This window comes from Lolium rigidum, chromosome 6 (genome assembly GCF_022539505.1).
Source record: "Lolium rigidum isolate FL_2022 chromosome 6, APGP_CSIRO_Lrig_0.1, whole genome shotgun sequence".
NCBI classification, from domain to species: Eukaryota; Viridiplantae; Streptophyta; class Magnoliopsida; order Poales; family Poaceae; genus Lolium; species Lolium rigidum.
In genome coordinates, this window is record NC_061513.1 from 99,928,641 (window position 1) to 100,000,729 (window position 72,089).

General features: G+C 44.5%; 3 protein-coding genes across 3 annotated transcripts; all 3 read right to left on the reverse strand.

Moving 5' to 3' along the window:
- Positions 1–8,747: 8,747 nt before the first annotated feature.
- On the reverse strand, positions 8,748–14,093 carry LOC124660963 (probable methyltransferase PMT23). The gene is made up of 8 exons (XM_047198814.1): positions 13,298–14,093; positions 12,518–12,667; positions 11,953–12,223; positions 11,327–11,437; positions 10,682–10,850; positions 10,165–10,428; positions 9,492–9,686; positions 8,748–9,414 (listed from the first exon to the last, which is right to left on the reverse strand). Exons 1-8 carry the CDS (start codon positions 14,045–14,047, stop codon positions 9,216–9,218), a joined length of 2,109 nt encoding a protein of 702 aa, XP_047054770.1. The 5' UTR covers positions 14,048–14,093; the 3' UTR covers positions 8,748–9,215.
- A 7,556-nt stretch (positions 14,094–21,649) lies between these two features.
- On the reverse strand, positions 21,650–22,836 carry LOC124663024 (gamma-interferon-responsive lysosomal thiol protein-like). Its single transcript, XM_047200787.1, has 5 exons — positions 22,588–22,836; positions 22,449–22,514; positions 22,142–22,282; positions 21,973–22,065; positions 21,650–21,877 (listed from the first exon to the last, which is right to left on the reverse strand). The coding sequence occupies exons 1-5, from the start codon at positions 22,834–22,836 to the stop codon at positions 21,650–21,652; spliced, it is 777 nt and encodes a 258-aa protein (XP_047056743.1).
- Positions 22,837–64,677: 41,841 nt separating this feature from the next.
- Positions 64,678–66,454, reverse strand: LOC124667006 (phenylacetaldehyde reductase-like). Its single transcript, XM_047204341.1, has 6 exons — positions 66,119–66,454; positions 65,870–66,042; positions 65,598–65,783; positions 65,334–65,496; positions 65,006–65,192; positions 64,678–64,924 (listed from the first exon to the last, which is right to left on the reverse strand). The coding sequence occupies exons 1-6, from the start codon at positions 66,267–66,269 to the stop codon at positions 64,783–64,785; spliced, it is 1,002 nt and encodes a 333-aa protein (XP_047060297.1). The 5' UTR covers positions 66,270–66,454; the 3' UTR covers positions 64,678–64,782.
- Positions 66,455–72,089: the final 5,635 nt, after the last annotated feature.

Consider the following 72,089-nt stretch of genomic DNA (forward strand, 5'->3'; position numbering starts at 1 on the left):
CAACACTTGGGGATTTCTACCTATATAATGAGGAGGAGAGGGAGGGGGCTGCCCACTCTTGGCCGCACCACCTAGGGCCCCCCATGGCCGGCGCCCTACCCCCTCTCTCTCTCCCCAAACCCTAGCGCCCCTCCTCCACATACTACTCCCGCAGCGCATAGGCGAAGCCCTGCCGGAGTTCTCCACCACCACCGCCACCACGCCGTCGTGCTGTCGGGATTCCGAGGAGGATCTACTACTTCCGCTGCCCGCTGGAACGGGGAGGAGGACGTCGTCTTCATCAACACCGTACGTGTGACCGAGTACGGAGGTGCTGCCCGATTGTGGCACCGTCAAGTTCTTCTACGCGCTTTTGCAAGCGGTCAAGATCTTCTACGCGCTTTTGCAAGCGGCAAGTGATCGACTACATCCACCACGAGATCTAATCTCATTAGGCTTTGGAAATCTTTGAGGGTTAGTCTCATGATTTTCTCGTTGCTACCATCTACTAGATTAGATCTTGGCTTGTGTTTTCGTTCTTGCGGTAGGAAATTTTTTGTTTTCTATGCATAGATTGGTTGCACGAGTAGAACACAATTGTTTTATGGGCGTTGATGCTTTGTTGTCTTTAGTTCGTGTACTTTGCATCTTGCGGCATGGTGGGATGAAGCGGCCTGGGCTAACTTTACATGACCGCGTTCATGAGACTTGCTCAACGTTCGACATGCAACTTGTATTGTATAAGTGGCTTTGCGTGTGTCTGTCTCTCCCACCATAGTGAAGATTCAATCTACTCTTTCTATTGACAATACTAGTATCACCGTTGTGGTTCATGTTCGTAGGTAGATTGGATCTTACTCGAAAACCCTAAACCACGTAAAATATGCAAACCAAACTAGAGGCGTCTAACTTGTTTTTGCAGGATTTGGTGATGTGATATGGCCATGATGTGATGATGAATATGTATGAGATGATCATTATTGTATTGTGGCAACCGGCAGGAGCCTTATGGTTGTCTTTATATTTCATGTTGTAGTATTATTTCAAAGTAGTTGTAATAGTTGCTACACACGGTGAACAACCATGAAGACGACACCATGGACCTTGACGCTACGCCGACGATGATGGAGATCATGCCCATTGATGATGGAGATCAAGTCCGTGCTTTGGAGATGAAGATCAAAGGCGCAAAGACTAAATGGCCATATCATATCACATTATGAATTGCATGTGATGTTAATCCTTTATGCATCTTATTTTGCTTAGATCGCGACGGTAGCATTATAAGATGACCCCTCACATTAATATCAAGATAATAAAGTGTTCTCCCCTCGTATGCACCGTTGCTACAGTTCGTCGTTTCGAAGCATCTCGTGATGATCGGATGTGATAGACTCTACGTTCACATACAACGGGTGTAAGCCATGTTTACACAAGCGGAATACTTGGGTTTGCTTGACGAGCCTAGCATGCACAGACATGGCCTCGGGGCAACGGAAACCGAAAGGTTGAACACGAGTCATATGGATGATATGATCAACATGTTGATGTTCACCATTGAAGCTACATCATCTCACGTGATGATCGGTTTTGGTATAGTGGATGTGGATCGTGTACCACTTAACAACTATGAGGGATGTTGTATTAAGTGGGAGTTCATTAGTAATTAGATTAAAACATGAACTAATTATCATAAACATAGTCTAAGTAGTATTTTGAATTAATTTTGTAGTATTGGCATCCGTTTTCTACCATGCGCTAGTCTTGTAATTGAGATAGAAATACTGTTAAATCTGACAAGAAACTTTACGGACTGGTACCGTATTGTTAAAGAATCAAGAAATGATTAAGTCCTATTGCAAACTTTTAGTAAACCTCACATTGTTGATTCAAAGAGCTATGGTTTCAATTAGTACCTAAAGTTATCTTGTCTCCGTGAAACTTGAAGTTCAAATCTGTTTGAAAAGTAAGGAGCTGATTAGTTTTCAGAAATAATCAAGGTATGAGATATATGTGATATCTAAGACCTTATTCCAAGATGATAGAATATAAGTTTTATGAGAATGTACGAAGGTTGAAGATGCCAGGCGTTCCAATCCTCCAACTATTGGGGCACTAACGATATTCGCATATCCATGAAGTGATCGTCCTTAGTATGCACCGTTGCTAAGACTCGTCGTTTCGAAGCATCACGTGATGATCGGGTGTTATAGATTCTACGTGTGCATACAACGGGTGCAAGCCAGATTTGCACATGCGAATACCAAGGTTAAACTTAATGAGCCTAGCATGTACAGAAATGGTCTCGGAAAGTCGTCATGAATTGATGGATAAAATTATGAGTGAAATTGTTCATCATATTACAAAGTTACTAATAGTGAAATCTGAAACACTTGTCATATGATGATCAACTTCAAAGTAAGAACCTCAAGGTTATTGGTATTTGACCAACAAACCTACAAGTTATTGAAGGTGAAGTGTTTTCTGAATAATGAGGAAAACTAAAAGAGAAACTACAAAAGATATTTTGGCAGAAAGAAAAGAAAAGACTAGAAAGTCTAGCTCAGGTGTATATAAATGATATACATGTAATGGTTGTATTCCTAGTTTGGTCACACAATGAAATTCTTGGGTATTAGTACCATATTGGTTAGTATGAAGTGTCATACAAAACAACGCAATACAAGAGTACAATGGCCTAAGTGACTGACAAGGAATATGATAGGAATGCACGTCTGGAACAAAAATAAAGTGTTATTATGTTCGTCGTTGGCATTCTATGTAGCCCTTAGAATTTATAATAAAGAACTTAATAATTGTTATTTTGCTCTGGTCAAATGAAAACAATGAATTGTTCAGATTATGGCATTACTCCATGTACGATGGATAAGTTATTATAAATCTTAATGGTGAAACACACATACATAACACTGATGCTAAAATTCCTTAAGGCAAATGATTTGAATTCCACTTATTTGTGGAACCGCCATTTAGGTCATGTTAGAGAAGAACGCATGAAGGAACTCCATGCAAATGGATTTTTGGAGTCATTTGATGTTTGAATCGTTTGGCGCTTGCAAATCTTTTCTAAAAGAGAATGACTAAAATACCGTTCATAGGCCAAGAGTTGAACGGGCAACTAACTTAGTGAAAACATACATGATGATGTATGTGGTCACTCGGCATAGTTGTGTGCGGGAGATTCTTCTACTTCATGAAAACTTCCAACAATGAATTGAGTATATATATGTGGATATATTCGATAAGGAAGAAGTTTGAAACATTTGAATGGATTCAAATAAATTTCAGCATGAAGTGGAAATCATCGTAATATAAAAGTCAAATATCTATGATTGGATCATAGTGAAAATATTTGAATTACGAGTTTTAGCGAACATCTAAGAGAGTTATGAAGTTGTTCTACAACTCACGTTTCTTGGAGTATCATAGTGATGATGGAGTATCCGAGAGATGTATCCAAACCTTGTTGGATCAATGATGAGATAAAATATTGATGCCATTATATTTTTGTGGATTATGCTTTAAAGACTACCGCTTTTACACTGAATAGAGCATCATCATGATCCGTTGAAATAACACCATACGAGTTATGACATGGGTATGATGCCTAATAGTCCTTTATTAAATTTTGGTATGCATAGCATAAGTAAATAAGTTTACAACCAAAATCGAATGAATGTCTTTGTTGGTTATCCCAAAGAATTAATTGGGAATTCTTTCCACCATGGAAACAAAGACAAAAGTGTTTGTCGATGTTTCTTACTTATTTCCAAGAAATTGTTTCTAGCGAAGTATTTGAGTGGGAGGACAATATAACTTGATAAGGTTTATGAACCTGAGCATAATGATCGAGTAGCGCAGCATCGGAATTGGTTCCGAAGCGGCCACGACGATCATGGCTCCCATGACTACAAAGTGTTTTAGCCATGGAGATCGAAGTACATATTGAACCTTGTAGGTATGGTTTACTTTGTGATCAAATAAATGATTTGTGGACAAAGGATTGATTTTGAACAATGATAAACCAACTACAAACAAAGAAGTTATGATGGGCCCTGACTCCGTTAAAATGGCTATGCACCATGAAATCCAAGATAGACGAATACTTTTTGAAAGTAAATGGATCTATGAAATTGATGGACTTGGATGTAATATCCTTGAAGAAGCTCGACTTGTCGAAAAGTTGTTTACGACAAAGTTCAAAGAGTTGACTGCGATAAGATTAGATCTTCCGTAGCAATGCTTATAGTCTATGTGGATTATTCTAGTAATCGCTACATATTTCTTTTATGAGATATGATAGTAGGATGGCAAAATACATTACTTAACAAAAGTATGTATTAAAGGTGTATACAAGATACAAACCAAGAGTTTTGCTAGTCCGTGGAATACTAGATAGGTATACGAACTTCAATTGGATGAAGTGAGTATCACGGAGTTGGAATCTTCACCGGATGAAACAAAGAAGATGCTTGCATTTGCAAGAAATTAAGTGGGAGCGCTGAGACATATTTATAATACTTTATGTAGATGACATATAGTTGGTTATAAATGATGAAATTATATACTTGATTATAAAAAGGTTTCATTGAGAATTAACTTCAATGAAAGGACATGGACTGAAACATATTTAGTGTCAAGATCTATGAAGATAGATTGAAACACATAATAAGTTTAAGTCAAAGTACATAGAATGGATATTGAAGTAGTTCAATATAAAAATATTAAGAATGTGTTATTTCATGTGAAGGTTTAACAAGACTTGAGTGTATCTGACACTCAATGAGTAAAAACACATGAGTGATTATAGATCACGAATGATATGTACACAATCAGATGTCCTGTGTTCTAAAAGGTTAGGAGCATATACCAGAATGATTCATGTGATGATCATTGGACAAACAGTAAGAATATTCATGTGTGCTTTAGAAGAACCAAGGATATATATATATAGTTTTATATGGGGTAATGACAAACAAAATCGCTGTAAAGTGTTGCACCGATATTAGTTTGGTCACATATAAAAATAAATTTCAATCTCAATTAGGCTAAGTGTTATTAAAAAGGTAGCACAATGCTAGATTTAGAAGATTTATAAATATTGTGACGGATTCTACAAAAGAAGGCAGAGTGTGTCATTGTTTTGACAATGATTGAGGATGTTAAGTCAAGAAGTTCTTTGAGAACTTGGTGTAGTTCCGATAGTGTCAGAACTTTGAAGCTATATTGTGTGTGACAATATTAGTGACATATTTCAGACTGCGGAATTAAGGTTCCACCAGAAGACCAAACATATTTAATGCTAACTCATTTGGAAAATGAGTGATGCATGAAGACACAAATGAATTGCAAAATACATACGTTTTTGAGCATGTCAGATCCGTTGACTAAAACCTCTCCCGTGAGCAAAACATGATAAAGCACCAGAAGACCAAGGTGTTATATCTTTACAAATGTAAACTAGATTATTAACTCTAGTGCAAGTGGGAGACTGTTGGAGATATGCCCAAGAGGCAATAATAAAATGGTTATTATAATATATCTTTGTGTTTATGATAATGTTTGCATACCATGCTATAATTGTATTAACCGAAACATTGATACATGTGTGTTATGTAAACAACAAGGAGTCCCTAGTAAGCCTCTGGTATAACTAGCTTGTTGATTAATAGATGATCATGGTTTCGTGATCATGAACATTGGATGTTATTAATAACAAGGTTATGTCATTATGTGAATGATGTAATGGACACACCCAAATTAAGCGTAGCATGAGATCACGTCATTAGGTTCATTTGCTATAAGCTTTCGATGCATAGTTACCTAGTCCTTTCGACCATGAGATCATGTAAATCACTTATGCCGGAAGGGTACTTTGATTACATCAAACGTCACTGCGTAAATGGGTGGTTATAAAGATGGGATTAGGTATTCAGAAAGTATGAGTTGAGGCATATGGATCAACAGTGGGATTTGTCCATCCCGATGACGGATAGATATACTCAGTGGAATGTCGTCTAAATAGCTTGCAGGCATATGAATGGTTCATAAGAAACCACATACCACGGTACGAGTAAAGAGTACTTGTCAGGAGACGAGGTTGAACGAGGTATAGAGATACCGATGATCAAACCTCGGACAAATAAAATATCGCGTGACAAGGGGAATCAGTATCGTATGTAAATGGTTCAATCGATCACTAAGTCATCGTTGAATATGTGGGAGCCATTATGGATCTCCAGATCCCGCTATTGGTTATTGGTCGGAGAGAAGTCTCAACCATGTGTGCATAGTTCGCGAACCGTAGGGTGACACACTTAAGGTTTGATGTCGTTTAAGTAGATATGGAATATGGAATGGAGTTTGAAGTTTTGTTCGGAGTCTCGGATGGGATCCAGGACATCACGAGGAGTTCCGTAATGGTCCGGAGAATAAGATTCATATATAGGAAGTCACTTTCCAAGTTTGGAAATGATCCGGTGCATTTATGGAAGGTTCTAGAAGGTTCTAGAAAAGTCCAGAAGAAATCACCATGGAAAGTGGAGTCCCGGAGGGACTCCACCTTGCATGGCCGGCCAACCCTAAGGGGGAGGAGTCACAGGTGGACTCCCCAATGGTGGCCGGCCAACCCCCCCAAGGAAGGGGTGGGAGTCCCACCTTGAGAAGGATTCCCCCCTTGGGTAGGTTTTGTCCCTATGGAAGGTTTTGGTTTCAGGTCTTATTCGAAGACTTGGATACCAACACTTGGGGATTTCCACCTATATAATGAGGAGGAGAGGGAGGGGGCTGCCCACTCTTGGCCGCACCACCTAGGGCCCCCCATGGCCGGCGCCCTACCCCCTCTCTCTCTTTCCCCAAACCCTAGCACCCCTCCTCCACATACTACTCCTGCAGCGCATAGGCGAAGCCCTGCCGGAGTTCTCCACCACCACCGCCACCACGCCGTCGTGCTACCGGGATTCCGAGGAGGATCTACTACTTCCGCTGCCCGCTGGAACGGGGAGGAGGACGTCGTCTTCATCAACACCGTACGTGTGACCGAGTACGGAGGTGCTGCCCGATTGTGGCACCGTCAAGTTCTTCTACGCGCTTTTGCAAGCGGTCAAGATCTTCTACGCGCTTTTTGCAAGCGGCAAGTGATCGACTACATCCACCACGAGATCTAATCTCGTTAGGCTTTGGAAATCTTCGAGGGTTAGTCTCATGATCTTCTCGTTGGTACCATCTACTAGATTAGATCTTGGCTTGTGTTTTCGTTCTTGCGGTAGGAATTTTTTTGTTTTCTATGCTACGAATCCCATCAAATGTAACTTGGACTTATACAAACCCTATCTACAAAGTAGTAGACGAATTTTACATGACGGTTCACATATCTAGACGCCTAAGAGAAGCTCATGGACTTTCTTAAAATATTCAGAACAATGTTGAACACCATACCCGACCTCACCAACGGGGACGTGGTGAGCGCCTTCGTAAAAATGTTCTACTAGCCCCGAGCACACGCACCCCCTTTGCTTCTCTAAACATATTTTCGTCCCGTTGTATTAATATAGCAACCATAAGGTACAACTGTTGGAGCCTCACTATCTCAGCACAAGCAAGCCTAAATGAAACGAAAAGAGAAAGAAATGTCAACAACATCGGATCGACGAAAACGACGATGACATGCCACCGTTGCACCCTTCGGAGAATTCCCATCATGATCTTCGTACTTCGGAGCGCTGCATACCAAGCAATACATTTAGGAAGGGGTGCGACGACGGCGGCGCTGCTGCCCGGATTAGGCCTAGGTTTTCCCATGTACGAGGAGAGACGTGAGGAAGGGGTACAACTAGCGCCCTTCAAGAAGGAAAGGTGGCGCACGTGGGCGTCACCACGTCCGTGTTGATCTCCGACAAGGATTTTTCCCGACCCCAAAAATACGTCGACCCCGAACGCTCCATCGCGCTCCACCAAACTCGCCGCCCACCAACTTGCGCCACCACGATCTTGGAATCACCATCGCCATCTCACTGTGAATAACGTAACGAGACCAAGCAGGCTCGTGAAGCTCCCGTCACCGCGTTGTAGAAGGCGTGCGGTGTTCAGACAACCCCCAGTTGAAGCCACTCCTCTGACCTTCATAGAAGGCACCGGCACGCACGGACATGGCCCGCCAGGCTCCGATTGGGCCCAAAGGGCCTAGATCTGGGCTCGGCGGGCAAGCTAGTAGCCACCGCACCAACCCGCTGCCAAGAGGCAGCGCCGACGTCACCGCATCACCCAACGCCTCGCCATCCGAGGGGACCCGCCGCCACCGGAATGCCGTCAACCTAGGAGCACCGCCATCGGCTGGGCAAGAACCCCAAGCCTCCCCTGCTAGCGCACGAGTAAGGGAAAGGCCGCCGCCACAGGCACCGCACAAGCTTTAACTGGCGAAAGCCGCTGACGGCGACAGAGGGGGGAGAGGAGGTGAGGGAGGTGGCTCGCTCGGGAAGTTGGGGTCGCCCGCTGCCTGCGGGGGATGGAGCGGGGCGAAGCGAAGTGGGAAGAGGTCTCTTCTCGACCTGAACTGAACTCTCTCGTTTTCAGGCCTTTTGGGCTTTTTGTCTCTCTTTCTATCCTCCCGCTAGGGCAGGTTGTAATTTTTCTATCCGCGTAATCAAAAGAAAAGCCAGCATTCGCTGGATCTTTTGGAATAAATTTGCTTGCTAAACTGTAGGCTTGTATGTAGAAATGGAAATAATAGTGAGAGAAGCCATGAATTTTATCACTCAAATAAAATATCGTTACAGCATAGTCCTGCAAGTACAAGAAATGTTTCTGTTCAAGCACCAACAAAATTGCTAGTACTAAGCTATTCGCTATTACTAGTCATAGGCTTAAATTTGTAGCACAGTAAACTTCTGCTCATCAAACTCAAAGGAACAATCGCACTAACTGCAAACAACCCAAGAAAAAGACCAACAAACTAATTCCCTTTCTATGGGGGCTGCCTGACTGTCATATGTGGTACACAAAGAACCAATGCAATCAAAATCCAAAGAATAGGTGTCACTTTTGTTTACTAATCATCTAGGAGAAGCAGGAATCATACGATTAAGGACCTGTACTGTCAGGGCGCTTTGTTTACCAATCATCTGAAGGAGAAGCAGGAATTACCACCACTAAGAACCTGTAATGTCAGAGTGCATTTGTTTACCAATCATCTGAAGGAGAAGCAGGAATCACCGCGACTAAGAACTTGTACTGTCAGGGCGCCAAAAACCCTTTCTGGCAACAAGAAATTGCCTCTTAACGATAGCAGTCTTGTAATGCAGAGAGCGAAGAACTCGGTCCATCTTTCTAATCATTCCTATAGTGTCTTGCAACACAAACCATCTCCCAGGTCTAAGTATCCTGTCAATTTCCACTGCTATTTCAATGATATCACACCTAAAATAAAAACATAGACATAAGTTTGCTTGCGCTAGTATTGAAGAGAATGTTATAAGGTGCAGTAGCGAGTTTACCGATTTGTGAGGCTCTGAAGCAGATAGCTCATGTGAAGTAGATCATAGGTTCGTGGATACGTATTAAAAGATTCACACCAGTCATGATATACACCAATCAAACCTCTGTTGAAAATGATAGGCAAAGTATCGGGCTGATCAAAGGGTACAACGTTCATTACCCATAAAGGTCGATCGATGAGTGATGCTGCAAATCTGTTTTACAAAACTCAACTTCATAAATATCTTACCACGAAACAAAGTATCTAGCTAATCAGTATTTTAAGAAAATAAGGAACCATAAAAAAAACTTCAAGCAAATGTGATATTGGCCAGAGGAAATTGGGAATCATATAAACATATTGCATGTGTTACAGTAGATCATTATTTCAACAGACCAACTGGATACCCTTTGCTAAAACTCATTGCTGAAAACAATTAAACAACGGTAGGTTCCAATCTTATAGAACCAAAGGCTACTCAAGAAGGAATGATAAATACTGGGTCCAGTATCTTAACTCCACTCATCAATAGTCAGGGCATAAACCAACTAAAATAGTTCAACAGTATTGAGTAAATGAAGGACAGACAGCTTAAATGGGATTAAGCAGAAGCACTAAATTTGAAATATGTTGTCATGACTTAAGAAATAATAGATAAGTCTGCTGCATATAACAAACTGATTTTTCCTTACCCTCCAAAGCCAGCATTCATATCCATAACATTGCAAATACTAGACCATGTAACTGCCAGGTAATTGGAATAGACTTCAGAAACAAGCCCATTCCAGTGCTTTGTATCAGAATCAACTTTTTCTTGAGAAAACTGAATAGAAAAATTGCTGGATGTAGTTGAATATCTCATCTTAAGCCTCTCAGGCCATGAAATGGGCCAACCCTTTTCTTCACGTGAAGTTGACAAAACAGGCAACAAGAGGCAACTATCAAGAGGAGTATACCTGAAAAGGATACATCACAACATTAGTATATCTGGCATAAGAGAAGCATATTATAAATATTATTATCCAGAGGCTATGTTTGCATAGCCAACAACTTATAGATGACACAAATCATATAGGCCCGAACAGCGCAGCAGCCAGTCCAAACAGAATGATCCAACCACACTGGTGACTATAAGATCAACACAAAGTACAAGCCTGAACTGTATGTGACATTAAAGGAACAAAAGGGCCTGATGTGAACAGAATGTACCAAGGAGAATGGCCATCCATCCTAGAGCATAGCGGCGGTTCATTATTTCTCCTCTCAATGTAGCAAGAGTTTGTGGTCGGCTTTTGGTAAATAACAACACCAATCCTATTAACATCCTTAGATTTTACAACTGTCCTCCAGCAGATCGATTTGGTCAGAGTAACCATCGCTGCCAGAAGTTGAAAATGTGCAATTAGTAAGAGGTTGATCCGCCTAAGGAAAACAATTCAAGCTTCTATGTAGTAATGATAACCTATTTTATTAACATTAGTGGAAATCAATTTTTAGGAAAGTGTTATGACACTTATCTAATGGGAAAATGATTAGCACTCACATGTCCTGTAATTATCCAAAGATAATGAACATAATTTGTCCATACTTTTTATTCATATATGTTCTTGACTAGCCTGCAGAAACAGTTTTGCATGTTGATGATCAAATGGAATTACATGCGGGATCATTATTTTTATATATATGATGCTACTATGTAGGGCCTAGTAACATCAGGTCACAACAAAATCTTATGCATGAAACCTTGCTATAACAAAATTATCACCAGTTCGGTAAACTAGCATATTTTTTTGTTAGGCTAAAAATTTATGTTGATAACATCCATTTTGATGTGAAAAGATATATCTTACTAACCATTCCAGTCATCTTCATCTCTCTTGCCACGTCGATAGACAGGTGTCGCAGACCAGATGTAATATCCTCCAGGCCTGAGTACTCTATTGAGCTCCAATAATGGTTTTCCACCTATATGCCCCAATATAGTAAAAGTGTAAACAAAAAAATCTTTGCACAAATAACAAAAGCTAGGAGAAACAGAGAAAGTGGACTTTATGCTCCTGGGAATCTGGGATCATATGAACTCATTTTCATTTGAGTACTTCGAAATTATACAAGTGATCAGATATTTAGAACGCGTTAGAATGGCTCCGTTAGAATACATAAAAATGCAAAATAATGCTCATACTTGCAATGAAAAATGGTGATAAACAGACTTAAGTTACATAAGATGAGTATTGACTTTTGTATTTATTTAGAATACGTTTATGATTGTAAATATGCACAATATTTGCATCTGCAGTTCTGCACATATTCTAAAATGTTTCTATATCCACGAACTGAATTACACAAAACAACAACATGGGTTCCTATGATCCTAGGAGCAGATTCCGGTTCTCCGAAGAGAAGTGAACCATAGTTAAATATCAACAGGGGAAGAACTATAATAATATACAATAGCAGGAATGGTTCAAAGTACTTGCCATCAGCATACCAGTGGACCCTGCACCTTGCACAATGGATCACATCAAATGCGTTATCAGGGAAGGGAAGCTTTTGTGTTCCAATCACAGCCAACAATGCTGGAATTCCCCGCTCTAGTGCAAATTGTATCTGAGCCTCATGCTCATCTTTTGGGGCAAAAGACATAGTAATGACATTCCTGTCAAGCAAGTATCCACCAAAGCTGGCAACGCCACATCCAACATCCAGCACAGTTCTTGTATGAGTCCCCCATTTAATTTGTGGCATGATCTATTGAAACAATATGAACTGCAGGCTGTGAGTTATGGCAAATAAAACAAGTTACACTATTATAGTAGCAATGCTGAAGCCATAAAATGCCAACTGGCACCGATCATCATCGCCAGGTCTTTGATGTTAATCTTAGAAAATATAAGTGAAACAATGGACTTACGGTGTGGAGTTGTCTTAAAGTTAAGGTTACACCACGAATGTGCATATATAGGTTCACCATCATAAAGGTTACCTAGCTCCTATGGAAATTAACGAGTTCAAAAGTACATAACGGGCACAAGATAATATCACCTGTTCAATGAATCGAATGTATCTGGTCACGCCTGCTTTAAATTGAGTTCCACCTCCAGGGAAAACAAAATAATCACCAGACTTCCTTACCCAGTTCTGGTCCTTCTTGTATTCCACTAGCTTTGGGTGAGGTACATTGTTATACCAGATCTGAAAGTTGCAAAGGGAATATGATATCACAAGGTCCCAACTCCCAAGCCATGTTATATATAAAACAAACTCTAGCTTATTGCAAGCTTCAGCTTCAGAAGCATCGGTGCCTAAAGCCTAAAGGTGCATTGACTGAAAATGGCATCAGCATACACGCACAAATCTCATTTAGTGGATGCACATATAACCATGTGGGCAAAGGGTCCTACACAAGAGCTGATTAAAGGGGTGCTTCATAGGTATTACAACGAGGATATACAACATTTCCGACATGAAACTAACCGTAGAAACAATATAATAAGACTAGAGTATAAAGGTGCAACCGTAACAGAGTACCCGATGAGGATTTACAGGTTATATTGTGCTGATGGGTACAGTAATCCAAAAAAGAAAGAAAACGAAATGAACTAATTTATGCATAAGTTATTACAATTGAAGGATTTTTAAATATGCTTATTTCGGCCTTGCACAAACAAACCACACAGCACAACACTAGCTGTAGATCAGAGTTTAAGAGCACACACTAGCAATAGTATTAAATTACTACTACCACAATGTTGGATAAACAAACAAGCAGGAAAACCGCTTCCTCGCTTACCGAAGAAGAGAAGCAGAGCAGGGCGTCCTCACCATGTCACGGCTGCGCGGCCACGGCAGAGGAAGCCGGTACCCGGCGGGGAGCGGCACCAGGCACCTCGGCCGCGGATCCGTGGGGCAGTGCCGCTCCCGGTGCTCCATGCGCCGCATCGACTTGAGCGCATTGACCGCCTTCACGTTGTCCAGGCACGGTATGTAGTCCACGGGCTCGACCCGCTTCCCCACCGCGCACAATTCCCACGACGGCAACTCCGCTGGCTCCTCCTCCCCGCCGCCGCCGCCGCCGCCGCCGCCGCCGCCTCCCCCCTCTGCACCTCGGCCGCCCGAGACGCCGGTGGGGATCTCCTTTGTGTCGGCCGATGTACTCACTTCTGCAGCGGCCGGGGGTGGCGAGCTGTGGTGTTGTGGGAGAGCGTTGGCGGCGGCGGAGGCGGCTGTGTCTGCTGGGGGTAGATCGGCGGAGCCGTTGCCGCTCCTGCCAGATATGCCCACTGGGGTTTCGGGTGGAGACGCGTCGGCGGGGACCGGAATTGGGGTTTGGGGCGCCGCTGAACCGGAGACGGGCATTGGGGTTTGTGGCGGCGCGGAAGCGGAAGCGGAAGCGGCGACCGGGGAGAAGGAGGAGGAGGAGGATAAGCGAGAGGTGGGGAAGAAGAAGGGGAGGGCGGAAGGGGCAGGGCTGAGGAGGAGGAAGAGGGAGGAGAGGAGGATGAAGAGCGCGACGGAAATCGCGATGGGGCGCTTGCGATCGGAGAGGAATGAGAGGGCGGAGGAGATGGCCATTTCTGCTTCCCGTGCGGGAACGGGAAGCGGGAGTTGCAGAAACTGAGCGGGGAGGGGCGGCGGCAAGGAGGGCGGCGGCGACGGCTGCCGTGGCCGAGGAAGAAGGCGTGGCGGTGGCGGCGTGGGCAATGACGATGCGCCGTGCGCGGGTTAGTTCAGGACTTGTTCCAGTGAAGTGAGGAAGGTGATTGGTGTAGTCGGCTTTGTTTGTTGCGACATTTTTGCATGCTGATGCGCCTGAGAGCCGCCGTGTGTGAAGCTTTCGTTGGTCAGCCTGTAATTGATCCTGACTCCCGAGGACTGATACGATATCGAGCCTACGCCATCTCCAACAGGGCGACCTATATCGGATCCCTTCGCGAGCGTTTGTTTGCATCGCCTCGTGTACACATTTTGTCCGAGCAACCGTTTCTATCTGGGTGTGCTCTCACCGGGGCGACTGATACGTCTCAAACGTATCTATAATTTCTTATGTTCCATGCTACTTTTATGATGATACTCACATGTTTTATACACAATTTATGTTATTATTATGCATTTTCTGGCACTAACCTATTGACGAGATGCCGAAGAGCCGATTCTTTGTTCTATGCTGTTTTTGGTTTCAGAAATCCTACAAAGGAAATATTCTCGGAATTGAACGAAATCAACGCCCAGGGTTTTATTTTTCCACGATGCTTCCAGAAGACCGGAGGGGATACGAAGTGGGGCCACGAGGGCCCGTATCCATAGACCGGCGCGGCCAGGGAGGGGCCCGCACCGCCCTATGGTGTGGGTCCCTCGCGCCGCCTCCAACCCTACCCTTCCGCCTACTTAAAGCCTTCGTCACGAAACCCCCTGCACCGAGAGCCACGATACGGAAAACCTTCCAGAGACGCAGCCGCCGCCAATCCCATCTCGAGGGATTCAGGAGATCGCCTCCGGCACCCTGCCGGAGAGGGGAATCATCTCCCGGAGGACTCTTCATCACCATGATCGCCTCCGGATTGATGTGTGAGTAGTTCACCCCTGGACTATGGGTCTATAGCAGTAGCTAGATGGTTGTCTTCTCCTCATTGTGCTATCATGTTAGATCTTGTGAGCTGCCTATCATGATCAAGATCATCTATTTGTAATGTTACATGTTGTGTTTGTTGGGATCCGATGAATATGAAATATTATGTCAAGTTGATTATCAATCTATCATATATGTTGTTTATGTTCTTGCATGCTCTTCGTTGCTAGTAGAGGCTCTGGCAAAGTTGATACTTGTAACTCCAAGAGGGAGTATTTATGCTCGATAGTGGGTTCATGCCTCCATTGAATGCGGGACGAGTGACGAAAGTTCTAAGGTTGTGGATGTGCTTGTTGCCACTAGGGATAAAACATCAATGCTTTGTCTAAGGATATTTGTGTTGATTACATTACGCACCATACTTAATGCAATTGTCTGTTGTTTGCAACTTAATACTGGAAGGGGTTCAGATGATAACCTGAAAGTGGACGTTTTAGGCATAGATGCATGCTGGATAGCGGTCTATGTACTTTGTCGTAATGCCCTGATTAAATCTCATAGTAGTCATCGTGTCATGTATGTGCATTGTTATGCCCTCTCTATTTGTCAATTGCCCAACTGTAATTTGTTCACCCAACATGCTATTTATCTTATGGGAGAGACACCACTAGTGAACTGTGGACCCCGGTCCATTCTTTACATCTGAAATACAATCTACTGCAATACTTGTTCTTTACTGTTCTTCGCAAACAAACATCATCTTCCACACTATACATCTAATCCTTTGTTTATAGCAAGCCGGTGAGATTGACAAACTCACTGTTACGTTGGGACAAAGTACATTGATTGTGTTGTGCAGGTTCCACGTTGGCGCCGGAATCCCTGGTGTTGCGCCGCACTACACTCCACCACCAACAACCTTCACGTGTTCCTTGACTCCTACTGGTTCGATAACCTTGGTTTCTTACTGAGGGAAAACTTGCTGCCGTACGCATCACACCTTCCTCTTGGGGTTCCCAACGGACGTGTGTCAACTGCACGCCAGCAGCGACCCATTTTTTGATTTGCAACATATTTAGAAAGCATACAAAGTAGTACATTCAAACTATACAAAGTAGTTCTAGAAGCCTAGACTACTTGTTGCCTAACGGGTTGGCCCCGTCGTTGCGTCGCTCCCTCATCTGCTTCTCCGCCGCCTCCTGTGCGGCCGCTAGGGCTCGGTGTGCCCCCACGTCTCTAGCAGGCACTGCCGCAGCCTCGCATTGGCGGCGTCGTCCTTGAGCGTCTCGAAGGACTCGACTATAGCCCTCTGCTCCGCCGCCCTCTCCTCCGGGGTAGGCGCATCAGGGTCATCGGAAGATCATGATATGTCGGAGTCAGAGTCCTCTGCGGCTGGGGCGGCCGCGACCCTGCGTTGTTCCATCTCGGCGTCGAACGCCGCATGGGCCACCCGCTCCTCCTCTGCTTCCTTCTCTGCTTCAGCCAGGGCCTCGGCGTCCCTGACCGGGTTGAGGAGGTCGGTGATGTCGTCGTCGTCAAACTCCTCGTCGGAGCTCGAGGTCGGGGGAGGTGGAGTGGGAGGTGGAGGCGCGGCAGCCTGGCCGCAGCCGGCGCTGCTCATGGTAGTTCCGGTGGAGGCTGAGCGGCATCGGTGCTACGGTGGAGGTTGTGGGGCGGCTAGGATTTTGTGGGGAGGAAATGAGATGCTCGCGCACCTGTTTATATAGGTCGGAGGCAGGGCGACGGCCGCGGCACGCGTGGCGTAGCCATTACTTCGTGCGCAGAGGTAGGTGATGGCCCCGCGCCACGCGAGGCATCGCCATTTACGAGGTCGAAGCGACGCCTCGGCGCCAGTACTGGCGCCGCTGAGAAGACGCATCGACGCTGGGTCACTGCCAGGCGGGCCAGATGAAACGTCCGCCAGACGCGAGCGAACACTTTGCGCGTCCGCGACGCATCCGAGACGCATATCTGGGCCAGCTTTACATCGCCGTGGATGGCCTGGTCACTTTGCGTCGGCCGCTGGAGGTGGTACCAGACGTATTTTTGGCCCGGCGGACGCAAACGATCACTCAGCATCCGTTTGCGTCGCGCCGCTGGAGATGCCCTTAGAGCAAAAAATCTTGGATCCACTAAAACCTGTCCCTCAGAGCACGCTATCGCTCCGCTAGATTAATATAGCAACCACACTCATACAAAATTGAAAAAAAATATACCGAGGCAATGTCATAAATATGCCTAAAGAGAAAAATAAATGGAAGCAATGACGAAGCGAGAAAATAATGATGATCCGCAACCTCGCGTCCTTCATCTTTGGCCCACCACACTCCAAGCACTTCGAAGCGCCCGTATCAAGTAGTACCTTCAAGAAGGAAAATGTCGTCGATACACTGCTGCATGGACCAGACCGATCCTAGGGTTTTCTTTGGTACATAGAGCACATTAGACAGGGGATTCTCATGCCGCCCTCCAGAAAGGAATGGTGCCACTCGAATGCAGCACCACGTTAGCGCCATGGATTTCTCCCACCCCCATCCACAAAACAACCATAGCACAACAGAAATACGAAATGTTCTTTTTGTGATGCCGAGGAATCAGTTGAACATTTGTTTATTTCCTGTCTTTTTGCTATGCTTATTTGGCGGGTTATTTTCGCTGCGTATAATATTCCACCTCCATCCAATGTAACAAATATGTTTGTAAATTGGCTTAATGGAGTTGACAAAGACGATAAAGCTAGAATTCGCATTGGTGTTTCGGCTTTATGTTGGTCAATTTGGAATTGCAGAAATGATATTGTTTTTAACAAAAAAGACTCTACTAATTTTTTGCAGGTTATCCACACTATGGTCCACTGGATCCAGCTTTGGCGTTTCTTGCTCCCGGAGGATCAGCGGGAATGCATGGTTTCTGGATGCAACCGCCTTCGCATGGTTTCCCAGGATATTTTCTACCAGGCTACTTGGTGGTATGTTAAGAGATTACATGATGCTTAGATTGCTTAGTAGTCTTTTATTTTTTCGATGGTTGATTTTTGTATCGACCCTCGTTGATCCATGAGTTGTAAACTTTGAATATTGATTGGTTTAATAAAAGGTTGTGTGCATCAACCGATGCAGAGGCCGGGGTACACCCCATTTCGAAAAAAAGGGAGCACCACCACCTAGCTTCACCATCCACCAGTATGCGCCACGGTCTTGTATCAGTCGCTTAGTGACATTGGCATGAGGCTTGAATAACGGAGGCATGCGACATCGACGGGCTAGGAACAACAACCACGTGTGAGAACCCACATCCACCGGCGAGAGCCAGTCATTGTTCGAGCATAGCAGCGGGACCACACCAGGCCTGTCCGAGACCAGATGGGCCCGTCAAGCTCCGGACCCTGCTACAATAGGTAGGCCGCGGAGCCGCCATCCTGGGATCATGCCAAGTCGTTGCCGCCACCATCAGGAAGCCGCACCACAACAAATCCCTAGCCCGCTCGAACCCATCTAGGCCCGTCCGACCCCTTCTGGGGCCACCTAGAACCAGGGACTAGCCATTGTCGGCGCCCCTGTAGCCGAATCTCGCCGTCGCGGGACAACGTACACCGCTGCTAGAAGCACCCAATCACGCCAGATCAGAGTTGCCCGAGGTGCACTGCCGCCCGACGACATCTACTGTCAGCGACGGAGGCGACATGTGAGAGGGTTTGGAGGAGGAGGCAGACGGCGACAGAGGGGGGAGGCCCTGTCACCCTCGGGGTGGCAAGAGGAGGTGAGGGGAAGGGGGTTTTGTTTTCTGATGGCGAAATCTCATCCACTAAAAATCCTCCAAATCCTTTTTAGAGCATATTAAAGCATGTGCTCTTTTATGTATATATACATATACACTATTTAAACTACAAGTTCACACGAAAATAGTTCATTTTTTCCCACATCACATAATTCAACAACATTTCAAATGCATTATGTCAAAGTTGCAGGTTCAAATTGAAACATACTTTAGGGTCCAAATGTATGAATACAACATAGAACAATAAAAAATAACATCATCCAAGCGTCACACATCGCCAGCCGGACGACTCCATCTTCCCAAGTTTGCGCAGCTTCATTTGATTCTTGACACCATGATCTTCGCTTTCCTAAACTCTCAACATGCTCTCGCCTTCTCATCTATCAATTTGGATCTATCACCATGAGTCAATTTTCTCGGCCATCATCTCTTGTATCATTTGGTTCTCCTTGAGAAGAAGCCTACATACCTCAAAGTCGGTATTCCCTCGACTCCAAATGAATCTTCCGTCCTGCTCATGTGCAAAGTAGGTGTACTTTAGGACTCAATAGCCGAGGAGTGTATGTTGCCTCATGTTTTATTAAGTGTTTTCCATAAATAGGGGTATGCGTTTTATAATTTTGTGAAGCATGCACGCATCTATTTTGCTGATTTCACCGAGATTCCAAAAATAAAGAGGAGATAAGTCAAACTAAGGTAAGTGTTCAACATTTTACATAAATATGTTGAGTGAGAGCAATAAATGTCTTCCATACAAATAGCCACGCATGTAGGAGTCAAGGGGAGTGGACGAAATCGTGTAGCCAAAGTCATGGGGACTTTAACAACCACTGTTACGGCCGCCTCATCAAATAGTTTTATCCCGTGCGGTCGGACCAAAGAATAGATGAAGAGAGAAGCCACAATGTCCCAAAAAGTACCAAAATCCTCACATCCAGAATGAGATCCAGAGGACTAGAGGAGGATCAACAAGAGGGTTTCCATCTCCGCCATAGTTATGATCTTGGAGGCCACGACATCTACCTCCATCATCATCACCATCATCTACGTCTCCAACAACGATTGCACCATCCATCTCATTGCAATTCCAAACCCTAGTGAGGACTTGCATGTGTGTTACTTTAATCATTAATCTGGCATTCATACTATTATTATGATGATGTCTTGTGCCCCCATCTCTGAGTTGTTTCGTTAGTTTTTGGTGAGATAGGGGAACCCTAGCACCACCTTAATGTTCTACATTATATTATGTGAACATCGACTACATAGTATTTTCCTCCTGAACATGAAGGATATTATTGCTAGTTTGACACACAGTTAGTGGGCATAACGGTGACAGCTTCCCCTTTCCTTTGTTGGTCAATAGTAAGGAAATATGGAGAACTAAGTTCTTACTTCGCAACCACTGGGTGACCCTTTGTTGCTAGCCTACTCCGGCGACAGTCTATGTGGAGGGCTAGCGGTGATTGCGCAAGATGTGTGACCAAGCCATTATGCACATTATATGCGGTGCTCCGCCCTCGCATAGTTATATATATTAAAAATAATATTACCCTACACTGCTACACAATTATATTAAAAGCTAACGGCCAATCATAAACACTGAGAACGCCTTGATACATATTGCGGTTCCATCATTTGCATTCTTTAATCTTTTTTATATTCTTTCACTCTTTTAATTCAGCTTGTCTCTCACACATAAAAATCCGCAAACACTTTTGATACACTCTTGTTTGGAATTAGAGATAACTTGCAGACGCCCTTTTGAAACTCAAAACAAGAAGCAAAAGATTACTTTCTCGCCACTCCATGGTTAGATACACTTACTTCAAAAACAACTACAACAAATCGTCTGCACTTGCAAACATCACTAACCCCATCACTACGCAAAAGCCACTAGACAATTACAATTTGTTCAATTGCAAACACATACGCATCGTTACAACTAGTAGTCGAACCAAACAAGCAAAGTTGGAGCAGAAAAAAGATTATCTATTCAGAAATTGATTGAGCATGGGCTTGGCTTCGAGGTAGATCGATATCATGGTTGTCAGTTTGGCGGGAGGTAGAGGAAGAGGGACGCGTGTTGGAATGGGTGCGGTGGAGGAACGTGCGTTAGGGCAAGAGCCATGTGAAATGCACCAGCCATCATGAAGTAAACGAATCATCCGGGTGGAAATTGGCATTGATTGATTTATATTGAGTGGTTACACTGGAGTCATGTCTATGGCGGTCATGTGTATCACACTGGTGGACAGTCACCCATGTATTAAAGATAAATAGATTGGTTTCACCTTTATTAGCTTGGGTGTGCTACCGTGTGTCTGTTGATAGGTTGTGGTAGTTCAAATCCATCGTGGTTAGAGATGTAGAATAGTGTAGGTTGGTACAACATGTGAGCGGTTTGTTGTAGTACTTCTCGAAAGGCTTCATGTTTAGAAAAATGACAAGTTACTCTTTTTTTTTGCTGAGAATAGAAAAAAAAATCAAAGGAATGTACAATTTCCTGTTTTGGTACGGTGCTACTTGCTAGTATTTGTTAGTAGTTTACTGTGCTAGCCAGATCTGGCTCTGAAAATTTTGGCCTGATCTTGACGGTAGCGCTTCAGAACCACAGTGCAATGCATAAGGCGAGTACGATAGCCAGCTCTCGCGGATTCCTCTGTACCATAAGAAAATGAAAACCAATCAGTCATGGCGCTGAACATAACATTGGGAGGTGAAATGTGCAGAACAAAAATCACAAACAAGGTGACTTTCAGCAAATTGTTGTCGCACAAATGCAAGACGTTGGTTCAGTAGATGCAAATACGATTTCTGTTGCAAATAAACTACACTGACAGCACATCAAACTGCAGAGTGGCCAGCAGAAATGCAGCGCCTCTTGGAACAAAAAGGGTTGAGCTTAGAATGTGTTCGACAGTTGTGCTAACCGGGCAAACCTTGTCTCCTCGGCTTGCTTTTGTGTGTTGAGTAATTGCCAGGTGCTTCCCCCTGCACGCCACTGGAAGTTCGCCATCATAAGCGCTGCAAATGTAGGCCTCAAAGTTCGTGTAATCCTTGAAGAATGGCATGCAATGCAAAGATTAGTCCAATATATTTACGGAAACGTGAACAGACTCCAGCTTTGAGAAGGAAATATGCTGCAACTTACATCACCAAGGGGTCTCCCGTTCACGACCACCCAAGGGACAAACTGATTCGGGGGCTGTAGTGCAAACGTCTCTGCAGCGTTCTGGAGTTCGAGCTGCAAATTGAATTGGTCACTTATCAGATTATTAGACAGTATCAAATGCAATTTGCGAACACATCAATTAGCTCACCTGTCTGCCGGATCCTGAGTTATAGCAGTCTATGACAGGCTGAGAGGCCAGACCAGTTTCGTGAAAGCAAGACTCCCACGCTCTCCATTTCTGAGTCAGGGCTAAATGCTCGATGCAGTATATGAAAGGGAAATGATGTTCCTGTATTCAGAAGAAGGCATATACCAGCACTTAGTGCACTGTCTTAATTCAGTTGATCTGAGCGACAGTAGTTCAGATAACTGAATAATCACACTCCGTAACACTAATTATACAATATACTGAATTACTGATAGTAGACTAGAGAGTGTATTCATGGTAAGTATACCGCATCAGGCCATAGTCTGATCACGCAAGCTTCTATAGCGTTGAGTCGGCATTCATCCTCCCCATGCTGCAAATTAAGAAACTAGCAAAGCTAAGGGACTCGCGAGAACACGAGGATATACAATGGGTAACATACATACCTGACAGGTCATGGATCCGTCGGGTGAGACGCGCCCATTGCCAAACGGCACAAGGCGGAGGTCAACAATGGAGGAGAGGCCGTTCTGGAAGATCTTGGCAAGGTCGTTCACGATGTAGCTGGAGCAGAACGGGCACAGCGCCTCGTAGTACACCGACACCGAGACTCTCCTTGCAGCACTAGCGGGAGCGAGGCAGAGCAGCGCGAGGAACGGGATAAGGAATTGAGGAAGAAGAGGCCGGGATGCCATGGCGACGGAGGAAAGCCAATAGGAGTAAGATCGAGGCTAGCTAGGTACGGTAGGCGTGTGTATTCGTCTCTTTTCAAAAAATGCATCTATGCGGGAGAGATTCTTTTCTTTGGAGGGGGTAGGAGAGGGAGGAGGAGATGCTCTTGATCTACTCTACTGGAGGCCGCCTTTGTTGGATAGGTGACCCTTTCTCCCACGTTGCGCGGGAGGGAAGTTTCTAAGATGAAGTGATCCAGTTTTTTTTTTGTTTATTTATGTGATCCACCTTTCATGTGTCACTGACATAGGCATCCCAATAGGCCTGCCGAAGATGATACCCGGGGTTTACTGAAGAACCACGACCCAAAGTTTATGAAGACTAGAAGCCCAATCGAGAGATAGTTTTGGAAAGATAGAGTTGTATTAGGAATATTGATTTGTAACTATTACGGGATGAACTCAAAGAGTCTCGCGGACTTTGTAACTTGTACATCACGAAATCCTCGGCTCCGCCTCCTATATAAGGGGGAGTCAAGGGACAAAGAGAGGATCGATTTTATTGTCAACATAACCCTAATTTCATAGCAGTCGAGTACTTTTCCGGCTGAACCTTCGAGATATACTTGCCCTTTACTTTCCTGAAAACCCTAGTCTACAATTTGTAGGCATTGACAAGTCGATACCTTGTCAATTGGCGTCGTCTGTGGGAATTGAAGGCGACAAGGATCTGATCTCGATGACACGCTCAACATCGTCGACGTCTTCGGTGGCAAGCAATGCGATGGACAGAGGTAAACAGATCGAAACTGATCTAGTCGATTTTGTTACTCACCCGCCCTCCCGTGTGGATGCATATGCGTATCTGGAGGAGCCTATGGAGATGACGTTCGGGAGGTTCCACTTCCGCGTCGGAAAAGAGGGGTCGCATCGTCTCGAGGTTCCGGTTTCGTCAGGATCATAGGCAGCTGACTCCGATTTTTCGGGATCATCGTCATCGTTCAAGATCGACGCCGAGGAAATCTCGTCGCCACGCTTCACCAAGTCGGCGACAAGCGGAGAACTCGTCAAGATCTTCGGCAGCATGTCCTTCGAGTCGTATGCGGACTCCAATATAAGCAGCGACTCAGACATCGTCGACAGCTTCAACTTCATCGACAGGTCCACTTCTGTTCGGGAGGTCTTCACCGATCTATACGACGGTGTCACCAATCCCAGCAAAAGTCAAGCTTCAAAATATCATCAAGTTCATGTCATTGGAGAGCAAATTCGCCCACAGGAGGAGACATCAGAGGCTTTCAATAATTTGGGAAATCCATATGTCGATCCCGCTGATCTTACGCGAGGTTTGGGCACCAAATATGTCGGCCCTGCGGAACGACAGATGGTGCAACTTCCACAAGCGGCTTGGGATAGAGCCGCAAAAGCTATGGACGGTACAGAGCCAATGAATACAACTGCTACGGTCGAAGAATTGCAAGCATACCAATATAGACTCGCCCGTGCTGGACGAGAACTCGAAAAGCAAACAGCTGAGCTTAATAGGAGGAAAGCCGCAGCTTCGGCATCAAGCCGAAGAAGGGCGGAGCTCAGTCGACATTCAGGAACTTCGGAGTCCAATCATAGGGCAACCCGTAACAGAGCAAGGTCTAGGCTGCAGAATGTGCCCGAAGGCGAGAGGGACAATCTGATTCAAAATCTCGATATGTCCTTTATGTCAATCGATACAAGGGGAAACATTATTCCCAAAACACCGGAAGCTGGATATATGGCGACTCAGACCTTCATACTAGCAAACAGACCACCTCGTGGAGATCCGAGGGAAGCATTGTACAACATGGCTATGGCAGGAGTTGGAGTCATGGGAACAGCGTTCACAAACACGGGCACACCTCCTGAAGGTGCTCCAAGGCAAAACAGTCCACGACCAACAGTGATAGTATAGGACCCGCCAAGAACAAGCGCGGCAAGAGATACATCGACACAGGCGCGAGTTGATAGAGTGCGGCAAGAAAGGAGAGAACGTCGACAGTCACTAGAAATCGATGAGGAGGAGATGTGCGGGCTCCCCTGTTTTACTCGAAGAGTTCGCAAAACGCGAGTTCCATCTGGTTTCAAGTTACCCAATAATCACAAGAAGTTCGATGGCTTGCAAGATCCAGAGGATTGGTTAGTCGATTATCTGGAAACGGTGAAATTAACGGGAGGAATCAAAGCAACTGTCATGCAAAGCATCCAAGTGCACCTAAGTGGAGCAGCGCGGTCATGGATAAAAAAGTTACCACCTGGATCCATCGACAGTTGGGAAACTTTTGAGGACATGTTCGTGAAAAAATTCTTATCTACATGCAAGAAACCTGCGTCCATAGAGCAGCTACGAGCCTGTAGACAAAAGTACGATGAGTCGATGAGGACGTACATTCAGAGGTGGAATATTATCAAAAACTCGGCAGAAAACATATCTGATGAAAGAGCGATAGATGCGTTTGTCGCCGGGATTCGAAGGAAGGATCTAGTCGAGGATCTGGGAAGGACTAATCCAAAAACAATAGCGGCATTGATGGAAATAGCGAATCGTTGGGCAGATGGAGAAGATGTTGTTCACAACAAGCGGCATAGGTCGCCTGAGGACGATCGTAATCGAAATATTCAAAATAGACGGCGATTTTCTCGCCAATACTCCGACTATGACGGTCCCGACCAAATATCGGCTGGTTTCCGAGGAAATAGCGGAAATAATAATCAAGATGATTATCAAAAGAGTGGTGAACAGCGTAGCGACTATAGGAACAGTCCATGTCCTAACAGGCAAAATAATGGTCCAAGGTTCTAGAGGCCGTACATATCTCCCGAAGATATGATGAACGGACCATGTCAGATGCACTTCTATCTCGACAACAACGGGAAGAGGCAGTCGGGGCATTTGCAGAAGGATTGCCGAACTTTCCAGGCGTTGAACAGATACGCGGGGCATGCCAACGCACATGCAGCACATAGAAACCCTCAAGGGCCAAGGAGCGGGATCCACTTTCCACCTCCTCCCGCGATCATAGACGAAAATCGACATCAATTACAAATAGCGGCAGCTCCACACCCGCCTCCTTACATCGACACCAACGGTGCGGTCTCGATGATTCAGAAGGCTAGGCCATCCAACAGAGCTCAGAAAGTAATTACGCGACAAGTCTTCATGGCAGAAAAAATGCCGCCACCAACAATTGAGTACTTAAATTGGTCTGGACAGGACATTGGCTTCACCATAGCGGACCACCCGCGGCAAGTCCCTCGACCAAGGCAATCAGCTTTGATCTTACCAGCAGTAATCGCAGGGTTCGACGTTTCACGAGTATTCATAGATGGAGGCAGCAGTTTAAACCTCATGTACGCAGATACATTGAGGAAGATGAATATATCCCTGGCAAACTTAAAACCAACCGACACACGTTTCCACGGTATCACACCAGACAAGCCAAGTTATCCGCTGGGAAAGATCAATCTCGACGTTCAGTTTGGAACCCGAGAGAATTACATGATAGAAAGGCTGGAGTTCGAAGTCGTGGATTTTCCATCACAGTACCATGCTCTACTAGGACGACCCGCGTATGCTAGGTTTATGGCGGTACCACATTACACATACTTGTTGTGGAGACTGCCTGGACCCAGAGGCCCAATCACAGTAAAAGGCAGTTTCGCGCTAGCGGATAAGTGCGACAAGGATTTTCATCGACTTCGGGATGCAAGCGGAATATATGGCGTCCAAGCTAACAACTGACTATGACGTGTTGCCTGATGGAGGGAGGCCACTAAAGGAGCCAACCTTCAACACAACCAAAAATTCAAAGGAGGTGCAGATCCACCCGATAGATCCCAAGAAGACGGCAGCTATCGCCACAAATATGGATCTCGCATAGGAAAGAGCGCTCGTCGAGTTCCTCCGTGAGCGCTGGGAAATCTTCGCATGGTGTCCAGCAGACATGCCAGGAGTACCCAGGGAACTGGCCGAGCATCCCCTTAATTTGGATCCACTGGCCAGGCCAATCAGACAACCTTTGCGGCGTTTTTCGGAACCAAACCGCAAAGCTATGCTGTCGGAAATCAATCGACTTAGAGAAGCTGGATTTATCAAAGAGCTACATATAGAGGCCACGTGGGTAGCTAACCCAGTGCTGGTCCCTAAGAAAAACACAGAGGTCCTTTGCATGTGCGTCGACTTCACGTGTCTCAATAAACATTGTCCAAAGGATCACTTTCCCCTCCCAAGGATCGATCAAATTATCGATTCCACGGCAGGCTGTGAACGTCTTTCCTTCCTAGACGCGTATTCTGATTACGACCAGATCCGCTTAAAAGAAGAAGATGAGGTCAAAACAGCTTTTATAACACCCTATGGCGTGTTCTGCTATAGAACAATGCTCTTTGGGTTGAAAAACGCGGGAGCAACATATCAGCGGATGATGCAGAAGTGCCTTGCCACTCAAATTGGCAAAAACGTTCAAGTGTACATCGATGATGTCATCATAACGACAAAGAAAGGGTCAACCCTGATTGATGATCTCAAGGAAACTTTTGACAACCTCGATAAATTCTGCCTCAAGCTGAACCCGACGAAGTGCTCTTTCGGTGTTCCAGCAGGAGAACTTCTCGGGTTTCTGGTATCAGCAAGAGGAATCGAGGCTAACCCGGAGAAAATTCAAGCCATCGTGACGATGCGGAAGCCAACAAAGCTCAAGGAAATACAACAGCTAACTGGGCGAGTCGCAGCTTTGAGCAAATTCGTCGCCAGACTGGGAGAAAAGGCGTTACCGTTCTACGCCTTGATCAAACAGGGAGAAAAATTCGAGTGGAACGAAGAAGCAGACAGAGCCTTTGAGGATCTCAAACGCACAATCTCGACACCACCAATATTGGTGGCGCCCAAGGAAAAGGAACCTCTTCTATTATATATTGCGGCCACACCCCAAGTGATCAGCACAGTACTTGTGGTTGAGCGAGAAGAAGAAGGAAAACTCCATGGAGTCCAGCGGCCGGTATACTTCATCAGCGAAGTTTTATCGCCTTCAAAACAGCGGTACCCGCAGTACCAAAAGTTAGCATATGGAGTATTCACAACCGCAAGAAAACTGCAACACTATTTCTCGGCACATCCGATAATAGTGGTCAATGAGGCGCCTTTGTCCAATATACTGAATAACCCTGAAGCTACGGGTCGTGTTTCCCTTTGGGGAATAGAGCTTTCCCCTTGGGACATCACATATGAAAAAAGAAAAGCAATAAAGTCGTAGATCTTACCAGACTTCGTCGTAGAGTGGATGAAGCTACAAAATACGGGACCCCCAGACTTGTCGAGAACCTGGACTATGAACTTTGACGGGTCCAAAAGGTTGGAAGGATCTGGAGCAGGCGTGATATTAGTATCACCTCAAGGATATAAATTGAAATATGTACTGCGGATGATGTTCCCCAACGGGTCTCACAACGAGGCAGCGTATGAAGCACTGATACATGGGATGAAGATGGTGAAAGCCTGTGGCGCAACCCGATTAAAAATCTTCGGCGACTCCCAATTAGTGGCTCAACAGGTGATGAACCAGTGTGACGCGGTCAATGATAGTATGATAGCATATAAGGAGGTATACAATGAACTTGAGAAGCTCTTTGACGGGTGCGAAGTGAATCATATCAGCAGACTCAACAACGATGAAGCCGATGTTCTGGCAAACATCGGATCGCAATGCTTAGCAATACCACCTAGCGTATTTTGGGAGGAGATAAGTGAAAGGTCGACTAAGGCAAAGAAACAAACAAAGAAAAGAGAGAAGGTCGAGAAAGACTCGGGGGCTCTAGCAATATCGGAAGCAAGCGCATCGGGAGATGAAGAAGAATCGCATGAGGTGATGGTAGTGCAAGTTCCTTGGATGCAGGTTTACATCGCATATATCCTAAGGAAAGAAATACCCGAGGATCCAGTAGAAGCAAGGCGAGTTATTCGACGGTCCAAGGCCTTCACCGTGGTCAAGGGCGAGCTGTATAAACGAAGTATATCGGGAGTCTTGCAACGATGCGTTACACCCGAAGAAGGACGATTACTCTTAAAAGATGTGCATGAAGGCGTGTGTGGACATCACGCAAGCAGTCGAGCTATAGCAGCCAAGGTTTTCAGAGAAGGATTCTACTGGCTAACAGCAATCGAAGATGCAAAGGACATAGTGTGCACCTGTGATGCGTGCCAAAGGTTTGCCGCAAAACCTCATTCTCCGGCAGCAGAGTTGATGCCAATACTATTGTCATGGCCCTTTGCTCAATGGGGCCTTGATATGGTGGGAAAGTTTCACAAGGCGTGGCCAGGAGGATACGAGTATATGCTCGTAGCTGTCGATAAGTTCACCAAGTGGATTGAGGCGAAGCCGATAAACTCACCGGATGCAGCATCTGCGGTCAAGTTCATCAAGAGCATTGTTTTTCGATTTGGAGTTCCTCAAAGTATCATCACAGACAATGGTAGCAATTTCACCTCCAAGGAATTCAAGGCGTATTGCGCAGAGGTAGGCATCAAATTACAATTTGCCTCAGTTGCGCACCCGCAAACTAATGGTCAAGTCGAAAAAGCAAACGGTATCATCTGCAACGGCATCAAGAAGCGCCTGTTAACACCATTGGAAAAAGCTCGACACACATGGCCAGAGGAGTTGCCTAGCGTGCTATGGAGTATACGGACGACACCCAATACAGCAACACAAGAAACTCCGTTCTTTCTGGTCCACGGAGCTAAAGCAGTGTTTCCGATAGAGATAGAACACAATTCCCCGAGAGTGGCGGAATTTAATGAAGAAACCTCGAGAAAGGCACTGGAAGATGATGTGGATGCACTCGACGAAGCTCGAGATGAGGTATTGTCAAGGGTCACCAAGTACCAGCAAGATATGAAAAACTACCACAATCAACGTTTGCGACCAAGATCTTTCCAGGTAGGTGACCTAGTTCTTCGGGTTACGCAAGATAGCCATGAGAAATTCGAGTCGCCATGGATAGGCCCGTACATCGTCACCGAAGTAATTGAAGGAGGAGCATACAGGATAAAGGACAAGAAGACAGGGATCGCCGAGCCAAATCCCTGGAACGTGGCGCAGCTTAGGCGTTTCTACGCTTAAGTCGAAATATAGTACTATATGTAAACATACAATGTACTGAAACGCCCGCGAGTTTTCAGACGCACTCTTTTCCTTTCAGGGCACCGAGTGGGGCTGGAAGGTTTTTAATGAGGTGGACTCGCGGTGCTGCAATATAGTAAAGATATTGGTGATATACATATTTTTCTTCGACAGGCTCGGGGGCTTGCAACCTGCAAATACAATATATATACACAAGTCTCTACAATATACAATCTACAAAGTTACTTGCCTTGGTCTAAAACACCTCGCAAACCAATAAAAATAAAAACACTAGCCACCGAAACGCTCGGGGGCTAGAAGGAAGGAAAAACATACAAGTTGTGTTACAATATACATAGTGCTTACAATATACATGGTCCTTTTATAAAGAAAAATTTCGATAGAAGAAGCAGACTTTTATTCACGACCCATCAGGTCATCTATGTTCACTCTTTCATTGTCAGCAGCGGCACTCATGTGATCAGCATAATTACCCTTAACGAAGAACTCGGCATCCATCCGAAGTAAATCATCCATCATTTCCTCGGCTACGGGTGTGACAACTTCGTTGATTTTGTCGATATTCCTCCTTCGTTTCTTCAGTTTGGCATGGCAAAGTTCAACGATTTTGGTCAGATTCAATTTCGGGTAGACGATTTGCAACATGATCATAGAAAACCTAGCTCCAGCAGTCAATTGGGACTTCACAAAGTCTTGGATTCGAGGAGCATCTCTGAATTTATTCATCAAATCAGGAAGGGTCTTCGGCTGGGAGTTTCGAGGAAACATGGTGTTGTAAACCAGGGCCAACATCCTCGTGCAGAAATCAAGTTAATCACGTATTTGACCTGCGGGATCTTGAAATCTGACGATTCCTCGGGTATGATCTGGTGTAGCCCAAAAGCTGGAACCATGGTCCAGAGCAAGCTTGACAAGAAGATTTTATCTCGCGCCCACTCGTTGGTCTTCAGCAGCAGCATCCAAAAAGGAACCTATTCGACGGAAGTATCATAGTGAGAGATGAAAAACAAGTAAATAGAGTAGAAGAATTTCAAAGATAGGAAGCGTACCCGCCATATCCAGACTTGCGTCAGTCATCAACTCAAGCATATAATTTTCTCGGGAAGCAGCCTGTGCAGCTTCAGCGACTGCAACCTCTTTTAAAGCTAAGGCTTCCTGGGCCTGCTGAAGGGCAACTTTCTCCTTCTCGGACGATTTTCGAGATTGTTCCATTATTTCAAGTGCTTGCTTCTTCGTCGACTGGAGTTGTTGTCGAAGTTCGTTCAAATCCTGTACTGGATCACCGTTCGAAGAATCTTCCTCGAGTAGGAGGAAGCGGGCAAGGCATCCGAGGAACGAGGAGCCGCGGTATAGTTGTCAAAAACCAACTGGAAGAAAATCCTGACATCAATCATTTGGCAAAATAGCATTCCATTAATTCATTTGGATATTTACATGACCATTACAAGAGGTGGTTCCTAGTGAACCAATGGCAGGTTGTCGCAAATGACTACTAAGGCGACAGCAACAAAAGAAGAAGAAAAAAGAAAAACAGGGACAAGATGGTCTACTTGACCTCCGGCTTTGCAGAACTGGGGGAAGGAGCTAGCTTGTATCCGAGGAAGGAGAGGATCTTCTTCGAGTGCGGTTTGGCAGCCCTAATCAAGGATTGCCACCTCTCTGTCTTCATCTTCTTTACTTCACCAGCCTTCGCCCAGTCGATGTTTTGCTGGCTTTCGGCAACCAAAGCTATGGTGCCTTCAACGCCAATCTTCAAGTTCTCCTGCCGGAGAGTCAGCCCAAGATCTTCTTCGGGAATGAAGTGCTTGGTAAGGGCAGCGAAGGTGTCGGGCTGTTCTTTCTTCGGGAAGAAGTAGGGGAAAAGGCGTGAAAATGCCGTCTTAGCATCAGAGATACTGCGGCGCACCTCATCCCCATGAATCTCGTGGAGGGAAAGAGCGTCGAGAAGACGGTCATCTTCAGGCTTCTCAAGTTCAAAATCCTGGCTCATCTTCCCTGCTGAAGCAAATCTCGGGTTAGCAACAAGTATAAGGAAAAGATAATGTGGGATTTGCGAACTTACTGACAAAATGTCGGTTCTGCGACTCCAAGCGGGCGATGACATCTTCCTCGCGAGCAATTTGCTGAGCTGTTTTATCGCTTAAAGCAGTTTCAGCTTCATGGAGTCTCTTTCGAAGACTTCCAACAGAGGCAGCGTCTAGCTCGGCCTTTTCGCGAGCTTTTTCGCTTTGCTCCAGTGATGTCTACGCACGCTTCTATTCCTGTAGACAGTGTTGGGCCTCCAAGAGCAGAGGTTTGTAGAACAGCAGCAAGTTTCCCTTAAGTGAATCACCCAAGGTTTATCGAACTCAGGGAGGTAGAGGTCAGAGATATCCCTCTCAAGCAACCCTGCAATTATGATACAAGAAGTCTCTTGTGTCCCCAACACACCTAATACACTTGTCGGATGTATAGGTGCACTAGTTCGGCGAAGAGATATTAAAACACAGGTGGTATAGATGAATATGAGTGGTAATAACAATCTGAAATAAATATAGCAGCAAGTAAACATGTAACAGAACAGTAAATAAACGGAGTTTCAGTGCTTGGAAACAAGGCCTAGGGATCCTACTTTCACTAGTGGACACTCTCAACATTGATCACATAATAAATAACTTCTCCTCACTTGTGCTACATATACTCTTGTTTGATAACAAACACCATTCATTGTGTAGGGCTACAAGAGCTCCCTCAAGCCGGAGTTAACAAGCGCCACAACATTCGGTGTTCATATTTAAGTAACCTTTAGAGCATAATAGATCATTGCAATTTAGACCGAGAACTAACATAGCATACACACCGTCACCAATAGCTATGAAAGGGGGATAGATCACATCAATACTATCATAGTAATAGTTAACTCCATAATCTACAAGAGATTACAATCATAACCTACGCCAAGTACTACATGATGCACACACCGTCACCTTTACATCATGAAGGAGGAATAGACTACTTTAATAACATCACTAGAGTAGCACATATATTAATAGTGATACAAAGCTCATGATCACATAAAGATCACATGGGAGAGAGAGATGAACCACATAGCTACCGGTAGAGCCCTCAGCCCCGGGGGAGAACTACTCCCTCCTCATCATGGGAGACAGCGATGGCGATGAAGATGGCGGTGGTGTCGATGGAGATGACTCCGGGGGCAATTCCCCGTCCCGGCGGCGTGCCGGAACAGAGACTTCTGTCCCCCGAAATGGAGTTTCGCGATGGCGGCGGCGTCCCTGGAGTCTTTCTGGAGTTTCGTCAATCCGTATCGCGTTTTTAGGTCGAAAGGGGTCTTATAGGCGAAGAGGCGGCGCAGGAGGGTGCCTGGGCCCCCCTCACCATAGGCTGGCGCGGCCAGGCCTGGGCCGCGCCGCCTTATGGTGTGGTGGCCCTCTGGCCCACCTCCGACTCTCCTTCGGTGTTCTGGGGTCTTCCGGGAAAAATAAGATACTGGGTCTTTGTTTCGTCGAATTCCGAGAATATTGCCCGAACAGCCTTTCTGGAACCAAAAACAACAGAAAACAGGAACTGGCACTGTGGCATCTTGTTAATAGGTTAGTTCCAGAAAACACATAAAAACATTATAAAGTGTGAGCAAAACATGTAGATATTGTCATAAAACTAGCATGGAACATCACAAATTATAGATACGTTGGAGACGTATCAAGCATCCCCAAGCTTAGTTCCTACTCGCCCTCGAGTAGGTAAACGATAACAAGAATAATTTCTGAAGTGACATGCTACTAACATAATCTTGATCATACTATTGTAAAGCATATGAGATGAATGAAGTAATTCAAAGCAATAGTAAAGATAATGACTAAACAACTGAATCATATAGCGAAGACTTTTCATGAATAGTAATTTCAAGACAAGCATCAATAAGTCTTGCATAAGAGTTAACTCATAAAGCAATAGATTCAAAGTAGAAGGCATTGAAGCAACACAAAGGATGATTAAGTTTCAGCAATTGCTTTCAACTTGTAACATGTATATCTCATGGATAGTTGTCAACATAAAGCAATATAACAAGTGCAATAAGTAAACATGTAAGAATCAATGTACACAGTTGACACAAGTGTTTGCTTCTAAGATAGAAAGAAGTAGGTAAACTGACTCAACATAAAGTAAAAGAAAGGCCCTATGCAGAGGGAAGCATGGATTACTAATTTTTGTGCTAGAGCTTTTATTTTGAAAGCATAGAAACAATTTTGTCAACGGTAGTAATAATTCATATGTGTTATGCATAATACATCTTATAAGTTGCAAGTCTCATGCATAGAATACCAATAGTGTCCGCACCTTGTCCTAATTAGCTTGGATTAACACGGATTATCATTGCATAACATATGTTTCAACCAAGTGTCACAAAGGGGTACCTCTATGCCGCCTGTACAAAGGTCTAGGGAGATAAATCGCATTTGATTTCTCGTTTTTAATAAATCTCAACCATGGACATCCATACCGGGACAACATAGAAAACAGATAATGGACTCCTCTTTTTAATGCTTAATCATTCATCAATAGCTAATATTCTCATAAGAGATTGAGGATTCGTCTCCAAACTGAAACTTCCACCATGATTCATGGCTTTAGTTAGCGGCCCAATGTTCTTTTCTAACAATATGCATGCTCAAACCATTTGATCATGAAAATCGCCCTTACTCCAGACAAGACGAACATGCATAGCAACTCACATGATATCCAACAAAGGTGTAATAGTTGATGGCGTCCCCAGAAACATGGTTACCGCTCAACAAGCAACTTATAAGAAATAAGATACATAGCAACATATTCAATACCACAATAGTTTTTAAGGCTATTTTCCCATGAGCTATGTATTGCAAAGACAAAGAATGAAATTTTAAAGGTAGCACTCAAGTAATGTACTTTGGAATGGCAGAGAAATACCACGTAGTAGGTAGGTATGGTGGACACAAATGGCATAGTTTTTGGCTCAAGGATTTGGATGCACGAGAAGTAATCCCTCTCAATACAAGGCTTAGGCTAGCAAGGTTGTTTGAAGCAAATTCAAGTATAAACGGGTACAGCAAAACTTACATAAGAACATATTGCAAGCATTATAAGACTCTACACTGTCTCCTTGTTGTTCAAACACCTTAACCAGAAAATATCTAGACTTAGAGAGACCAATCATGCAAACCAAATTTTAACAAGCTCTATGTAGTTCTTCATTAATAGGTACAAAGTACATGATGCAAGAGCTTAAACATGATCTATATGAGCACAACAATTGCCAAGTATCAAATTATTCAAGACATTATACCAATTAGCACATGAAGCATTTTCCGTTTCCAACCATATAACAATGAACGAAGCAGTTTCAACTCCGCCATGAACATTAAAGATAGAACTAAGAACACCAGTGTTCATATGAAAAAGTGGAGCGTGTCTCTCTCCCACACAAGCATGAATTTATTCAGAGAATGAAAATAACAAAACGAAAATAAAAGCACACAGACGCTCCAAGTAAAGTACATAAGATGTGACGGAATAAAAATATAGTTTCACTAGAGGTGACCTGATAAGTTGTCGATGAAGAAGGGGATGCCTTGGGCATCCCCAAGCTTAGATGTTTGAGTCTTCTTGAAATATGCTGGGATGAACCACGGGGGCATCCCCAAGCTTAGACTTTTCACTCTTCTTGATCATAGTATATCATCCTCCTCTCTTGACCCTTGAAAACTTCCTCCACACCAAACTTAAAACAAACTCATTAGAGGGTTAGTGCATAATAAAAAAATCATATGTTCAGAGATAAAAAATCATTCTTAACACTTCTGGACATTGCCCAAAGCTACTGGAAGTTAATGGAACAAAGAAATCCATTCAACATAGCAAAACAGGCAATGCGAAATAAAAGGCAGAATCTGTCAAAACAGAACAGTCCGTAAAGACGAATTTTTCTGGGGCACTTAACTTGCTCAGATGAAAAAGCTCAAATTGAATGAAAGTTGCGTACATATCTGAGGATCACGCACGTAAATTGGCAGAATTTTATGAGTTATATACAGACAGGGCTACTCAATTTCGTGACAGCAAGAAATCTGTTTCTGCGCAGTAATCCAAATCTAGTATCAACCCTACTATCAAAGACTTTAATTGGCACAACAATGCAATAAAGTAAAGATAAGGAGAGGTTGCTACAGTAGTAACAACTTCCAAGACACAACAAAACAGTAACAAAATAAAACATGGGTTATCTCCCAAGAAGTGCTTTCTTTATAGCCATTAAGATGGGCTTAGTAATTTTAATGATGCTCGCGCAAGAAATAAGAGTTGAAGCAAAAGAGAGCATCAAAAGCTAATAAGAAATACTTTTAAGTCTAACCCACTTCCTATGAAAAGGAATCTTGTAAATAAACAAGTCAATGAAGAACAAAGTGAATAGCATAGGAAGACAAAACAAGTGTAACTTCAAGATTCTCAACATAAAGAGGGGAAACTTAATATTATTAAGATGCATATAACCATGTTTCCCTCTCTCATAATAACTTTCAGTAGCATCATGAACAAACTCAACAATATAACCATCACTTAAAACATTCTTATCATGGTTCATATGCATAAAAGTATCATTAATCTTGGCATAAGAAGAATTCTTCTCATTAATAGTAATTGGAGCAGGATCATTATCAAGAATTTGAACATGGTAAACAAGTTGCATACTAAGAGAATTGTTTTTGGCAATCCAATCATAACTATGACAAGTTTCATAAGGATAATTATAACCTATGTCGTAGAATTCTTTATAATAATTATCAAAGATTGGAGGCATAGTGTCATCATAAGAAATAGAATAGTTATCTTCCACAGTATGTTCATCTGTAACCTTACCATCATTGTTACTAGAAGGAGATGTATCAAGCATATAATCATCAGTAGCAAAAGGATTTTCAAACACCTCATCCCCAAGCTTAGAACTTTCTATATCATTATGGGAAGAAGCATGGATAATACTAATACTATGGCAATTATTAACATCATCATTTTCAGAATTAGTTTCCCAGAGATTTTCAATATCAAAAGTAGTGTGCTCTTCCAAATCATGATCACTAATGTAGGTAAAGTGCATAGGAAGATCATTGTACTCAGATTCATTATCATAATAATCATTAGGAGCAACATACTTACGGTTACCTATCGTTATCTCATACACGCGGGGATATGTCGTTACCTCTTTCTTTTTATTCCCCCTCTTATTCTTCTTCTTCTTCTTCGTTTCCTTCTCCTCGTTCCCTTCTTTAGGAGGAAGAGGCTTGAAGGGAGGCTTTTCCACAGAACCTGATTTATTTCCAGAAACAATAGAAGAAACTTGGGAGGATTCCTCCTTTTCATTAATAAGTTCAAAACACACAGCGGTCCTATCATATTTTGGCAAAGTGTCATCTTCTAAGATATTCTGTATGTAAGTATTTGTATGGCAATTATTAATGCAATAAGAAAGACACCCATGCAGGACATCATCAATATCAAGATCACTCATATGTAACAAAGAGATTTTTCTTGATAACTCTTCACACCCCAAAAATAAAGTAAGTTCATCATGCTGATTAGGAAGGATTTCATCATCACAATACAAATTTGCAGCACTCATGGGGTTCGAATTATCATTGGAGGAACATTGAAAATTAAAATGACCCACTCTATGGCAAAGTTCATAAATAAAAGGATAGAGGGCACAAACTTTTTCACCAAGATCATCTAGAGCCCTAAACCACTTTCTAGTTTTTTCATTCCTATGATGGATACAATATTCATCTTCGATTTGATTAATTCCACAGGTCTATGCATTCCACAAAAATTAACATGCTTATAAGAAATAGTATTTTCGAAGTTTGGGCATGTTTATTGCAATCATTAACAACAATTTCATTTTCCATGCAAGTGTCTTTAAAAGGTTCATGATACATGTACCAATTTTCTTTAGGAACATTAATATGAGAAGCAAAGGCTTTATAGCAATCGACCATAATTTGAGGATCAAGACCATATTTAGCACTAAGCCCTTGAAAATCAACAGTTTCAATGAAAGACTTAATGCATTCATATTCATAGTTTATACCTGATTCTTTACCTTTGTCGTTCTCCCAATCTTCAGCGTTCTCCTGAATCCGATTAAGAAGGTCCCATTTAAACTCTTCTTTATTGCGCGTGAATGATCCAGAACAAGCAATATCCAGCAAGGTTTTATCTTGAAAAGAAAGTCTTGCATAGAAATTATCAATGATGATATTACCAGGAAGCTCATGAATGGGGCATTTGAGCATTAAAGACTTCAATCTCTCCCATGCTTGGGCAATACTCTCTCCATCATGATTCCAAAAATTATATATGCGGTTTCGGTCTTTGTGAATTTCACTTGGAGGATAGAATTTAGAATAAAATAGAGGCACACTATCCTTCCAATCAAGAGAATGCCCATCCTTCAGCAGTTTATACCAATGCGCCGCTTTACCAGACAACGACATAGAGAATAATTTCTTATTCACTTCATCCATAGAGATACCTGCACACTTGAATAACCCGCATAATTCATGCAAAGAGAGTAAATGATCTCCAGGATGGACAGTTCCATCCCCTTCATAGCGGTTATCCACAACACGTTCAATAATTTTCATGGGTATCTTGAAAGGAATACTTTCAGTAGGTGGATTTAAAATGTCATAAGCATTATTAGAGTTATCGCATATGGGAGATAGAGCATTATCAGAGCAAATTTTCTCCCCTAAAGATGGGAAACTAAAAAGATCACAAAAACTAGCTTCCCAAGCTTAGACTTTTCCATAGTATTAGCAGTAATTGCGTTCATACTAATAACATTGCTACTAGCATGCAAATAAGGTTCCATAGGTTTTTTAATTTTCGCATCAAACAATTCTAACTCAGGAAAAAGATTAAAAAGCTCACCAAATTTTTTGTTGTTTTCCATTATGCCTAACTAGTGAAAATAAAAACAAGAAACAAAAAGATGCAATTGCAGGATCTAAAGGAAATAGCTTCGAGCACTCACACACCGGCAACGAGTGCTAGGAAATAGCTTAGTAGTCGGAGGATGTGAATACCTTTTACCTTACCTCCCCGGCAACGGCGCCGGAAAATAGCTTGATGTCTACGCACGCTTCTATTCCTGTAGACAGTGTTGGGCCTCCAAGAGCAGAGGTTTGTAGAACAGCAGCAAGTTTCCCTTGAGTGAATCACCCAAGGTTTATCGAACTCAGGGAGGTAGAGGTCAGAGATATCCCTCTCAAGCAACCCTGCAATTACGATACAAGAAGTCTCTTGTGTCCCCAACACACCTAATACACTTGTCAGATGTATAGGTGCACTAGTTCGGCGAAGAGATATTAAAACGCAGGTGGTATAGATGAATATGAGTGGTAATAACAATCTGAAATAAATATAGCAGCAAGTAAACATGCAACAGAACAGTAAATAAACGGAGTTTCACTGCTTGGAAACAAGGCCTAGGGATCCTACTTTCACTAGTGGACACTCTCAACATTGATCACATAATAAATAACTTCTCCTCACTTGTGCTACATATACTCTTGTTTGATAACAAACACCATTCATTGTGTAGGGCTACAAGAGCTCCCTCAAGCCGGAGTTAACAAGCGCCACAACATCCGGTGTTCATATTTAAGTAACATTTAGAGCATAATAGATCATTGCAATTTAGACCGAGAACTAACATAGCATACACACTGTCACCAATAGCTATGAAAGGGGGGATAGATCACATCAATACTATCATAGTAATAGTTAACTCCATAATCTACAAGAGATTACAATCATAACCTACGCCAAGTACTACATGATGCACACACCGTCACCTTTACATCATGAAGGAGGAATAGAATACTTTAATAACATCACTAGAGTAGCACATATATTAATAGTGATACAAAGCTCATGATCACATTAAGATCACATGGGAGAGAGAGATGAACCACATAGCTACCGGTAGAGCCCTCAGCCCCGAGGGAGAACTACTCCCTCCTCATCATGGGAGACAGCGATGGCGATGAAGATGGCGGTGGTGTCGATGGAGATGACTCCGGGGGCAATTCCCCGTCCCGGCGGCGTGCCGGAACAGAGACTTCTGTCCCCCGAAACGGAGTTTCGTGACGGCAGCGTCCCTGGAGTCTTTCTGGAGTTTCGTCAATCTGTATCGCGTTTTTAGGTCGAAAGGGGTCTTATAGGCGAAGAGGCGGCGCAGGAGGGTGCCTGGGCCCCCCTCACCGTAGGCTGGCGCGGCCAGGCCTGGGGCCGCGCCGCCTTATGGTGTGGTGGCCCTCTGGCCCGCCTCCGACTCTCCTTCGGTGTTCTGGGGTCTTCCGAGAAAAATAAGATACTGGGTCTTTGTTTCGTCGAATTCCGAGAATATTGCCCGAACAGCCTTTCTGGAACCAAAAACAACAGAAAACAGGAACTGGCACTGTGGCATCTTGTTAATAGGTTAGTTCCGGAAAACGCATAAAAACATTATAACGTGTGAGCAAAACATGTAGATATTGTCATAAAACTAGCATGGAACATCAGAAATTATAGATACGTTGGAGACGTATCATCCAGCTTGAGGGCAAGGGCATCGGCACGCTTATTAGCTTTGGCGAGAGCCTCTAGCAAGAGAAAGGATGACAATGTCAAGACAAAATAGCAAAGGAAAGTTTACTCGATAGGAAGGCATGAGAGAAAGGAGTACCTTTCAAATTGTCAACAGTGTCACGGTACCCAATAAATTGAGTACCAAGACGAATAAATTGTTGCATCAGAGGCTAAAAAAAGAAAGTGGTTGAGAAGGTCAAAAAGGAGAAAAGTTCAATAAAAGACAAAATAGTGGTAAGGGTTCTTACATCGTCCATAGAAGGAGTTGCTGAACTCCCGGCCAAGAGGCTTGGTTCTTCGCCAAGCTCAACCCTCGCTCTCTTCGGCGAAGGGGCACGGGGGCTGCCGACAGGAGTCGATTGTCCTATGTCCTGTTGAGGAGGCAAGGTTTCCTCCGTGGCAGGGCGAGTTTCCGAAAGAACTAAAGTCTGTGACATGCTTGTGGGAGCAGTCACATTAACAGTGGGTTCTTCTTCTTCGTCGCCACTGTGCATCAAAAATAGTATGAGAATATTCAAAAAACAATATATCGAATGAAAAAGATGACAGAGTAACTTACGAGCTAACGAGGGCATCGTTGTAAGGGTTGAAGGCCTCTTCCTCTTCGGGGGAAGTTTCCTCGACAGGTGATTCGCCGACTTTGGAGGTGCCGGAGTCTGCGACATCACCCCTCTTCCTTTTGTTCTTTGGGGAAGCAGCGGAAGGGAGAGAATGTACGGACTCGGAAGCCTCAGATTCAGTCTCTCTTTCAGAGGAAGCCTCGGATTTCTGAGATGCCGCGACTTCACTCTCTGGGCGAGAAGTACCCTGGGAATCGTCGGTGACGATAGTTCTTCCGTCAACCTCCCCACCTTCAGGTAAGGGAGGTAGAGAAGAGATAACTTGGTGGTTCTGCGGAAGGAAAAACAGCAGAAAGGGACAGTTAAGAAAAAAGATCGACAAGAGAACAGTCAAGAAAGTAAGTTAACCAATATAAGTATTAGAAAACTCGAGAGGCAAAAGTTACTTACTTTGGGGAGAATGTTGGTGCTGCTATATGGCTCTATGCGACACAACGTTGGAATCGCGTCTTTCTTGATCAACGATGAAACACGTCGGACCAGCTTCTCCAAATCCTTCACAGAGAGATCCTTGGATAGGCGGTCGACATCTTTCTTGCCAGCATACAACCATAAAGGGTTTTTGCGATCCTGTAGAGGCTGCACCCTAATCCTCAGAAAGTACGCAGTAACTTGAACACCCGACAGTTCCTTACCGCGGGTGTTCTGGAGCTCGTGGATGCGTTTCATCAGCGCCACTGTCGCCGTTTTTCTTCTTCGGTAGCTTCCTGATACGTCTCAAACGTATCTATAATTTCTTATGTTCCATGCTAGTTATATGACAATACTCACATGTTTTATATACACTTTACATCATTTTGATGCATTTTCCGGCACTAACCTATTAACAAGATGCCGAAGCGCCAGTTCCTGTTTTCTGCTGTTTTTTGGTTTAAGAAATCCTACACAGGAAATATTCTCGGAATTGGACGAAACAAAAGCCCACGGTCTTATTTTGCATGGAGCCTTTCAGAAGTCCGAAGAGGAGACGAAGAGGGGCGACGAGACGGCCACATCCTAGGGGGCGTGGCCCCACCCCTGGGCGCGCCGCCCTATGGGGTGGGCCCCTCGAGCGTCCCCCGACTCTGCCCCTTCGCCTATATATTCTCTCCGTCGCGAAAACCCTAGCACCGAGAGCCACGATACGAGAAAAGTTACTGTGACGCCGCCGCCGCCAATCCCATCTCGGGGGATTTAGGAGATCGCCTCCGGCACCCTGCCGGAGAGGAGAATCATCACCGGAGGGCTCTACATCTGTTGGATAATTAGGCACAATTTCCATGATTAATTCCAGAATATAAAACATGATGGCAGCAACTACTAACATGTGAAACTCAAACATACTAGATGCATTAATCAACATGAGTAGCAGCAGCGCAAACAATAAAGCATCCATCGGTAAACAGATCGAGATATGTCGCACGTACCGATCTGGTGGAGGTGGCGGTGGAGGTGTAGCAGATGATGTCGCAGCAGTAACGTTGTTGATGACAACGTTGTTGACGACGGGGACGACGGGTCGAAGTAGACGGCGTTGAAGACGACGGTAGGCAGCACCGCCCGACTTGGACGGAAGGCGACCCGTGATGAAGAGCTTGAGCGGTCGCGCAGAGCGCTTCCCAAAAACCTAATTCGCCCTCTCCCGTACAGGATCGCAAGGACGAGCGGTTCCGGAGACCTGCTCTCCCGTTCGCCGATGCACGTCGGCTCACGGGATGGAGTAGGCTACGATGGCGGCGCAAACAGAGAGAGGTGGAAACCCTAACTCGTGTATTGGATGTGTTTCTGCGGTAGCCGGGCAGGAGATTATATAGGCTCGGGAAACCCTAGGCAACGTGGGCCACGCCCACGTAGCACGAACATTTCGAGTCGGTTACAGATAGCCCACGATCCGGGAGCGACCCGAACCGACTAACTGCGACGCGTCCGTCTAGGACTCTGTTCGTTTTCCTGAGCTGCAAAAAGTAAGGAAAGTCTCGGCTCGAGGCTCAATCCACTCACCACGAGCGCGGCGCGGCGCGTCGTGGCGCGTCGTGACGTGTCGTGTCGAGTCGAGACGAACGAGCGAGGAGGAGGAGGAGCGCGCGTGTAGCACTCCTATTCTCACTCACTTACTAGTGGTGGAACAACCCACCTTATAAGGTGGTCTAACTTCCTCCCAACTTTCCATGTGGGACTAAACTTCCCACTTCTTGCCACTCCCTAGTGAGCTGCCACTAACTTGGGCTCAAACTCACAAGGCTGCCACTATGTGGGCTTTGAGATTTATAGGAAAAACTGAAATCTAATTTGGGCCACTAAAAGTGGGCCCAATATTTCAACAATCCCCCACCAGATCTCAAATCCCCATTTAGAGATTTACCAATACTCGTTGTTTGTTTATATACCAGTGTTTCAGCGGAGACTGTTAAGTTGAACTTCCGCCTAGAACCTTAAGCTACATCCATTCACACTTGAACAATGGACTAAGCCTTGAATTGCAAGTTTTGCATGAACAGGGTTTCACTCAAAGTCATGACCAGTACATGGCTGCCAGTAGCCTACCCCGCGGGTGAAGCATATGCGTCATACTTCATGGTCTCTTCTTGAGTTTACTAGAGATCACCCAAATCTCATAGATTGCGACATTTAACAATCGGACTCATATAGGTGTGTTATTTCAAGAATGCTCTGTAGGACAGCACCTTTGCTAAAATAGCCAACATAAACACATTAAGGCTTGTTGCCAACCTGCCTTACAGCAATTGAGAGTTGTGCATCTTCACATAGAGAAGGTTACATAATACTCTCCTCAATTAAACCACTAGTTTGTTCTTCCTAGGTCCTAATTCACGGGATCTCCGATCACAAAGGTTGGGTTACCACTATGGCATAACATCAACGGGTCTCAAACCCATCTCCCTCGATGCACTTTCTATCACATTACGTGATAGTCCCTTTGTAAAGGGATCTGCCAGGTTTTTGTCTCTTTGAATATATGTAACAGTTATTACTCCGGAGTTTCGCAATTTCCGACGGACTTCAAACGTCTCTTGACGTGTCTTGATGACTTCGCATTATCCTTAGAATTGTTCACTTTGACAATTACGGTTTGATTGTCACAATTCAAAAGGATTGCCGGAACAGGTTTTTCAACCACGAGGCAAGTCCATCAAGAGCTCACGCAACCATTCCGATTCAACGGTGGTTGTGTCTAAAGCGATAAGTTACGCTTCCATAGTTGACCTCGTCAATATGGTTTGCTTGCAAGATCTCCATGACACTGCGCCACCTCCAAAGGTAAATACATACCCACTTGTGGCGTACGGATCAGCTGCATCCGAGATCCAATTCGAATCACTATATCCTTCAAGCACGAGCTGGGTGCCTCGAATAGTGAACCCCATAACTCATTGTACCACATAGGTAGCGCATGACCCTATCAAGTGCATGCCAATGATCGATACCGGGTTTGACATGAACCTACTCAACTTGCTAACAGCAAAAGAGATGTCGGGTCTAGTCGCGCTCGCTAAGTACATGAGTGAGCCAACGATCTGAGAATATCTCAACTGATCTATGGCAATCCTCCGGTTCTTGCGTAGTGTCACACTGGGATCATAAGGTGTTGAAGAAGGCTTGCTATCAATATAGCCGAACCGGCTCAAGATCTTCTCAACATAATGGGACTGCGTTAGAGTAATCCCACTCTCGTTCTTAATCAGCTTGATGTTCAGAATTACATCAGCTTCTCCCAGATCTTTCATATCAAAACTCTTTGACAAGAAAGACTTGACCTCGTGTATTACTTTCAAGTTTGTACCAAAGATCAGAATATCATCCACATACAAACATAGTATAACACCTTCGCCCCCACCATGGCGATAGTAAACACACTTGTCAGCCTCATTGACAACAAAGCCTACAGAAGTTAAAGTTCTGTCAAACTTCTCATGCCATTGCTTAGGTGCTTGTTTCAGGCCATATAAAGATTTCAGCAACTTGCACACCTTTCTTTCTTCACCTTTTACTACAAACCCATCGAGCTGATCCATACAGATTTCCTCTTCCAACTCTCCATTAAGGAAAGTTGTCTTTACGTCCATTTGATGAACGATAAGACCATAGGAGGCAGCCATGGATAGTAGTACTCGAATGGTGGTAAGTCTAGCGACAGGTGAATAGGTGTCGAAGTAATCTTCGCCTTCTCTCTGTGTGTAGCCTTTTGCTACAAGCCGCGCCTTGTACTTTTCAATAGTACCATCAGGTCTTAGCTTCTTCTTGAATACCCATTTGCAGTCTACGGGCTTGCATCCATGGGGTCGTTCTGACAACTCCCAAGTTCCATTAGAAAGAATCGAGTCCATCTCATTATGGATAGCTTCTTTCCAGTCATCTGCATCTGGAGATGCATATGCCTCTGCAATGGACGTGGGAGTATCATCCACAAGGTACACAATGAAATCATCACCAAAGGATTTTTCAATCCTTCGTCTCTTGCTCCGTTTAGGAGCTTCATTGTCATCCTTCTCAGTAACATTCTCATGTGATTGTTGAAAATACTCATTAGATGTACTAGACTCGGGAATTATCTCGATAGAAATTCTAGCAATGCTATGCATATCTTTCATAGGAAACATATTCTCAAAAAATGTTGCATCACGAGATTCCATAATAGTATCAACATGCATATCGAGTACCTCGGATTGAACTACTAAAAATCTATATCCTACACTCCGAGGAGCATAACCTAGAAAGATGCAATCCACTTGTCTTTGGTCCAAGTTTGCGCTTCTTAGTAATTGGAATATTGACTTTCGCCAAACATCCCCATGTGCGCAAATACGAAAGTGATGGTTTTCTCCCAGCCCACTCCTCGTAAGGGGTTTTATCTTTATTCTTGTTAGGAACTCTATTCAGGACATGACATGAAGTCAACAAAGCCTCCCCCACCATGCCTTTGATAAACCGAGCAGTGGCTAACATGGAATTCACCAAGTCGGTCGGCGTGCGGTTTTTCCTCTCGGCAACCCCGTTTGATTGGGGTGAATAGGGAGGCGTCCTCTCATGAATAATGCCATGTTCCTCACAGAATTCATCAAAGATTTTAGGAAAATATTCGCCACCACGATCCGACCTAAGACGCTTGATCTTTCTCTCTAGTTGATTTTCAACTTCGGCCTTATAAATTTTAAAGTAGTCTAAAGCTTCATCTTTAGTTCGCAACAAATAAACATAGCAGAATCTAGTCGCATCATCAATCAATGTCATGAAATATCTCTTTCCACCTTTTGTCAACACACCATTCATCTCGCATAGATCAGAATGTATGAGTTCTAGAGGTGCCAAGTTTCTCTCCTCGGCTGCCTTGTGAGGCTTCCGAGGTTGCTTTGATTGCACACAACTGTGGCACTTAGAACCTTTGGCAATGGTGAAATTCGGAATTAAACTTAAACTGGATAGCCGAGACATTAAACCAAAATTAATGTGACATAAACGAGAATGCCAAACACTGGTATCATCACTCACATTGCCACAAATATGGTTCACAAACTTATTACTGAAATTAGAAAGCGAAAAGCGGAACAAGCCTCCGCACTCATAGCCTTTACCAATAAATTGTTCAAACTTGGAAACAACTACTTTATTCGACTCTAACACAACCTTAAACCCATCTCTACATAGAAGGGAGCCGCTAACGAGATTCTTGTTCATAGTAGGGACATGCTGCACGTTCCTCAGCTGCACGATCTTCCCGAAGTGAACTTCAGATCTACCGTGCCAACACCACGAACAGAAGCATGTGACCCATTCCCCATCAAGACGGAAGAATCCCGGGCGACCTGGTAAGAAGCGAACATGGATATGTCAGCACACACATGAACATTAGCACCTGTATCAATCCACCAACATGGAGATTGAAATACCGAAAGAACAGTAAAGAGATTACCATACCCATCAGCATTGCTAGCGGTCACAGTGTTGGCTTGCCTCCCCTTTTTCTTGCGGTCTGCCCTCTCTGGATAGTCCTTAGAAAAGTGGCCAGCCTCTCCACAGGTAAAGCAGCTCAGATCTGCTTTGTTTATCATCTTCTTCTTCTTGAAGGTTGTAGTCTTCATAGGCTTATTGAAGAAGGGCTTGTTATTCCCTTTGTTCTTGCTTTGTAGGGTTTCTTCCGCACCATGTTGGCGCTAGACTGACCCTCTCCTTTCTCAGTATTATCCTTAGCCCGAGCTTTCTCCTCAACATCAAGAGACGCTATCAGATTTTCAACTGATATCTCCTGTCTCTTGTGTTTGAGAGTAGTGGCAAAGTTCCTCCATGAAGGGGGCAACTTAGCGATGATGCATCCAGCCACAAACTTGTCAGGTAAGGCACACTTAAGGAGTTCGAGCTCTTTCGCAATGCATTGTATCTCATGAGCTTGTTCGACTACAGAACGGTTGTTTACCATCCTGATGTCATGGAAGCTCTCCATGATGTACAGTTCACTGCCTGCATCGGTTGCACCGAATTTAGCATTCAGTGCATCCCAGAGCTCTTTACCATCTGTTATGTGCATGTACACATCATACATACGATCAGCAAGAATACTCAGAACACATCCGACGAAGAGAGTATTATTTTCCTTGAACTTGTTCTGATCTTGGTCAGATATAGTTCCTTCAGGTAAACCGTCACTAACTTCGACCACTTTCAGATGAGTAAGCCAGAGCGTGGCCTTAACTTGCCACCTCTTAAAGTGCACACCGGTAAACTTATCCGGCCTCAGTGCATCAGCAAAACCAGCCATTGTTAACTCAGGAAATTGCCTACAATTAGGTTTTTGGATTGTTGGATAATTAGGCACAATTTCCATGATTAATTCCAGAATATAAAACATGATGGCAGCAACTACTAACATGTGAAATCATACATACTAGATGCATTAATCAACATGAGTAGCAACAGCGCAAACAATAAAGCATCCATCGGTAAACAGATCGAGATATGTCGCACGTACCGATCTGGTGGAGGTGGCGGTGGAGGTGTAGCAGATGATGTCGCAGCAGTAACGTTGTTGATGACAACGTTGTTGATGACGGGGACGACGGGTCGAAGTAGACGGTGTTGAAGACGACGGTAGGCAGCACCGCCCGACTTGGACGGAAGGCGACCCGTGATGAAGAGCTTGAGCAGTCGCGCAGAGCGCTTCCCAAAAACCTAATTCGCCCTCTCCCGTACAGGATCGCAAGGACGAGCGGTTCCGGAGACCTGCTCTCCCGTTCGCCGATGCACGTCGGCTCACGGGATGGAGTAGGCTACGATGGCGGCGCAAACGGAGAGAGGTGGAAACCCTAACTCGTGTATTGGATGTGTTTCGCGGTAGCCGGGCAGGAGATTATATAGGCTCGGGAAACCCTAGGCAACGTGGGCCACGCCCACGTAGCACGAACGTTTCGAGTCGGTTACAGATAGCCCACGATCCGGGAGCGACCCGAACCGACTAACTGCGACGCGTCCGTCTAGGACTCTGTTCGTTTTCCTGAGCTGCAAAAAGTAAGGAAAGTCTCGGCTCGAGGCTCAATCCACTCACCACGAGCGCGGCGCGGCGCGTCGTGGCGCGTCGTGACGTGTCGTGTCGAGTCGAGACGAGACGAACGAGCGAGGAGGAGGAGGAGCGCGCGTGTAGCACTCCTATTCTCACTCACTTACTAGTGGTGGAACAACCCACCTTATAAGGTGGTCTAACTTCCTCCCAACTTTCCATGTGGGACTAAACTTCCCACTTCTTGCCACTCCCTAGTGAGCTGCCACTAACTTGGGCTCAAACTCACAAGGCTGCCACTATGTGGGCTTTGAGATTTATAGGAAAAACTGAAATCTAATTTGGGCCACTAAAAGTGGGCCCAATATTTCAACAACATCATCATGCCCGCCTCCGGATTGATGCGTGAGTAGTTCATCCTTGGACTATGGGTCCATAGCAGTAGCTAGATGGTTGTCTTCTCCTCTTGTGCTATCATGTTTAGATCTTGTGAGCTGCCTATCATGATCAAGATCATCTATTTGTAATGCTACATGTTGCGTTTGTTGTGATCCAATGAATATGGAATACTATGTCAAGTTGATTAATTGATCTATCATATATGTGTTGTTTAATTATGTCTTGCATGCTCTCCGTTGCTAGTAGAGGCTCTGGCCAAGTTGATACTTGTAACTCCAAGAGGGAGTATTTATGCTCGATAGTGGGTTCATGCCTCCATTGAATCTGGGACAGTGACAGAAAGTTCTAAGGTTATGGATGTGTTGTTGCCACTAGGGATAAAACATCGATGCTTTGTCTAAGGATATTTGTGTTGATTACATTACGCACAGTACTTAATGCAATTGTCTATTGTTTGCAACTTAATACTGGAAGGGGTGCGGATGCTAACCCGAAGGTGGACTTTTTAGGCATAGATGCATGCTGGGATAGCGGTCTATGTTATTTGTCGTAATGCCCTAAGTAAATCTCATAGTAGTCATCATGATATGTATGTGCATTGTTATGCCCTCTCTATTTGTCAATTGCCCAACTGTAATTTGTTCACCCAACATGCTATTTATCTTATTGGAGAGACACCACTAGTGAACTGTGGACCCCGGTCCATTCTTTTACATCTGAAATACAATCTACTGCAATCTCTGTTCTCTGTTGTTCTTCCCAAACAAACATCATTCTCCACACCATACGTTTAATCCTTTGTTTACAGCAAGCCAGTGAGATTGACAACCTCACTGTTAAGTTGGGCAAAGTATTGTGATTGTGTTGTGCAGGTTCCACGTTGGCACCGGAATCCCTGGTGTTGCGCCGCACTACACTCCTCCACCAACAACCTTCACGTGGCCTTCATCTCCTACTGGTTCGATAACCTTGGTTTCTTTCTGAGGGAAAACTTACTGCTGTGCGCATCACACCTTCCTCTTGGGGTTCCCAACGGACGTGTGCATCACGCGCCATCTAGACTGTTTTCTGGCGCCGTTGCCGGGGAGATCAAGACACGCTGCAAGGGGAGTCTCTCACATCCAATCTCTTTACTTTGTTTATTGTCTTGCTTTACTTTATTTTATTTTCTGTTTTGTTTGCTTTCTTTATATCAAAAACACAAAAAAATTAGTTACTTGTTTTACTTTACTTAATTTAGTTTGCTTTACTTATTTTTATTACTATTAAAATGAATACTCCTGAGAACACTAAGTTGTGTGACTTCACTAGCACCAATAATAATGATTTTATATGCACTCCTATTGCGCCACCTGCTACTACAGCAGAATTTTATGAAATTAAACCTGCTTTACTAAATCTTGTTATGAGAGAGCAATTTTCTGGTGTTAGTACTGATGATGCTGCTGCCCATCTTAATAATTTTGTTGAACTTTGTGAAATGCAAAAGTATAAGGATGTATATGGAGACATTATAAAACTGAAATTGTTTCCTTTCTGCTTAAGAGGAAGAGCTAAAGATTGGTTGCTATCTTTGCCTAAGAATAGTATTGATTCATGGACTAAATGTAAAGATGCTTTCATTGGTAGATATTATCCTCCTGCTAAAATTATATCTTTGAGAAGTAGCATTATGAATTTTAAGCAATTGGATAATGAACATGTTTCCCAAGCATGGGAAAGAATGAAATCTTTGATGAAGAATTGCCCTACCCATGGACTAACTACTTGGATGATCATCCAAACCTTCTATGCAGGATTAAATTTTTCTTCGAGGAACCTATTCGATTCAGCTGCTGGAGGTACTTTTATGTCCATCACTTTGGGTGCTGCAACAAAGCTTCTTGATGATATGATGATCAATTACTCTGAATGGCACACTGAAAGGACTCCGCAAGGTAAGAAGGTAAATTCTGTTGAAGAAACCTCCTCCTTGAGTGATAAGATTGATGTTATTATGTCTATGCTTGTTAATGGTAGATCTAATGTTGATCCTAATAATGTTCCTTTAGCTTCATTGGTTGCTCAAGAAGAGCATGTTGATGTGAACTTCATTAAAAGTAGTAATTTCAACAACAATGCTTATAGGAATAATTTTGGTAACAACTATAGGCCATATCCTTCTAATAATGGTAATGGTTATGGTAATTCTTATGGTAATTCTTACAACAATAGTAGGAGTGTACCCTCTGGTCTTGAAGTCATGCTTAAAGAATTTATTAGTGCACAAACTGCTTTTAACAAATATGTTGAAGAAAAGCTTGGTAAAATTGATGTTCTTGCTTCTAAGGTTGATAGTCTTGCTGCTGATGTTGATCTTTTGAAATTGAAAGTTATGCCTAATGAAGATAAAGATATTAAGTCATTTGCTACAGCAAACGCTATCCAAGTTCGAATTAATGATAATATTAGATTGATGGCTGAATTGCATGCTAGGTGGGAAAGAGAAGAAAGAGAAAAACTTGCTAAAGAGAATAATGTAGCTAAAGTTTGGACTATTACCACCACTAGTAATGTTGATGCTTCACATGTTGCTAAACCTCCTACTATCAATGGTAAAATAATTGTTGTTGGCAATGTTTCTACTCCTAGTACAAAGCGTGCAAAGTTGCTTGAAACTGCTGAAACTGTTTGTGATAAAAGTGCTGAAATTTTTCAGAATGTTGTAGATCATAATGGTTTAGATTTTGATAGTTGTCATATCTCTGAAGTTATTAAGTTCTTGAAAAAACTTGCTAGAAGTACTAATGCTAGTGCTATAAATTTGGCCTTTACAAAACATATTACAAATACTCCCATTAAAGCTAGAGAAGGGAAATTAAAACTTGAAACTTCTATTCCTAGGAAGTTGGAAGATGGTTGGGAGCCCATCATTAAAATGAAGGTCAATGATTTTGATTGTAATGCTTTATGTGATCTTGGTGCAAGTATTTTTGTTATGCCTAAGAAACTCTATGATATGCTTGACTTGCCACCATTGAAAAATTGTTATTTGGATGTTAATCTTGCTGATAATTCTATAAAGAGACCTTTGGGGAGAATTGATAATGTTCACATTACGGTTAACAATAACCTTGTCCCCGTTGATTTTGTTGTCTTGGATATTGAATGCAATGCATCTTGTCCTATTATTTTGGGAAGACCCTTTCTTCGAACTGTTGGTGCTATTATTGATATGAAGGAAGGAAATATTAAGTATCAATTCTCTCTCAAGAAAGGTATGGAACACTTCCGTAGAAAGAGAATGAAGTTGCCTTTTGATTCTATTATTAGAACAAATTATGATGTTGATGCTTCTTCTCTTGATAATACTTGATTTGCACTTTCTGCGCCCAGCTGAAAGGCGTTAAAGAAAAGCACTTCTTGGGAGATAACCCATGATGTTTTCATTTTACTACTGTTTTGTTGTGTCTTGGAAGTTGTTACTAATGTAGCAACCTCTTCTTATCATGTTTATTTCGTTGTTGTGCCAAGTAAAGTCTTTGATAGTAAAGTTGATACTAGATTTGGATTCCTGCGCAGAAAAAAAAATTTACCTGTCACGAATTTGAGTAGATCTCTCTGTAGGAAACTCGTAAAATGCTGAAAAAATTCATGCGTGATTCTCAGATATGTACGCAACTTTCATTCAATTTGAGCTTTTTCATCTGAGCCTGTTAAGTGCCTCGAAAAAATTCGTCTTTACGGACTGTTCTGTTTTGAGAGATTCTGCCTTTTATTTCACATTGCCTCCTATACTGTGTTGAGTGGATTTCTTTGTCCCATTAACTTTCAGTAGCTTTGGGTAATGTCCAGAAGCGTTAAGAATGATTGTGTCCTCTCTGAACATGTGAATTTTTGATTATGCACTAACCCTCTAATGAGTTTGTTTTGAGTTTGGTGTGGAGGAAGTTTTCAAGTGTCAAGAGAGGAGGATGATATAATATGATCAAGAAGAGTGAAAAGTATAAGCTTGGGGATGCCCCCGTGGTTCATCCCTGCATATTTCAAGAAGACTCAAGCATCTAAGCTTGGGGATGCCCAAGGCATCCCCTTCTTCATCTACAACTTATCAGGTCACCTCTAGTGAAACTATATTTTTATTCCGTCACATCTTATGTTCTTTACTTGGAGCGTCTGTTTGTTTTTGTTTTTGTTTGAATAAAATCGGATCCTAGCATTCCTTGTGTTGAGAAAGACACGCTCCGCTTTTTCATATGAACACTGGTGTTCTTAGCTTTACTTTTAATGTTCATGGCGAAGGTTGAAAACCGCTTCGTTGATTGCTATTTGGTTGGAAATAGAAAATGCTTCATGTGGTAATTGGTATATGGTCTTGAATAATTTGATACTTGGCAATTGTTTTGAGCTCTCAAATAGATCATGTTTAAGCTCTTGCATCATGTAGTTTAAACCTATTAGTGGAGAACTACCGTAGAGCTTGTTGAAATTTGGATTGCATGATTGATCTCTCTACAGTCTAGATATTTTCTGGTAAAAGTGTTTGAGCAACAAGGAGACAGTGTAGAGTCTTATAATGCTTGCAATCTTATGTAAGTTTTGTTGTACCGGTTCATACTGGTGTTTGCTTCAAACAACCTTGCTAGCCTAAGCCTTGTACTGAGAGGAAATCCTTCTCGTGCATCCAAAACCTTGAGCCAAAACTCATGCCATTTGTGTCCACCATAACTACCTACTATGTGGTATTTTCTGCCATTCCAAAGTAAATTGCTTGTGTGCTACCTTTAAAATTTCATTCCTTGTCTTTGCAATACATAGCTCATGGGAAAATAGCTTAAAAACTATTGTGGTATTGAATATGTCGCTTATGTATCTTATTTCTTATAAGTTTCTTGTTGAGCGGTAACCATGTTTTTGGGGACGCCATCAACTTTTTACACCTTTATTGAATATCATGTGAGTTGCTATGCATGTTCGTCTTGTCTGAAGTAAGGGTGACTTATCATGATTAAATGGTTTGAGTATGCATATTGTTAGAGAAGAACATTGGGCCGCCAACCAAAGCCATGTATCATGGTGGAAGTTTCAGCTTGGACATTAATCCTCAATCTCTTATGAGAATATTATCTGTTGTTGAATGCTTAAGCATTAAAAAGAGGAGTCCATTATCTGTTTTCTATGTTGTCCCGGTATGGATGTCCTCAAGTTGAGATCTATCAAAGCCGAGAAATCAAATGCGATCTATCTCCTTGGACCTTTGTACAGTGTGGCATAGAGGTACCCCTTTGTGACACTTGGTTGAAACATATGTAATGCAATGATAATCCATGGAAATCCGAGCTAATTAGGACAAGGTGCAGGCACTATTGGTATTCGATGCATGAGGCTTGCAACTTATAGGATGTTTTATGCATAACATGTGAATTATTACTACCGTTGACAAAATTGTTTCCATGTTTTCGAAATAAAAAGCTCTAGCACATGAGTAATCCATGCTTCCCTCTGTGAAGGGCCTTTCTTTTACTTTATGTTGAATCAGTTTACCTACTTCTTTCTATCTTAGAAGCAAACACTTGTGTCAACTGTGTGCACTGATTCTTACATGTTTACTTATTGCACTTGTTATATTGCTTTATGTTGACAACTATCCATGAGATATACATGTTACAAGTTGAAAGCAATTGCTGAAACTTAATCATCCTTTGTGTTGCTTCAAAACCTTCTATTAAGAATCTATTGCTTTATGAGTTAACTCTTATGCAAGACTTATTAATGCTTGTCTTGAAAGTACTATTCATGAAAAGTATTTGCTATATGATTCAGTTGTTTAGTCATTATCTTTATAATTTCTTTGAATCACTTCATTCACTTCATATGCTTTACAATAGTATTGAGCAAGATTATGATAGTAGCATGTCACTTCAGAAATTATCCTTGTTATCGTTTACCTACTCGAGGGCGAGTAGGAACTAAGCTTGGGGATGCTTGATACGTCTCAAACGTATCTATAATTTCTTATGTTCCATGCTAGTTATATGACAATACTCACATGTTTTATATACACTTTACATCATTTTGATGCATTTTCCGGCACTAACCTTTTTTAACAAGATGCCGAAGCGCCAGTTCTCGTTTTACTGCTGTTTTTGGTTTCGGAAATCCTACAGGAAATATTCTCAGAATTGGATGAAACAAAAGCCCACGGTCTTATTTTCCACGGAGCCTTCCAGAAGTCCGAAGAGGAGACGAAGAGGGGACGCGAGGCGGCCACACACTAGGGGGGCGCGGCCCCACCCCTGGGCGCGCCGCCCTATGGGGTGGGCCCCTCGGGCGTCCCCTGACGCTGCCCCTTCTCCTATATATTCTCTCTGTCGCGAAAACCCTAGCACCGAGAGCCACGATACGAGAAAAGTTACTGTGACGCCACCGCCGCCAATCCCATCTCGGGGGATTCAGGAGATCGCCTCCGGCACCCTGCCGGAGAGGGGAATCATCACCGGAGGGCTCTACATCATCATGCCCGCCTCCGGATTGATGCGTGAGTAGTTCATCCTTGGACTATGGGTCCATAGCAGTAGCTAGATGGTTGTCTTCTTCTCTTGTGCTATCATGTTTAGATCTTGTGAGCTGCCTATCATCATCAAGATCATCTTTTTGTAATGCTACATGTTGCATTTGTTGGGATCCGATGAATATGGAATACTATGTCAAGTTGATTAATTGATCTATCATATATGTGTTGTTTATGTTCTTGCATGCTCTCCGTTGCTAGTAGAGGCTCGGCCAAGTTGATACTTGTAACTCCAAGAGGGAGTATTTATGCTCGATAGTGGGTTCATGCCTCTATTGAATGCGGGACGATGATGAGAAAGTTCTAAGGTTATGGATGTGTTGTTGCCACTAGGGATAAAACATCGATGCTTTGTCTAAGGACATTTGTGTTGATTACATTACGCACAGTACTTAATGCAATTGTCTGTTGTTTGCAACTTAATACTGGAAGGGGTGCGGATGCTAACCCGAAGGTGGACTTTTTAGGCATAGATGCATGCTGGATAGCGGTCTATGTTCTTTGTCGTAATGCCCTAAGTAAATCTCATAGTAGTCATCATGATATGTATGTGCATTCACTACTAGGAAAAGGCCTAGCCGTAAGTTTGACATCAGTGACGCACCATGATGGCCGTGCGCCACTACTACTTAGCAGTGGCGCACCACAAAACGGTGGGCCACTGATAGAAAGATAGCAGTGGCGCACTGCTTTTCTAGTGCGCCACAACTAAAGGTCAGCCAGATCCCACCCCTCCCTCAAATTTAGCAGTGGCGCACCCCTTAGAGGTGCGCCATTGCTATCTCAAGTAGCAATGGCGCACTACTAAGGGGTGCGCCACTGTGCTGCAAGTAGCAATGGCGCATTATACTTGGTGCGCCACCGCGCCGCATGCCTCCCTCACCACGTCCCGACACGCACCAGGCCACCACGCACCACCCAGACCGCACAGCACAAATGCCCCATGTGCCCACCACCGACAGCCAACTTCTTCTCCCCACCGCACCCTCTTCTTTTTTTCCCCACCACACCCTCTTCTTTCTCTCCCCACCGCCACGACGGCACTTCACCGCTGCCGCTCGGCATGGACTGGAGCCCGCCCCGGCCAAATTAATCAATCCATCGCCCGCCTCGCCGCCGCACCGCCCATCGCCTCCTCCCCGCGCCCCACATCGACGCAGATCAAACGCCCCCCATCTCATCGAAACCCTAGGCGGCGGCGCCCCATGGAGGACTTCGCGCGCGTGGTTGAGGATGGGCTCAAGCTGTCGAAGCGGCTGGTGCTGCCGGGCGGGCTGCCCCCGCGCGCCCGCCCGCGGGGATGGTGCGGGGCCCCGACGCGCTGCTGCTGCCCGCGGCGCCCATGGCCTACGCGGTGGTCACCGACCCCGGCACCGTCGACACCTGTCCAGACATGTCCGGCGCCGCCCCTTCTCCCACTCGCGCGGCGGCCAAGCTCGACCGGTGTGCGCAGGTTGCGGCCACGCTCCCCACGAGCAGGTCCAGATCGAGGCGCTTGTCGAGGTAGTGGAGGAAGCGCTCGGCCGGACCCCTCCTCTCCGCCTCCTCTTCCCGGCCACGAGCGCGGTTGACCAGCACGAGGAGGACCAGTCCGCCTCCTCTTCCCGGCCACCGCGGCCCGGCGGCGCCTCTTCATCAACGACGGCGCGCGGGCCAAATCGAGGACCACCGCGTCGGCAGACGGCGCACCGCGCGGCCGACGACGGCGCGGGACCGCGGGGCCACTTCACCTCCATCAGCGGCCGTCGACGCCTCCCTCCGCCGACGCGCAGGAAGCCGGCGTGCTCCGTCCCTGTAGAGCAGGGACTTGATTGCTTTTTTGTTTTTCTTTTAGGGATTTAGTTGCAAAGTTAGATACTGGTTGTAATTTTGGTTGTGTAATAATAAATGTTGAATATTTTTTGTTTTCTTCCCCCGATAGAAACGAGACAGGATGAGCTGTACGAGCCAGTGTTTTTTTTTGTTTTTTTCTCATACTAGTAGTGGCGCACCTTTTAGGACCCTAGTGGCGCACCACTAGCTTTGTATCTGTGGCGCACGTTGATGCTATATGTGGTGCGCCACTACTATGTGCCATACCAATGGCGCACTAATGATGCGCCACTGCTAAAAGTTAGCAGTGGCGTGATATTAGTGGCGCACCACTAGTGCGCCACTGATAGCCAAAAATGGTGCGCCACTGATAAGCTGTTTTCTAGTAGTGATTGTTATGCCCTCTCTATTTGTCAATTGCCCAACTGTAATTTATTCACCCAACATGCTATTTATCTTATTGGAGAGACACCACTAGTGAACTGTGGACCCCGGTCCATTCTTTTACATCTGAAATACAATCTACGCAATCTCCGTTCTCTGTTGTTCTTCGCAAACAAACATCATTCTCCACACCATACGTTTAATCCGTTGTTTACAGCAAGCCGGTGAGATTGACAACCTCACTTCGTTAAGTTGGGGCAAAGTATTGTGATTGTGTTGTGCAGGTTCCACGTTGGCGCCGGAATCCCTGGTGTTGCGCCGCACTACACTCCTCCACCAACAACCTTCACGTGGCCTTCATCTCCTACTGGTTCGATAACCTTGGTTTCTTTCTGAGGGAAACTTACTGCTGTGTGCATCACACCTTCCTCTTGGGGTTCCCAACGGACGTGTGCATCACGCGCCATCACTTCCGCATCCCAGGATCGGCGCCGAAGGATTTTGGCGCTACCGTTAAAAGGCGCGATGTTGTACTCCTGGGAGTCAAGATACTCCTCGTGGATGTACAGCCATTTCCAGTGCCACCCTTGGACAAAGTCGGGGAATTTGACGTCAAAATAATCAACGTCAGGACGGACACAGATAACAACGCCACCTATATAATAAGCGATGTTGTGGGAGCTATTGCGGCGGATGCAGAAAATATGTTTCCACAAGGCCCAATTTGGATGGGTCCCGAGGAAACACTCACAGAGGGTGATAAAGATAGATACGTGGAGGATCGAATTGGGGGTCAGCTGATGCAGCTGTAGCCCGTAAACAAAAAGTAATCCACGAAGGAATTCATGGATAGGAGGGGAAAGACCGCGGATGAGATGGTCAACGAAAGTTACCCGATATTCAATGGGGGCGTAGGGAAGCTTTCCTCGCTGGGAAAGATCAGCGATTCTTCTTTCTTCGTCAACCCGAGCTTCTTCAGCAGGTTGATGTCTTGGTTCGAGATCTTAGATCTCTCCCATTCAGAGATCTCCAGGTTCTCCGTCGCCATACTAGTCTCTGGGCTGGTGTGCTTCGTGAGCTTCGACCGCGGCGGCATCAACGTGAGCACTGGAAATATGGAGGATGAGGGAGAGCGCAGGAGCTTTTCAGCAGCAATGGCGGATTTTGGGAAAGAGAGAAAGCAGGAGCGCGGCGCGGCGAAGAGGATAACAGGAGGAAGGAGAAGATTATTTATAGTGGGCTACCGTTGGATGGTGAAAGAATGGGCTTGATGCCCTGCACGTGTTTCCATGTGTAAAAAAGTCTTTTTACTGTGATGGAACTGGACAGACGCTACAACGCGCGTGCCAGAAAAAACGGAGGACGTGTGTCCCCCACTTGCGTAACGTGTCAAAAGTCACGGAGTTTCGGGTCCACAGGTGAGTGACAGGACAGAATTCGCGTCTTCCCGGTACAGCGGTCGTGGCTGTCGTTAGCACTGATGTCATTCTAAAGGAAACTTTGACTGCGGTGCTATGAGGATTGGTGACAGAGAAGGATTAATGATAATTTTGGGAGCCTTTGATCAAATACAAGTTTTTGTTCAAATGCCCGGGGGCTACTTTTTATAGAGGTTTGGTCAAGGACTAGATTCAGAAAGATAAACGTTCGTCTACAACCGTTATCAACAACAACGTTACTGAAAGAGAACTTCGTGTAGTTTCATCAAGAATGTCGACACGGAAGTTTCGAGTATTGCAACAAAGAAAAGGCGAGAGCCTATGATCAAATACAAGTATTTGTTCATATGCTCGGGGGCTACTCTTATCAGAAGTATTATTTATCCTTCTGATAAGAGGATGGCGCGGATGATAAAATATAGAGTTATTCAACAGTAAAGCAAGTTGAGCCTACAACCAAGTATAAATACTCAACTGTAGTCTCGGGGGCTACTCCCATCGGGAGTGCTGGTCGCGCACCCAATAAATATGGGAGAGTTCGAAAAGATGACAATATAGCGACAAAGATGCTAAAAAGGTGAGTCTACAACCAAGTACAAGCACTTGGCTGTAGCCTCGGCTCCCATCGGGAACACTGTTCGTGTGCCCGATGAAATTAAAGAAGGCATGGTGAGCATATTTTGAGTTATACAAATAACTCTTCATATACTCCCATCGGGAGGACAAAATAAAAATATACAAGTCATCCGTTGACTCGAATAAATGTGCTATTCCAGCAGCCGAAAAAGGTACTCGACAATATATTCTCAGAGCGCCTCAGTCGCGAATTAATCTCTGAATGCCTCAAAACTTTGCGAAGGTAAGTCCCCAGGATCTGTCCTGCGCGGCGTGGCACCGCCTCTGACGGCGCTTTGCTACTTTTTCCGTATCAGCAGATACGAAAAAATCCTAACGGACGCATTAGGTACCCGATAAAACATGACTGGAATTCGGCATCTGGTAAGACCTTAAGCGGCACATGTCGAATTACGCCAATATCCCGAGATCATGTCCAGGGACGTGATCTTGAAGTAGGTTTTTGCGGATTGCCACAAGACCAGTTAACTGGTACCTGATCCGTCAGATGAACCAGCCCCAATTACCGTTATCCCTGTACAATATACGACTATTTTATAAAAATTATTTGTTGAGTCGAAGAAGTTATATGATAATTGTAAAGATGGAGATTTTTCCTAATTCTTCGATTCAAGCAAAATCTCGGGGGCTACTGACATAGGCATCCCCAATGGGCATGTCGAAGATGGTACCCGGGGTTTACTGAAGGCCCACGACCCAAAGTTTATGAAGCCCAGAAGCCCAGTCGAGAGATAGTTTTGGAAAGATAGAGTTGTATTAGGAATATTAATTTGTAACTATTACGGGACGAACTCAAAGAGTCTCCCGGACTTTGTAACTTGTACATCACGAAACCCTCGACTCCGCCTCCTATATAAGGGGGATTCGAGGGACAAAGAGAGGATCGATTTCATTATCAACATAACCCTAATTTCATAGCAGTCGAGTACTTTTCCGGCTGAACCTTCGAGATCTACTTGCCCTTTACTTCCCTGAAAACCCTAGTCTACAATCTGTAGGCATTGATAAGTCGATACCTTGTCAGTCACTGAAGCTTATCCTACTTTGTTTTAACATTTAAGTCCAATCAATGTTTAAGAAGGTCGGCCTTAAAATGGAGATTAATCGCCTATCGGCCGATTAATCCATTTTACTCTCTCACTCATTTATCGGCTTATTTTATTAAAAAAATCTTAAATTTTGGCACTAAATTTTCTATGATATGCTATGTAAAAATAATATTGAACCATTGAATAGAAGTATTACCTTGACCCCTTGCATTTGAATTAACAAAAACTGAAAAATTTGAGCTAATGCGCAGTTCTACAAGATTGTAGGACGGAAATATCAACTACTAGACGAAATTTTAACAAAATTTCAGCGAAAATCGGCCAAAATATCGGTGATTGGACTGAAAATCCTCTGAAATATCGGCACTGCAATAAATCAACCGATATGCCAAAATCTTATCGGTTACCATCCGATTCACGATAAGTCGGTATCTCGGCCGATTTTGCAAACATTGAGTCCAATGCACTCTCTCTACAATCTATTTTTATTGCTCAATTTCTATGTTTCTTTCAAGTGACTATATATAAAAATATTGTGTTCCGATATCTAGCAGGAATCCATAATATCTGAATGATGAACCCCCCCCCCCCACATATTTAGGTTGAGTGAATTCCTTTTTTTTTTACTCTAGTTTGCCATTTTTACATTAATTGTCATATTTCACAAGTTGTTATTCTAGTTAGCACCTTTGGAAAAAAGTTACTAGGGAGGCCACTGGGTACACCGGTGTGCTTGGTCCTGGTTTTTCTTGCCTTATGTTGATTGTTTCCTTTTTTTGAAAAAAGAAGATGCATATAGGGCTTATTAACTTATTGCAAAGTGCCAGTGTTGTTACACCGTATTACAGTCATGGATACCACATGTTGATACATGTACATGTATCAATCATCTAAAGAAAGCTACTACCATGGAGAGGCGGTGCATCAACAACATATTCTGTTATCAAAACGCTAGCTCCATCCGGTTGAATAAATTTTGTGCTACTATTTTCAAACGGCTGCACCGGAGAAAAGACCACATATGGATCCAATGTGTGTTATGCCACTTCCTATACGGAGAAAAACCGTACCCATGACATGCTACTTGTACATGACTCCCAGGGCATCTTAGAATGGGTAAAAGTGGGTAACATTCTACTAAATGAGGTAATTAGGATCAAAATGCTAAATGGGATAGTTAGCCTAAAAATGACATAATGTAGGTAAATATTGGAATTCGCTCTCCTAAGTTTTCTTATACTTAGAGCATCTCCACTCGTCTCCCTGACGAGGCCCCCGAACGACGTTTTTTTCCATCCGGACGGCGAAATTCGGCCCAGTCGCGCCCCCGGTTCCTCGTTTTCGTCCGGATTTGGCCCTTCATCCATCCGGCAAGCCCACGCCATCCCCGGTCCCCCGGGGATCTATCGGGGACTCCGGACGAGTGAAAAGCGGGGAAGGGCCCGATCTGTCGACGACTCGACACACGAACCCCACCGCCACCTCGCTCAAAATCTCCCCCACCCCTCGTATCTCTCTCGCCGCCGGCACCACCCCGCCGGCTTGTTGCCCAGATTCCGCCGGCCCTCCTTCTCCACCTGCCTATATTCCGCCGTGTTTCGACGAAGGCCTATCTGGCTGCTCCTATGCCGGCCTGTTTTCCGACTTTGGCCTACTCCTCGTCGCTCGCGGCTCGGGTTGCCTCGACCACGCTCGTCAGGTGTTCGTCCATTTGCCTCGCCGTCCATGGACTCGGACGAAGAGGAGGAGCAGATGTTCGTCGAGCTTATGCGAGAAGAGATGGCAGCCGCCACCCAAGACCAGGAGCACATGATGATCATCGGTTGCTTGTCAAGCATGTACGCCGGACTGGCAACTGGTCGACGTGGTGGGTCGGCACCAGGTCGCCGGAAGTGCAAGCCGAGAGAACGAATGGAGGGCTACTGCATGTTGTACGCCGACTACTTCGCCGACAATCCATTGCACGGTGAGAGTGTTTTCCGGCGTCGTTTCAGGATGAGCAGAAAGCTATTTCTGCAAATTGTGTATGTCATCCGAGACTTTGACCCCTACTTCAGATGCAAGGCGGATTGCACTGGTTTGGTTGGATTTTCGTCACTGCAGAAGTGCACAGTGGCTATGAGGATGCTGGCGTATGGAGCTCCCGGTGATGGTGCAGATGACTATCTTCGGATGGCGGAGTCCGCCGCCCTTAATTGTTTCTACCGGTTCTACAGAGCCATCATAGCAGTGTTCGGGGACTTTTACTTGAGATCACCCACTGTCGAAGACACTCAGAGGATCCTTGCAACAAATGAAGCTAGGGGTTTTCCAGGGATGCTTGGAAGCATTGACTGCATGCATTGGAAATGGAAGAACTGTCCGTTTGCGTGGCAGGGAATGTACAAGGGTCACAAAAGCGGCTGCACTGTGATACTTGAAACAGTGGCTACCCATGATCTCTGGATTTGGCACTCTTTTTTTGGTATGTCTGGATCCAACAATGACATCAACGTCCTAAACTGCTCCCCGATCTTTTCCTAGCTTGTTGAGGGTCATGCTCCCCCGGTGAACTATGTGATAAATGGTCGGCACTACAACAAAGGATACTACCTTGCAGACGGTATCTATCCAAAGTGGGCAACATTTGTGAAGACTATCTCGAAACCTAACACCCCCAAACTTTGCGAGTTTGTGAAGAAACAAGAAGCTTGCCGAAAAGACGTCGAGCGTGCATTTGGTGTCCTCCAGCAGAGATTTGCTGTCGTCCGGTTCCCCGCTATGACTTGGTCCAAAGATCAGATGTGGGAGGTGATGAACTGATGTGTGTGCCTACATAATATGATTATTGAAAATGAGCGAAAACATCCGGTTCCTCTGGCTGAGCAACAAGCACCATATGAGAGAGAGGGACCTCTTGCACAGCCTAATCACCAGGTGCCGACATCATGGGCCGTCTTCATTGCTATGCGCCAGGAGATCCGAGACTCTACAATGCATCAACAGCTGCAAGATGATCTGGTGGAGCACATATGGACGCTCCGAGGCAACGCCAACGCCGACGCCAACTAGTCTATCTTTATTTATTTGTTTCAAAACTTGTGAAATTGTGTGCTTCATTTGTTTCAGCACTTGTTAAACATTGTACTGATTTTCGCCGAATTTGTTTCAGCAATTTTCTGAATCTTGTTCACCGAACTTGTTAAATTTTATGTCGAATTTGATTGAAATATGTCAAATGCCCCAAGTTGGGGGTGTCCTGCCGGGGGGACGGCTGGAACTTCGGCGCTCCCCAGGCCTAATTTTCCTCCAATCCGGACGAAACTTTCGCCGGATTTGGGCGTGGGGAGCGCCAACGAGTGGAGATGCTCTTAGGATGCAAGAAACTCTTAATTTCAGCGCCCTACCTACGAATTAGAAGGTGATGATCCACTTTTTTTTATTAAGCTAAACAAAGTAAAGAAGATGCATGCCAAAGGGATGGCCCAAGAAAGATCAGATCTCCTTTTTGTCACTACTTGTTTTTAGCTTTTCAAGTTGTTGCTTTATGATGATGCTTTGATTCCTTGTTTTCTTTCCCCTTTCACTTTTCAGTTGAAGTAGGGAACTATTCAAACAGACAATGGAAAAAAAAAATACATTATTGATCATGGTGGATACAGCATAGTACATGTCTATCCACATGTTTATGCACCGTGGCAGTTTATTCAGCACAAAACCTTTCCAGCAACAGTTCTCAAACGTGGCCTACACAGAAGTATATACTTCTTCACAGGCTAGATTAATCCTTTGCTCCTCAAGCAGTCCACCGTGTCCCTAACAGTTTTCTCAAATGGAGTGAAGCGAACGCCCAAATCAATCAATTTCTGGGAGCCAACCTTGGACCTCACGACCCAGACTTGTTTGTCCTCCTTGATCCTGATGGGAAGGGGAGAGATTAGCAAAACAAGAACACTTCATTTGAATGCCTGGTGGAGAGTTGATTGATGTTGTCAATACCTGTGAAGCGGGAATTCAGGGTAAAGATTGGCAAGTTTATCGATGAAATCGACGAGACGCTCAGTGGACTCCAGGCACAAGTGGCGTCCCTGCGCCGATGGGTTCTCGTAGAGCACAAGGAGAGACTGTGCCACATCTCTAACATCAACGCAGCCAATGTAGTAGGGTTCCATGTCAAGCTTCTGGCCTGGATACAGTACGTAGTTTACACTTTGCACTCTCAGAAACTATAAATAAGCTTGTCTGTGTTGCAACTTGCAACTCAACAGACGATGAAGTGCAGAATTGCTATAGAGCTGCAAAACCCTGAACGTTGCAAACGACCGACCTCCCAGGAGCTGCATCAGCAGACGTTGACTAGGAGTGGCTGCTGGGGTCAAGGTTGGGCCCAGCACCAACGATGGATTCAGCACCACCAGCGGCAACCCTTCCTCTCCGGCGAAGTCCCATGCAGCCTTCTCCGCCAGCGTTTTAGATACGTTGTACCAAAGCTGCACTCGGAACAGAGGAATTCAGAATAAGTGCTTATCTTCAGAACTACTGTCAGTACTGCGTAAACAGGATCCTTCGAGTGTTGGCATCATCTATCTACCTCAAGTTTCTTGAGGATCTCAACGTCGGCCCAGGAGTCGTCATCGATGACCTTGTCGGCAGGCCAGTCAGGATTCGGCACCATGGCCGTCTGCGACGACACCAGCACAACACGACTGACGCCGCAGTCTTTCGCGGCACGGAGGACGTTGCGCGTGCCCTCGACCGCTGGCTGCAGCAGCTCGTTCTGTATCACCACCAGAATCAGTTAGCTTACACCTATATTCAGGCTGTGCCATGGAAATATCAAGTTTTCAAGTATCAAAGAATTGCCTCGGGATCTTGTGCGGGCTGCAGGATCAGAGGGCTGGCCAGGTGGAAGACGCCGTGGGCGCCCTCGACCGCCGGCCTGATGGAAGCAGGATCGAGGAGGTCCATCTGGAACAGCCGGAGCCGCGTGTCCGCGCCATCCAGAGCTTGCAGGTGCTTCGTCTCTCCCTCGTCCTCTGCAAGAGCAACAAGTTAAAAAGACTCGAAATCGATTCGGTCCGTGAAGATGATCTGGAGAGGGGATCATGTTACGGAGGTTCTTGACGGTGGCGTGGACGGTGTAGCCGCGGTCGAGGAGGAGGCGGACGAGCCAGGAGCCGATGAAGCCGCTGCCGCCAGTCACGCAGACGAGCCCGCCTCGGGCACAGCCATTGTCTCCCTCTACCGCCGGCGCCGCCGCCATCTCGCCGGTGATCGGTACGATCCGCCTGTCCACCGCTCTTGACACAAACAAAAGGCCAACTCGGTACTCTCTGAATGCCTGCTAGTCCGTGACCGAAGAAGCGGAATCAACGTGAGAGGAAAGGATAGCGGTTTGGAGCATTGCGCGAGTAGAGGCGTGGCGCCGCTTCAAACAATAGCTGAAGATACAATACAGGTGTCTGCTTGAGCGCCAACGAACTGCTGGAAAATTTTTCTTCATTATCCCGGTGCACAATTCACAGCCCGGATCGATGATCGACCATTATGTTATTTCAGGTCGTCTCTATCATGTACGATGCAAGGACACATCATTTGGCCAGTAGCCCTATAGAGTACACACGGCGATTCCATCCAGTATTTCGGACCGCGACATGTAAGCTGCAAGGACATCACTAGTCAGAGCGACAGATTCCCCCTGACGCGCACACCCAGGACAGGCACAACCGCACGACGAAGCTTCAAAGGCCATGAACGCATAGGAAAGCTGGATAATCTTTTCAGATCACGCTACTCTGTATCTGATTTTGATCGGTGACCAGACTACAATTGCTGTACCACGCCCTACTATGACTCTAAACACTTAGCCAAACATGCAGTAAAAAAATCAGGTAAACCTTAACTTGAGGCAAAAGTAGGACAGGAAGGACCGTTGTGTCCGGACTTTCTGGAATATTATAAATGAGAGCATCTCCAGCCGCGTCCCCCAAAGCGTCCCCCAAAGTGATTTGGGGCGCGCCGGACCAAAAAATCGTTCCAGCCGCGTCCCCCAAAGCTCATTTTTGTCCGGCGCGCCCCGATACGGTGTCCGGCGCCCCGAGCCCGTCCCCGTCCCACAGGGGACGCTTCGGGCACGCAGGACACAACGAAAAGCGAGGCGGGGACTGGCGGGGCCGACCCGTCAGCGGCACAGTTAATTTTAACCTAACCGTCGCCTACCTCGCGACGGAAGTTATTCGCGCGCAGTGACACACGGCGGCATCTTTGCCTTAATGGCGACGGAGGGGCAGGCGAGACGTCTCGTCGGTGCTGCGCAGCCTCCACGCGTCGCCGGCGTTCGCACGCCACCGCCCGTTCCCGCGCTTTCTTCCCGCCTCTTCTCGCCTGTTCCCGCGCTTTCTTCCCGACGGCGGCGTCTATAAAAGGTCTGCCGGCTCAATGGTAGCCAACACACCCCGCCGGCAACAAACACAGCCCTCGTCGCTCCACCGCCGTCTCCTCCACCAGTGGCAATGGCGAACCGCCCCGGCGCTGGCCACTTCCCTCCACCGCCGTCTCCGCTTGCAGTCCCGGAAACGCAGGTCGACACCGACCCCGCGGCCCGGGAAGAGCGGTGGCGTGCACACCGTCAGCAGCGGCGGGAGGCAATGCAGCAACAGGCCCGCCAGCAGCGGGAGGCGGCGCAGGCGGCAGATCTAGCGGCGTTCTGCGCCATGGCCCCGCTGCTGGCGAGGCCGCGGCGGCAGCAGCGTGGCACGAGCAGCAGTGCGCCACCGTTGCGGCGTCTGACGCCTCGACGGGATAAGAGGCGTGACGGTGCCGGTACCGGGCGGAGATGGAGCAGCGGTGGGCTGATGAGCGTCGGCGCCAGCGCGTTGAGCGGGATGCGCTGTACCGAGATCGGCGGGAGTCGATCGAGCGCCAGCAGCAGCTGGCGGCGGAGGAGCGTCGGCAGCGGGAGGCGGGCGGACCATTTGGCGGCGGAGGCCGACGTGTTGACGGCGGCGATGATGGAGGCGCCAACAGATGTGGAGGACGATGCGCCAATGGAGGAGGAGGAGGCCGAGGCGGAGGAGACCGAGGTGGAGGACGACGACGACGACGAGTTTGAGTGGTCCGACGACGACGGGCCGCACCCGGACGAGACGGCCGATCAGCAACGCGTGCTCGTTGAGTCCTTCGAGTCGGAGAAGAAGCTCTAGGACGACGCCCGTGCCCGCGAAGAGGCGCAGATTCTACGCGCCATCGAGCTCTCCCTCCAGGCGGCGCAGCAGGGGAGGGCGGAGGAGGACGCGCGGCGGGAACGGAGCCGTCGGGCCACCGCCGAACGCAAGGAGAGGAGGCGCGCGCAGGAGGAGCTGCGGCGTAGGGGAGGGGACGATGGGACGGGGCCGTCGAACGCACCGCCGGGCGGTCAGTAGTCTAGGTTTAGATGAAATCTAGCCGTTTTTATTCAAACTTTGTAATATATAATCAAAATTGAATGAAAACCTTTATTTTCGTGCACCAATATTCATTTGGGGCGGCGTTTGGGGGACACGACTGGGGAGCGACGTCCCCCAAAGGTGGCACGAACAAAACACGTCCCCCAAACGCTCAATCCGGCGCGGTTTGGAGGACGCTTTGGGGGACGCGGCTGAAGATGCTCTGACCAAAAAAATTGAGGAAATATTACTTGGGCTTACCATAGATTCCCTACACTTGGGCTTACGAAGCATTTTTTGGGAGCCTAGAGCTAAGGCTTTTATTGTTGTTAGCACTAATGTTATTTTCAGCTTGTTGCATACGTTGCAATCATCTAAGCTTGTAAGTCTCTTTTATCTTTGAGTTTTGCATTTTAGTTTACTATATCAATTTGCACCTACCATTACCCTATACAAAAATACCACCATAAAAATCTGAAAAAACATAAATAAGTTCTGCTATGCTAAGGTTATCAATGATTCATGACTTATGCACATTAAAAGCTTGCATATTTCTTTTGGCACTAATGCTTTGAATAAAGTAAATTAAGTTGAAAGTGCCATGTAAAGCACTAATGCTTTGCAAGAAGAAGACAATAAAAACATAAGCTTGGGAATATAAAAAGGAAATGAAGGTCTAAATTTGGGGACGTGTGGGAATCCCCACTTTCACCATCTAAAGATGATAGCAACTCTTTACCTCTACACTCATTTTTCATATGTGATATCATGTTGTGTTAATGAATCTTAAAATTCTCCCTTACATGTGCCTACTAATGATATACTAGCTAGTAGTAAAATGATTGATGACAATAAGGAATATTATGTAGATATGCTTTATGACAACTCTTGATGACGGTCCTATGCTTGTTGATAATCCTCCATTTACAACAATTTTTAATAATTAATGAGAGAATAAAAGAGATAATTTGTTGTTTGTGATAAATCTCTCATCCATGAGAGTCCGATATTATTCTTGAATTCTCCTAACTTTACCATAGAGGAGAAATATGCCTTTGTTGGATGATATTTGAGTAGGCTTCATTCATGCTCTAACTATGATATTAAGACTGATAACTATTTTAAAGTGGAAAGCATGCTCCTGATACATTTAATGGTCCTCTTTATATATCAAAATTTTCAAAGTTACATCATTCTAGTGGTGATATTGTTGAATTTGCTTCCAATACTTGCAACTACTATGAAAGAAGAGGTGATAAGTGCCCTCTTTATTTCCCAACAACAAATCATTTGCAAGTTCATACTATTTACATGCATTAGCCTACCTCTATTTACTGTCATTTATTCACATATAAAATGTGAATGCACAGGAAGAAAGTTAAACTTTGTTGTTGCATGTTATATGCTTTGTGTTACTCTATATCATGTTCAACTTTGACTATTACAATGATTGATGTGAGCACACCATGGAACCTTGGTATTTGGTGATGGAACGCTTAGGGAGAAATTAGAATCAAGTATTGGTCCTAATATAAAAGCACCTCCTAAAAATAAAAAGTTATGAAGCCTATATATACATATAAAGGTTGTGTGGGAGGCAACCCGGTTTCCTTTTTGATAGAGTATTTGCTACATGTTTTTATGTTTGTTTGAGCTGAGTCTTTGTAAGTTTAGTTGAGTAAAATAAATTTCCAAGTTTAACCCACTTGGATATTGAAGATGGAAACAATTGCTTACGATTTTAGTTTTTGCATATTGGTACCTACTCTAAAAATTCTACAAAATTTCAGAAGCTCATCTTAGTCTGTTTTTTTATCACATGTTTATCAAAACGTTCTCTGCATGCTTCTAAATATTCATATGTTTATGATTTTTCTAAGTGACGTTTCAAAAATTATCTTACAACAAAAAAAATTGGATAGATTTTTCCTTTAATTGTTTAAGGAGCTTGTTTGAGTTTATTGAGTATTCCTTTTGAATCCTTTGACAACTTTAGTTATTGGATATTTAAATAATTCTCTAGCCATGACAAACCAAATTTATTTGGAAGTCTTATAGATGGCATGATATCTATCTTTATGCCACTAACCCAACAGAAAAAGAGAGGGAGCGGTTTATGTAGTGAAGTTTTTCCAAAGGGGATGAAGCCAAACCAAATCAATGTTCATACACCAATGATTGAAACCATAAGATTAGGGGTTCCCAAATCATCCCTCTAAACCAACACAAATCTCGATTTGCAAATATTCAAATTCTATTTTTTTTAGCACTATGAGAAAGTTTATACGCTTGGAGCGCCTTTTGTTTCTTTCTCTTCTGTTTTGTTTTGAATTGCATCTTTACCTATGGGCCTACCAGTAGTATCTTTACACTTGCTAACTTCTTCAACTACTGAATTAAAAATTGTATAAGAATACAATGTGTGGGAAGGGAAAAACATTTGCAAAGTTTAAAGTGTAGTTGTTCTACTCGTGTGTGTATTGATTTTATTATAGAGTAGAAAGTGCTTGCAAGTTTCTGATTAAGTGATAGGTTTCATTGAACTTAATTTATAAGTTACATAAATAAAATTTCACCTAGTGAATTGGACTATCCTACTGAGAAAAGTTGAATGCTTCTGGTTATCACCTTCTCCCTTGGTTATCCTTTCACACACTAAGCATGAATTCTTCTTGTGTATACACTACCCTTTGATCCAAGTTATATTTTTACATGTGGCCACTGTGCATTACCAATTTGTACTCATTACCATTTCAATTAAATTTTGCATATTACTATAGACTTTGGCTCCGGGTTCATTGTAGTGTCAATGTTTATTCTTGAAAAGTGTGTTCATATTGTGATCTTTCATAGTGCATCTGTATCTAGACAAAGTTGAGAAGCTTTTTTAGGAACCGAGGGAGTACTAATAATGCTTAAACCTAATGATGAGTATGAAATTTTGCATGTTTAAAATTCTAGAGAGTTGGTAATGGAATTTCCAATTCCAAATACTCCCTTTGTCCTAAAATACAAGGCACACTTAGATCTTGTTGGTCAACAACTTATAACTTTGACCATGTTTTTTTCCTCATAATATGTCTACAAATTGGTAAAAATGTATATGAAATGAAAAAATTTGCAAGATGAACGCAACAATACCATCTATACATTCTGAATCCATATAATTTGGTATGTATTTGTGCTCACATGCATCAAGGACCATGCAGGAAAATGTGTGCCTTATATTTTGGGGCGAGGGAGTAATAACATTGGCACTATAACATTGTATAAGGATTATTGGTAAATCCTCAAAAACCAATGTAAAAACATGGCTATAACACTGTATACATGCAAATATATTGGCATAGGTGACAATAAACTATAAAGTTCATGTATGCATTTTACATGCATCAGTGAGCAAGGTTGTGAAGACAAACCATTCAAAAATACTTGGTTTTGTATGTGGCCACATTCGAAACTAGTGCTTATAAAGTCTAGCACACTTTTATGAACTATAAAACAATTACATTTTTTTCCTTTTTGGAAGGAAAACAGTAGCATCTCTACTACATATATTAATATATCTTTGGGTTTAAAGGTTTGCAGATGTTCAAGAGCATTACACCCAAAAAATGCTAAAGTTAAACATTATATAAAAGGAGTTCTGAATGTAAACT

What these genes read in the sequence shown, in the direction of transcription:
- LOC124667006 (XM_047204341.1), bottom strand. Translation starts at nt 66,269, where the DNA reads ATGGCGGCGGCGCCGGCGGTAGAGGGAGACAATGGCTGTGCCCGAGGC. An exon ending in AGCCCGCACAAGATCCCGAG is followed by an intron (nt 65,784 to 65,869) that starts GCAATTCTTTGA and finishes GTGGTGATACAG; the next exon opens with AACGAGCTGCTGCAGCCAGC. An exon ending in GCTGATGCAGCTCCTGGGAG is followed by an intron (nt 65,193 to 65,333) that starts GTCGGTCGTTTG and finishes TACTGTATCCAG; the next exon opens with GCCAGAAGCTTGACATGGAA.
- LOC124660963 (XM_047198814.1), bottom strand. Translation starts at nt 14,047, where the DNA reads ATGGCCATCTCCTCCGCCCTCTCATTCCTCTCCGATCGCAAGCGCCCC. An exon ending in GGTCCACTGGTATGCTGATG is followed by an intron (nt 11,438 to 11,952) that starts GCAAGTACTTTG and finishes TGGGGCATATAG; the next exon opens with GTGGAAAACCATTATTGGAG. An exon ending in ATGAATGCTGGCTTTGGAGG is followed by an intron (nt 9,687 to 10,164) that starts GTAAGGAAAAAT and finishes TTTGTAAAACAG; the next exon opens with ATTTGCAGCATCACTCATCG.
- LOC124663024 (XM_047200787.1), bottom strand. Translation starts at nt 22,836, where the DNA reads ATGGCATCCCGGCCTCTTCTTCCTCAATTCCTTATCCCGTTCCTCGCG. An exon ending in ACGGATCCATGACCTGTCAG is followed by an intron (nt 22,515 to 22,587) that starts GTATGTATGTTA and finishes CTTAATTTGCAG; the next exon opens with CATGGGGAGGATGAATGCCG. An exon ending in ACGGGAGACCCCTTGGTGAT is followed by an intron (nt 21,878 to 21,972) that starts GTAAGTTGCAGC and finishes CCATTCTTCAAG; the next exon opens with GATTACACGAACTTTGAGGC.